Source organism: Aquarana catesbeiana, linkage group LG11 (assembly GCF_042186555.1).
Source record: "Aquarana catesbeiana isolate 2022-GZ linkage group LG11, ASM4218655v1, whole genome shotgun sequence".
NCBI classification, from domain to species: Eukaryota; Metazoa; Chordata; class Amphibia; order Anura; family Ranidae; genus Aquarana; species Aquarana catesbeiana.
Genome location: NC_133334.1, coordinates 253,571,446 through 253,643,534, shown reverse-complemented (window position 1 = coordinate 253,643,534; position 72,089 = coordinate 253,571,446). Strand labels below are relative to the sequence as shown.

Genomic DNA, 72,089 nt, shown 5'->3' with positions numbered 1-72,089 from the left:
GTGATCAGCTGCCTGCGTCACTTTTAAAGGAAATCAGATCACTGAGATACACAGGAGCTGGGTACAGGCTGGACAGACACTGGGAACACAGAGGTTACAGATACGGCACAGGGAATCACTGGAGAATACACTTAATAACATAGGGGGTCTGGTTGCTAGCATGTAGATGCATTCCTCAAACATTGAGCAACCCACTTGCTTGCCCCTTAAGGCAGCTAGTCCTTTAGCAACTTTATATAAAGACCTTGTTAAAATAGAAGGGTGGGCAGCTATATGGCAGATGAAGTGCAATGATCAATGTTCAAACTAATGCCCTTGGGAATTTAAAAATTTGAATGCAAGATACATGCAAGAGGGAGAACCTCTGAGGAAGTCAAGGATGGAAAAGGATCTGGGGGTTCTAGTAGATGACAGACTGAGTAGCAATATGCAATGTCAAGCTGCAGCAAGCAAGTCCAGCAGGCTATTAGCATGCATTAAAATGGAAATTTACTCAAGAGATAAATCTATAATTCTACTATTTTACAAAACTCTGGTTCAGCCAAATTTTGAGCATGCCGTCCAGTTCTGGACTGGTCACCAATCCTTGGGAATGATGTGCTTGAACTGGGGAGAGTCCAGAGAAGGACAACAAAGCTAATACGAAGGCTTGAGCACCTCAATTACGAGGGATGGAGGAACTCAGTTATAAGGTCTGGAGAGTCTCAGTTATGGGGGATGGAGGATCTCAATTATGGGGAATAGAGGACCCCTGTTATGGGAGCTGGAGGACCTAAGTTATGTGGAATGGTGAACCTCAGTTATAAGGAAGGACTACAAACATTAAACTTGCTCTTCCTGGAGAAAAGAAGGTTAAGAGGGAATATGATAGCGATATACAAATCTTTAAATGGGGACTCTAGCGTTGAGAGGAAACGTTTTAATTTTAGGTCTCTAAAGAGGACACATGCCCACACAATGAAGTTGGATAAGCTTACAATCTAGGTTCCCCATCTCCCATACACGGGCCATTTTAGAAAGGAGCCCATTGACCTACCAGCGTGTCTATGGAGTGTGGGAGAAAACCAGAGTACCCAGAGGAAACCCACACAAGCACAGGGAGAACACACAATCTCCATGCAGATCGTGTCCTGGCCGGGATTCACCAATGTCCTGCTCTTGGGGTCTACATATACAGTGGACCCCATGCTGTTTTTAATTGCCCCTTCTAGATGTGTAATACCAGGCCACAATGTGTGGAGTTTTTTTTTCAGAGGAGCAGTTTCATTCAGAGGTGCCTAGAGCAGCACAATGTCTAAATACTGCCCTGCACGAAGGCCTTAAGCCAAATATCCTGCTGACCCGAGATTGTCATGTCTGGATGTTCATCTGCTGTCCATATCAGGTGCTTAGTGACAGCTCCGGGACGTCCAGCCTGTTATCACCAATCAGTCTGCTGGGAGAATCTCAAGTGTACTACAAGCCTGAACAACACCCGACTCCCATGGAAGGATAGATACATTACCTGGGGGGAATGGGGGGAACTCAGCTCAGCACTCCTCCAGCCACAGTGCACCATTAAAAGGAGTTTGTCACAACAATGATTTGTGTGAGCAGTCTCAAAAGAAAGCTGACCCTTTTAGCCTGTTGGACTGTGCTCTAGATCCCTGAGAGAGAAGCTGAAAAGGTTCCCATGCACGTGTCTTACTGCCTGATAGGTTCTCTTTAGGAAAGGTTTGATGTCAGATAATGCTTTCTATCCCAAACCTGACTGAATTGTTGACATTTTTGCAGATTTATTAGAAAATATAAATTGAAATATCACATGGTCCTAAGTATTCAGACCTTTTGCTCAGTATTTGGTAGAAGCACCCTTTTGATCTAATACAGCCATGAGTCTTTTTGGGAAAGATGCAACAAGTTTTTCACACCTGGATTTGGGGGTCCTCTGCCATTCCTCCTTGCAGATCCTCTCCGGTTCTGTCAGGTTGGATGGTAAACGTTGGTGGACAGCCATTTTTAGGTCTCTCCAGAGATACTCAATTGGGTTTAAGTCAAGGCTCTGGCTGGGCCATTCAAGAACAGTCACGGAGTTGTTGTGAAGCCACTCCTTCGTTATTTTAGCTGTGTGCTTAGGGTCAGTGTCTTGTTGGAAGGTAAACCTTCGGCCCAGTCTGAGGTCCTGAGCACTCTAGAGAAGGTTTTCGTCCAGGATATCCCTGTACTTGGCTGCATTCATCTTTCCCTCAATTGCAACCAGTCGTCCTGTCCCTGCAGCTGAAAAACAACCCCACAGCATGATGCTGCCACCACCATGCTTCACTGTTGGGACTGTATTGGACAGGTGATGAGCAGTGCCTGGTTTTCTCCACACATACCGCTTAGAATTAAGGCCAAAAAGTTCTATCTTGGTCTCATCAGAGCAGAGAATCTTATTTCTCACCATCTTGGAATCCTTCAGGTGTTTTTTTTAGCAAACTCCATGCAGGCTTTCATGTGTCTTGCACTGAGGAGAGCCTTCCGTCGGGCCACTCTGCCATAAAGCCCTGACTGGTGGAGGGCTGCAGTGATGCTTGACTTTCTACAACTTTCTCTCATCTCTGGACTGCATCTCTGGAGCTCAGCCACAGTGATCTTTGGGTTCTTCTTTACCTCTCTCACCAAGGCTCTTCTCCCCCGATAGCTCAGTTTGGCCGGAAGGCCAGCTCTAGGAAGGGTTCTGGTCGTCCCAAACGTCTTCCATTTAAGGATTATGGAGGCCACTGTGCTCTTAGGAACCTTAAGTGCAGCAGAAATGTTTTTGTAACCTTGGCCAGATCTGTGCCTTGCCACGATTCTGTCTCTAAACTCTTCAGGCAGTTCCTTTGACCTCATGATTCTCATTTGCTCTGACATGCACTGTGAGCTGTAAGGTCTTATATAGACAGGTGTGTGGCTTTCCTAATCAAGTCCAATCAGTATAATCAAACACAGCTGGACTCAAATGAAGGTGTAGAACCATCTCAAGGATGATCAGAAGAAATGGACAGCGCCTGAGTTAAATATATGAGTGTCACAGCAAAGGGTCTGAATACTTAGGGTCATGTGATATTTCAGTTTTTCTTTTTTTTAATAAATCTGCAAAAATGCCAACAATTCTGTGTTATTCTGTCAATATGGGGTGCTGTGTGTACATTAATGAGGAAAAAAAATGAGCTTAAATAATTTTAACAAATGGCTGCAATATAACAAAGAATGAAAAATGTAAGGGGTCTGAATACTTTCCGTCCCCACTGTATATTAGGTTCCTCGGAAAGTGATTTTGCACCTGGAAATGCGACTTCTTTGTGAACTGTAAGGTTACATTCACAAAGCTCACCAACCTCGAATAAAAATATCTATTATTAAATAAATGACAGTTATATTCAGCCAATTCTTTACAAACAGAAAGTGTAATGTTACTGTACCTCACTGCTTCATCTGGGAGAGCAAAGTGCTTATAATCTCCTGAGAATGCGTTTTTTTTTTTTTTATCATTTTTATTAAAATCTGTATTTTTGACAAATGTTTGTGTATTTTTCTTATAGAGGTGGCGTGGCTGGCGGACATTTAAGGTGACTGTCTTTTTCATGGAAAGTCCACTTTATCTTTGTGTAAGGGCTTTGTGAATGGAGCCTATAGGAGGTCTGCGTCATTGTCAGCTTCTGAGAAATCAAAGAGCAGCATGTCTCCAATAAACCACAAACACAAGAGCCGGGAACATGTCCTGACTTCACCCTCCTGGGGCTTCATGTTTATGTTTATTCTCACCCCCTTTAAATGTCAGTTCTGTCTGTGAAATACATAGCAACCAATCACACCGGCTGTCTCCAGTCACTGACCTGTACATTAAAATGTGTCCACAGACATTGTTATCCCAAAGGAAATGTATAATTTTTTTTATATTATTTCTTTCTTTATTTCTAATGGTCAGGGCAAAAAATCTTATTTTTGGTAATTAATTACATTTTTTAGTTTTAGGTTTTTTCATTTTTTTTTCCCTTTAAATGCAATGTTGCATATATTGCATATTAAATTGTATATACAGTATATTGTCACAGTTACAGAAAGCAACCAAAAACAGCACCCACAAACCATTATCAAACTATCCCATAGATGGGACCCCCTTGGATATGACCAAGATTTGAGTACTTTATACCATTTACGGTGGAATTCTCACCTCATCAGACTATCCAATGGGGTGGAAAGGGCTGGCCGTTGTATCTTACCTAATATGCATAGGTAGGTTTTTGGTGAAGAAAATCTGCAAACACTCATAACTGTGTCAAGTACAGAATGATGAATCTGAAAGTAAGAGTAATGGTCTCGGCTGTTGTTCTGCTCTGCCTGGACCATACATGGGTGCAATCAAGCTTTTGCAGAAAGTTTTATATTTGTGCACAGCACAGCGCAGGATGGGAGCTATAAGTTATGACATTTTCCTGAAACTTCATGGACTGGAATAGACTGTCCAGGTTAGAACATTACACCCAGACTGCACTAATTTGAATGCAGATGCATAGACCAGGGTCCAGGGAGAAAACATTTTCACTGTGAAGGTCTGTGAATTAAACATTTGGCCTCCCTTCGACACTGTACTGTTAGAATGTTATTTACATTTGTTTATTACAGGTACGTATATAGCATATATAATGACAATTTAGTATAATGTACATTCACATCAGTCCCTGCCCTTAAGGAGCTTACGATCTAAGGACCCTAATTCACATTCATACACATGTAGCACCCTCTAGCTTAGTGTGCTATGTGTAGATTGTTTTTTTGTAAGCTGTAGAGTAGGTACACTTGGCATGGCTGGCAGCCAAGCCTGAGTTTAATCTGGGTCAGGGATGAGTGACTCAGGGAGGCTGGATGACGCATCAAGCAGCACCTCTAGTAACTCCCCCTGCTCTCTGGAACCTTGGAGAAGCTTCCAGAAGTAGAGGGTAGAGTCTAGCAGAAGCTGCTTGGAGTACTGAGGAGGGCCCCAGCCAATCCCCAGCAGGTAGGCTGGCAGGGGATGGGCACCTCCTAAATACTCTTGGGTCATGCCAGCAGGGGTAGTCAGGTGGAAGATGGAGAAGGAAAGCTGAGGAGGCTGTCGGTGGCCCTTGAGCTTGCCCCTAGTCTGAGAAAGGTGACCTCGGGCTCGGGTTCTGGAGGGATCATCTAACAACACACGAAGGAATCCTGTCCTGGATGCACGGGAGCAAGGAGAGGACAGTGGGAGAGAGTAGCACGTCCAGGAATTATCCAGAAGACAGCCGGATGGGCTGGTGAGTGTGCAGTCTGCGAGGACTGTGGGGACAGTTTGGGAGGACTGTGAGAAGTAGCTAGGAGGGCTAGTGAAAGGGGTAGCTGCAGCCAGGCGGGCTGGCAGTGCCGGAAGCAGTGGTACTGGGATCAGTAGCCACAGAAAAGTAAAATGGACATTGACTTTGCTACACATTTAAAGCAGTTGTATGTCCTGAATAAAAAAACAAAAAAACAAAACCTGTAAGGCAAAGGCATAATGCGCTAGTATGCACCGCAAATTAGCACATTATGAAGTACTTACCTTAGAACGAAGCGTCCGCACCGCCTCCCGGTCACCGCTGAGGGAGCTGACATGTTCCCTCGGCATTTCTTCCAGGTTCGTGGCTCTGACGCTGTGAGTGGCCGGAGCCACGATGATGTCAATCCCGCTCATTTGCGGCAGTCCTCTGTTCCGGCAAGGAGCTTTGAATTTCTGGCACGATCCACCGGACCTTTAGAGCGCATGTGCAGCTAACGTCAGCGGCTGCATGCAGGGCGAATATCTCCTAAACCGTGCAGGTTTAGGAGATTTTCATTTTACCTACAGGTAAGCCTTATTATAGGCTTACCTGTAGGTAAAAATCACCAAGCGGAGGATACAACCCCTTTAAAGGGGCCTCGGGTTCTTGCCTATAACAGGTTGTTGCTTCAAGATTCGACTGTGTGCTGTGTCAGCATAATGTTTGTCAAGTGCACCAGTGAAGCTCTGCAAGCAAGTGTGCTGGAGGAAGCAGAGGAGTGTATATAGACTGTATGTAGGAATTGTCCCTGATCTTGTTCTAAAGTCAAGTGGGCATCCCATAATACCCCTGCTCCCTATCCAACTTTTATACGCTCAATAAAATACAAAAACAAGCACTGGACTGTTTCTTGACTATGGGATCATGTGAAAATTTGGTGTGCCTGGCTGTGCAGGGTGGGGAATCCAAATTCACGTGTGGGTCCTACATGGGGTGCACCTCATGTACACACTAGGGCCAATTTAGACAGGAGCCAAGTAACCTTCCAGCATATCTTTGGCGTGTGGGACCAAACTGGGCCTCCCAGAGGAAAGCAAGAACATGCAAACTCCAGACAGGAAGTGCCGTGGTTGGGATTCAAACTGACGACCCTAGTGCTGCTAGCCAAAGGTGCCAAATATCTCCTGACTGGAGTGTGATGGACCTGTACTGTGATTTTAAAAAATGTTTCCATATAATCCAGGCCTAATCACACTTGGCTGGATTACAAGATGACGTCACATGAAATGACTGCAGCAGATGAAATCTCAAGAAACTCAAGAAGCTTCCAGTCTGGTGAGACTTCCTACACAATCTGAGGCCAGGAGCTCTAGGCGGTTCCTAGAAGTGATGTCAATGGTAGAGCAGGAAGAAGTGGTGTCAGTTCTAATCTAGGATGGAGGATGAATATTGCTGGAACTGACAGACAGTGGTAGATAAGCTGTATTATGAGAACCAAAGTATTACACAAGCAAAATATTAAGGAAGAGTCTGCAAAGCGTCAGTAACCCTTACCCCAAATTCTTTGCAGCGTTGGATGGAGTTGGGAAGGTTTAACACGCTGACAGTTTTTTTGCTATTGGGAAATGTTACCTTCAACAGTATCATGCACACTGGATGTTAAAATAACATTATAAAAACGTCAGTAGCTTTGCAGTGAGTTTTCCAACGTTTTTGCAATAGTGGTTTTTAGTGTTTATTAGCTTTTTTAGCATTTTTTCGCGTTTTTTTTTTTCAATGAAACATAAAAGTTAAAAAACACTGTTTTTGAGTGTTCATCTGCGTTTATCGGCGTCTTTTTACAGCTGAAAAACTCCTCTCAGAACCCACTAGTTGTGGGTTTTTTTACAGCCAAAAAACGCCCTAGCCAAAAACATATGATAACAGCCTATGTGTGCATGGACACATAGGATATCATAATGGGGAGTTTATTGACTGTAGAAAAAAATGTCTGAAGCCAAAAACAGCTGTTGTAAAAACGTCCAGTGTGCATGAGGCCTAATGCCGTGTACACACGAGCGGACTTTCACCGGACTGAACTCCGAAGGACTTTTTGACGGACTTTCGACGGAGTTCCAACAGAGTTCCAACGCAACGGAATTGCCTACACATGATCACACCAAAGTCCGACTGATTTGAACGTGATGACGTACGACCGGACTAGAATAAGGAAGTTGATAGCCAGTAGCCAATAGCTGCCCTTGCGTCGTTGTTTGTCCGTCGGACTAGCATACAGACGAACGGATTTTTCGACCGGACTCGAGTCCGTTGGAAAGATTTGAAACACGTTCTATTTGTAAAGTCCGTCTGATTTTTCGACAGCAAAGGTCCGATGAAGCCCACACACGATCGAATTGTCCGGCGGATTCGTTCCGTCGGACCTTTGCTGTTGAAAAGTCCGGTCGTGTGTACACGGCATTAGAGTCAAGTAAGTCACACGGCTAAAATAAAGATCAGAAAATATTGTAACCCAACCCATACAAACCCTCCTACTTCCAGCACGCCTCAGTTTTATGTTAGTGTCCAAAGAAGAATGGACGTCTTTTATTCAACTCTACTGAGAAATATCGAACCATATTCCTAACCTTTTTTTCTTTCATTTTGATCTCTGTAGTCTTCTTTCATCACCTTCAATCAAGATTCCTCACCACATTGCTACTTGAGCTATTCTCTATATAGCAGCTATCCAGATCGGCCTTTCTTAAAGTAGAAGTTTACCCTAATACTGTCACCCCATGTCCACTTCCAGTGAGTTCTGGGCACAGCCTCCAAAGTCAAGCTTAAAGTGGAACGTCACCCTAATACTAAAATCTCTACATCTACAGACATCCACAATCTAAGACTAACCTATCTAGCCCTGTAAGGCCCGGTTCACACCTAAAATGGCCGTGGATCGCACAGAAACGCTGCGCATCCCTGTTCTTCGTTTCAGGGCCGAATCGGGGCCGAATCTTTGCCTGAATTCAGCCCTAAAAAGGGAGCCAAAGACGCACAGTGCGCTCCGCAGCCACCCCGGAGATATGTAATCCGGCTCCATAGAGAGTCGGTCACGTTCTCCTGCTATGCGAACTGGATGTGGGGAAATCCACATGCAATTTGCATAGGTGTGAACCCAGCCTAAAGAAGATATTGCTATACATACCTTTTCTAAAGCTACTCCAGTCCGCTCCCACACTGAGCTGTTAGCAGCGGCTTTGCTGTGGAGGCGGATGAAGAGGAGGCAGCCGACAACGCAAGCCCCATAGTAAGTCTATGGGTGACGTCACTTCCCAGGCATTTCCCAGCCATTGTCGGCTGTCTCTGCTGCAGAGCTTCCGCCACTGGAGACCAAACCGGAGCGGCTTCAGAAAAGATATGTATAGCGATTTCTTCTTTACAGTGCTAGATAGGTTAGTCTTAGGTTTTGGATGCCTGCAGACTTAGAGATTTTAATATTAGGGTGACGTTTCACCTTAAGCCTGACTTTGGAGGCTGTGCCCAGAACTCACTGGAAGTGGAGACATGGGGTGATAGCTGAGATTGTGGTCATTGGGCACTGGGCTCTGCATTGTGGTGCCTTCCAGACCAGAGTGTTCCAGTACAAGTTAGCCAGGGAGCATTGCCTCAGTGCTGACCTTGTCTCTGAAGACTTAGTGAGTTAGGCTGTTCAGGCTGAGCACAGAGAGCTACCTTAGCACAGTCGGGCACCTCTTCAGATTTCCTGCTACCACCAGTTTCTATGGCAAAAGTGGCTAACATTGAGGAAAGGTGCGTTGACCTCATCTGTTGGGTGAAGTATTGCGGATGTGTATTCTCTACGCTCTCTGATTTATTAAAACTGGAACACTCAAAATCTGGTGCAGCTGTGCATGGTAGCCAATCAGCTTCTAACTTCAGCTTATTTAATTAAGCTTTGACAATAAAACCTGCAAGCGGATTGGTTTCTATGCAGAACTGCGCCAGATTTTGTATGCTCCATTTTTAGTAAATTTATTGAACATGTTGTAAAGCGCTGCGCAAACTGTTGGCGCTATATAAATCCTGTATAATATAGAGGAAGCTCCATCGCGCTGCTTTTAAGCACCATATGAAATTCCAACCTCCGTTCCACTCCACCCTCTGCCTAGCGTGACCTGGTCACGTCCGACCATCTGACCCTGATCAATACCAGCTGCCTGGTTTTGTGAGCACCTGAGACCTTGCCTTGCACATTGGACCAAGTTGCAGTAATATTAGTTGGATGCAACATATATGCATATAGTCCCTCCCGGTTGTATCTGACTTCCTGTGTCCCTCAAGAAGAATTTTTTTTAATCACCAAAAAATCCTTTTCTTGGGGTCCATTGAGGGACATGGGTCCCATAACCTATACCAATCATATAGCTCTGTTCCAGTGCTGGCTCTCCATCTGTGATCAGGACTGCTGTGTTACCCCTAGTACTGTTTTACCACAAAACTGAGGGATGCTGGGTAGAGGAGGAGTTATACAGGGGTTGGATTACAACTTTTTCTGTTTGTCAGTATCCACTCCTGTAGATGGCAGTAAAACCCAACAGTGCCTCTGTCCCTTAAAGAGGATGAAAAGCAGCAGCTACAAATACAAATCTGTCCATCCAGTTCTGTCCCCACCCGGGCAGGTTCCTTGCTAGTATGGGGTTCCTGGCGCCAGCATGTTTAGTGTGGGAAGGCAGCTTCCCACTGCGTATGTGCGAGCCGCACAGCATTGTTTGTGAATGGTCCCGCAGCCTTCTGGGACCTGTGATGTGTCCAAGGAGGCTGCGGGCTGGGGTGCGCCTTCCGGTGGAATCACCTTGGGGATCTGACCAGAACAAATGGGAGTGGGTACCTACCAAAACTAGGCACCTGCTCCCCCCTCCATAAAAATGCCCAAAAGTGTAAGGGGTGCCATAAAATGGAACTTGCCCTTTAGGGGGAAATTTAATGCTTTAATAGACTCCAAGAGAGGGATTTGCAGCATAACCTGGACTGTAGCTAATAACTGCTGTGGAACTTCTTTGTTGCTGCTGTATTATCCTTCTAGACGGGGTTAAACTGAATATTCATTAATGTAGAAGTGCTGCAACCATCTTTAAGGAGATCACTTTGTAATGCTCATCTCCAGTACATGGGACAACCATCTTGGCTGGGTCTGGGTCGATTCTGGAGAATGTTGATTGGCTGCTGCAACAAAGTAATGAGAAGAGAGTCTGCAGGTCACTGAAGAGAGAGAACAATCTTAAAGGAGATCGGGTGAAAAAAAAAAAAGAGGCTGGACTGCTGGATGAATGGAGAGACTGGACTGCTGGCTGAGTGAAAGCCTGCCATAGCTGACCACTATCGGCGAGACCTCAGAGAGACTGCTCATTGCACAGGACCTTTCCTTAGAAATAGAGGGAAGATGTGAAGTATGATTTGGATGTCTGGTGAAATCAGACTGTACTACAGAGCACTCCCATCACTTGTAAGGAAGAAAAAGAGGGACTGTCTCTAAAGGATTGAAAGAGAGAAATCACAGCTACTCCTATTCCTGTCTGAGGCCTTGAACTAAATCAGAGCACAGGAGGTAAGGAGGAGAATTGACAGGACTAAACTGTGTACCACATGAGCACATATTGGAGCCAGAATTATTGTTGGTTGGTAGGGGATCAAATACTTATTTTTCTCACTGAACTGCAACTCAATTTATAACATTTGTATTTTGTTTTTCCTGGATTTTTGGTTGATATTCTATCTCTATCATTTAAAATACTCCTATGATAAAAATGATAGACCCTTCATTTCTTTGTAAGTGGGGAACCTTACAAAATATGCAGGGGATCAAATGATTATTTTCCCCACTGTAGGTCTTCTGGTCCTACATTGTACGTGATGACATCTGACTGTCATCTGCAACTGATGGCCGTAACGCTGAAGAGAAGAGGCTTTGGGGGATAAATTGCACAAAAAGTACGATGGATAAGGGAAGTATTTCTGTCTTTTAATGTTCTCCTAGACAAAAAACAGCATTTGACCCTTGAAGTGCGGGGGAACCCTGATATAAGGGAAGTCTTTTCCTTGGAGTTTTGTTGTATATTTGTTTTGTACAGTGACTTCTTTTCAGCTTTAAAGCTTTGTCATTTTACCCCTGTGTATTCCCATATGTGTCCAGCTGTTTGCAGCAGCGATAGGAAAGAAATGATATTATATATAATTCTAAAAATAATATATATTAGATTATATAGAAAAAATGTAAAGTTCAAGGCACCTCGCTCTTATTTTCAGGGACTTTTCTGGGTCTAGCAGTGTCGGGTAAGCCGACTGCGTCTTAATCTGATGAAACTTTCCGAACAAGACATGGGAGGACTTCTTATGAAATGATTGCTGCAGATGAAATCTCAAGAAACTGTATTTCGGAAATCTGAGGCCAGGAGGTCCTGGCTCTTGTTTCTGGAAGTGTTGTCACTGGCAGAGGAGGAAAAAGCAGCGTCAGTTCTGGTCCCGGATGACAGATGGATATTGTTCATTGTTAAGCCTCGTACACACGATCGGATTTTCCGACGGGAAATGTGTGATGACTGGCTGTTGGCGGAAAATCCGACCGCTTGTACGCTCCATCGAACAATTGTTGTCGGATTTTCCGCTGAAAAATGTTGGATGGCAGGCTTTAAAATTTTCCGCGGACAAATGTCTGTTGTCGGATTTTCCGAGTGTGTGTACACAAGTCCGTCGGACAAAAGTCCAAAGTACAAACATGCATGCTCGGAAGCATGGACGAGTCGGAAGCGGTTGGTCTTGTAAACTAGCGTTCGTAACGGAGAATTAGCATTCATGACGCGGAAAATTATGAATTATCTCGAAATGCAGCGCATATTCTCTTCTTCTTTAATGGGATAACAATGAAGCTGTTTTGCTGGTGATACTGATGGAGTTATTGCAAACAAATTTTCAAAGGCTTTTTTTTTTCTAGTGATATCAAGAATAATATTATTATGCTTTTTTTTTTTTTTTTTTTTTTACCACAACAGTGTAGTTTTTAAGATCAAAGATACAACTATGTTGGTGTCCCTTGTCAACAATGCCAAGAGTTGGTGAAAGTAGGGGTCCGTCATCCAGAGATAAATCCGAAAATCATCTGGATTATTCTCCTGGAGCTCCCGCAGCAAAGGCATATGACATAATTGGTCACCATTAATAAAGCAACCAATTTTTGGTCCAAGAACTCCTCTTCCTCCTGTTCCTGGACTGGACTTGGGTCAAAGCAATAACTCCAAGACCAATAATAAATAACACGTTATCTCCTCCGATTCTGCAATATGTCTGGTTGACGAACGGCCATTCCGAAACAAACGGAGAAGCACAAAATGAAAAGCGCGAAATGAAAAGCGCTAAATGAAAAGCGCAAACTGAAAAGCGCTAAATAAAAAGCGCAAAATGAAAAGCGCGAATCAACACTCACCAAATTTCTATTAACATGAAATTAGCAGAAGGAGCCCAAAGGGTGGCGCTAAAGAACTGAAAAACCACGTAGTATGTCACTACGTTCGTGTTTGTTGGCCGACAATTCCTTGCCATTTGTATGCAAGACAAAATCCAGGCACATGCCTTCGGACAAAAGTCAGAGGTTTTGTCTGCGGAAAATGCGATCGTGTGTACGAGGCTTTACAGAAGAGTTACACAAACACAGGATAGAGGACGAATCAGCATAGAATCAGCTAAACCCTACCCCTTTTTTTAATGATTTGATACCCCTGTCAGGTTTTTATTACTGTTGGGAGCTGTCACCTTACTCCCTGTGTATGTGACAATTTGTGGCACCAGGACAAGAAATCATACAAAATTCTTCCTCCAACCCAAAGACAATGGGGACAGAAGAGGTAAATTAATCAATCAATAAAGTATCCAAAACTTTATTATACAGTTAAAAATATAATTAAAACACTCAAAATAATTGCCATAAATGATTGTATGTAAATAACAAATATATATCACTCCAGTATTAAATGGAGAGAAAACAGGTGCGGGACTTTGAATGAGGCACACGGGAGCAGAAGTGTAACTTGAATAGGAAATGCGGTTTTTAATAAAATGATACAAAAATTCATATATTTACATATTTAGGCACATAGCTCTACATATTTTGGCACATAGCTCTATAATGATAATCTGTATTCATCATAAAATGCATTCCAACAAGGACTTCTATTACAAACATATGAGGATATAGATAAATGAAATTATAATAATAAATCAATAAATATGTGGCAATAAGAACTGTCACTAGAAAAAGGTGGCAAAATATAGAATACAGTAAAATTGGAACGTCCATACATATATAGTTGATAACTGTGTACACATAACGGTAGTTGTAAGCTCTACGCCATTTCGGGACCTTATAGCCACTCATAGTGACCACCTATAGATAGGAGAGATAGCAGTATTGAATGGTTTGAAAAACAGGTAGGTAAATGTAAAGCATGGATCCCACATAATTTTACTAAGACCAGGGACTTACGATTGTGTCTGCGCAATGGCGGTGCAGCCCCGAATGCCAAGCAAGCCAGTAATGCCAAGGCCCGAAGCTGAGGAAGCATGTCTGGGCGGCGATACCAAAACAGTGAGCCCCCCAGATTGGGTCGGGGTGTGAAAAACAAATGTGGAGGGGTGATGAAGGTGACCTCAGAGGAGGAGGAAAAGAGAAAAAAGGTCAACCTGGAAAACAAATGCACGAAGTGAGTGAATAATCGCGGGAAGTTTTGAAAAAAGTGTAAAACAAGTGAGGAAAAAGTAGGATAGAAAGGTGGTGGGGAAAGAAAAAAGAAAGAGAGAAAGTGAGAAGAATTATGGGGAGAGAAGGAGAAAAAGGGGGAAAAGGAAGAAAGGAGAAAGAAAGAAAGAAAGAAAAGAAAAAGGGAAGAAAAGGAGGGAAAAAAAGGAGAAGAAAAAAGGTAGAACCTAGGAAAAAAGAAAAAGCCAAGGCAGTTAGAGAAATAGCCAGAAGAGGAAAAAAGTGAGTGGTAAACAAGTGAGAGGAAACATACCTGCTGGGTGTGGATAAGGGCAAAACTGCCTACAAGCGTGTGGTTGCAATGGGGTGGTAGATGGGGGAGAGAACCAGCGTGTGAGACCCTGCACTGGGAAAGGACACTGCGGGGAGCGCCGCCACAGAGTCGCCCCCCAACGTCAAGCACCAGCTGCCAAAAGGGAGCAGGGAAGTGCCACGACCCTGCCAGCCAGCCACCCAGACTGGCCAGTCGTGAGCGTCATACCGAGCCCACCAAGCGCTGGAGAATGGAGACTCAAGCAGCCGCTATAAAGGTGCCACGAGGACGCTAAACAGCCGGCGCGAGAGGCATGACGTCGACGCGCAGTGGAGGAGACCCCGCCCGCCCCGTCTAAACAAGGCGGAGGGGGAATCCCCAGTGCGCGTCGCAGCTCCGGGACATGGCAGAAAGGGCAAGGCAAGGACAAGCCGTGGCCAAAACCACCAGTGCGCGCACACAATAGGAAAACTCAATTTGTCAAAGGTCAGAACAAATGGGATAATATCCCAATAGTAAATTCTATATGAGGGCATTCAGAAAACATAACTGGGAAGTTCAAAGTAAATTGTAAATGAATGAAAAATAAATGGTATATAAAAAGGCAAATTAAAAAATATAAATAAATAATAAATGGAAAATGGGTTGAAATAGTAGTGTAGTAATTAATAATGTGACTGTGTGCCTCCATCCCTAATTATTTGAATAAAAGGAGTGGGAAAATGCATGTTGGGACTTTTTCCTCACTTGTTTTACACTTTTTTCAAAATTTCCCACTATTATTCACTCACTTCGTGCATTTGTTTTCCAGGTTGACTTTTTTTCTCTTTTCCTCCTCCTCTGAGGTCACCTTCATCACCCCTCCCAATCTGGGGGGCTCACTGTTTTGGTATCGCCTCCCGGACATGCTTCCTCAGCTTCGGGCCTTGGCATTACTGGCTGGCTTGGCATTCGGGGGGTGCACCGCCATTGCGCAGACACAATTGTAAGTCCCTGGTCTTAGTAAAATTATGTGGGATCCATGCTTTACATTTACCCACCTGTTTTTCAAACCATTCAATACTGCTATCTCTCCTATCTATAGGTGGTCACTATGAGTGGCTATAAGGTCCCGAAACGGCGTAGAGCTTACAACTACCGTTATGTGTACACAGTTATCAACTATATATGTATGGACGTTCCAATTTTACTGTATTCTATATTTTGCCACCTTTTTCTAGTGACAGTTCTTATTGTGACATATTTATTGATTTATTATTATAATTTCATTTATTTATATCCTCATATGTTTGTAATAGAAGTCCTTGTTGGAATGCATTTTATGATGAATACAGATTATCATTATAGAGCTATGTGCCAAAATATGTAGAGCTATGTGCCTAAATATGTAAATATATGAATTTTTGTATCATTTTATTAAAAACCGCATTTCCTATTCAAGTTACACTTCTGCTCCCGTGTGCCTCATTCAAAGTCCCGCACCTGTTTTCTCTCCATTTTATTATCGAACCGGGATGGAGGAGGGGTTTTGAATGGCCCCACTATCCTCATTTAAAGTCCCAACATGCATTTTCCCACTCCTTTTAATCACTCCAGTATGGTGTATTGCATTTAGCATGATTGCATTTTGATGTATTTCACAATAGTCTTGCTTCTTCGGGATCCACGCCCTTATATATACAAAATGGATGCTTCCACCCATAATACCCATAATACAATTGGTATCAGGACAAGAAACTTCTGCTCAGTGTAAGGTACAAGTCTGTAGCTTACATAGGCCATGGACTCCCCATGATTGGCCCAGGGCTGTCACATGGGGTATGTCACATGCTCCTCCATACTTGGAAGTACAGGGTGGATCCCATTCTGCTGAGGATATATGACAGAACAAAGCTGCCTGGAATGCACAAAGCCCAGGTTCCCTATATAGCAGTGGAGAGTGTCGGCACTACCTTCCAGCGTTAGTGTTGGCGATCAGAGGCCTCCCACAGTTGGACTGTCTTGATTCCTAAGAGAGCAAACTTGGTTGGATGGCAAATCCCTATAGTCACTATATTGCTCACTACTACCAGGCCTGAATCCAGGGGAGTGCTGGGGTGGGCTGTTTCCCCCCAAATTTTAGTTGTGCCCCCCCTCTGATAGGGACACCTGATGTAAGGGGTACTCTGATGGGAACCCTGATGTAAGGGGTACTCTTATGGGGACCTTGATGTAAGGGGTACTTTGAAGAGGACCTTGATGTAAGGGGTACTCTGACTGGGACCCTGATGTAAGGAGTACTCTGATGGGGAACTTGATATAAGGAGTACTCTGATGGGCATACCTGATATAAGGGGTACTCTGATAGGAACCCCAATGTAAGGGGTACTCTTATGGAGACCCTGATGTAAGGGGTACTCTGAAGAGGATCTTGATGTAAGGAGTACTCTGATGGGGACCTTGATGTAAGCGTTACTCTGATGGGGACTTTGATGTAAGGGGTACTCTGAGGAGGACCTTGATGTAAGGGGTACTCTGATGGGGACTTTGATGTAAGGGGTACTCTGGTGGGGACCCTGATGTAAGCGGTACTCTGATGGGGACATTGATGTAAGGGGTACTCTGATGGGGACCCTGATGTAAGGAGTACTCTTATGAGCATACCTGATGTAAGGGGTACTCTGATGGGAACCCTAATGTAAGGAGTACTCTGATGGGGACCCTGATGTAAGGGGTACTCTGAAGAGAACCTTGATGTAAGGCATACTCTGATTGGGACACAGATGTAAGGAGTACTCTGATGGGGACCTTGATGTAAGGGGTACTCTGATATGGATACCTGATGCAAGGGGTACTCTGATGGGGACTTTGATGTAAGGAGTACTCTGATGGGGACATTGATGTAAGGGGTACTCTGATGGGGACTTTGATGTAAGGAGTACTCTGATGGGGACCCTGATGTAAGGGGTACTCTGATGGGGACCCTGATGTAAGGAGTACGCTGATGGGGACCCTGATGTAAGTAATACTCTGATGGGGACCCTGATGTAAGGGGTACTCTGATGGGGACCCTGATGTAAGGGATAATCTGATGGGGACCCTGATGTAAGGGGTACTCTAATGGGGACCCTGATGTAAGGGATACTCTGATGGGGACCCTGATGTAAGGGATACTCTGATGGGGACCTTGATGTAAGGGGTACTCTGATTGGAACCCTGATGTAAGGAGTACTCTGATGGGGAACTTGATATAAGGGGTACTCTGATCGGCATACCTGATATAAGGGGTACTCTGATGGGGACATTGATGTAAGGGTTACTCTGATGGGGACCTTGATGTAAGGGGTACTCTGATGGGGACATTGCTGTAAGGGGTACTCTGATGGGGATCCTAATGCAAGGGGTACTCTGATGGGGACCCTAATGCAAGGGGTACTCTGATGGGGACAGATGATGTAAGGGGTACTCTGATGGGGACATTGATGTAAGGGTTACTCTGTTGGGGACCTTGATGTAAGGGGTACTCTGATGGGGACAGATGATGTAAGGGGTACTCTGATGGGGACCCTGATGTAAGGAGTACTGTGATGGGGACCCTGATGTAAGGAGTACTGTGATGGGGACCCTGATGTAAGGAGTACTCGGATAAGGGCCTTGATGTAAGGGGTACTCTGATGAGGACATTGATGTAAGAAATGCTCTGATGGGGACCCTGATGTAAGGGGTACTCTGATGGGCATACCTGATATAAGGGGTGCTCTGATGGGGGCCCTGATGTAAGGAGTACTCTGATGGGCATACCTGATATAAGGGGGTACTCTGATGGGGGCCCTGATGTAAGGGGTACTCTGATGGGCATACCTGATATAAGGGGTACTCTGATGGGGGCCCTGATGTAAGGGGTACTCTGATGGGGGCCCTGATGTAAGGAGTACTCTGATGGGGACTTTGATGTAAGGGGTACTCATACAGAAGTATATAGGGGAAATATAAACCTTTTTATTAGTATTAATCCTGCACAAGTCTCAACATATGACAGGCCCTCTTTATATCAGAAACACATCAAACATAATAAACTGTCACATCTTCAAGTGAATCTGTCCGCTATTTTAAAGATGAAAGTTCTGCCTGAGAGCAGACACAATTATAACAGTTATTTACTGTGAGCCTCTCTGAATAGATGACTTGTATTCAGCGCTAGCTCCCCCGACTACCATTCTGTCTCCTAAATGGCTGCTAAAGTGGACTAATTGGGCAGGGGGATGTCAGCTGGCGGGGATTAGCCCTGAATTCAGGGAAATCAGCTGTCTAGTAAGAAAGTGAAATTTGTTCCATAGAGGTGCACGGAGGAGGGATTCCTGTTCAGTAACAGTCTACACCTTGCTCTTATGAAGTACTTTTATGTTTAGGAGTAGAAAGGGGCCGATGGGTTTGGTTACATAAGACTGTTCTCCACTTAAAATGATTGTAAAGGTTTTTTTTTTTTTTTTTTAAATAACAAACATTTCATACTCACCTCCACTGTGCTGCTCGTTTTTCAAGAGGCCCCGAACCTCGTCTTCTGGGGTCCCCAGGCGGCTCTCGTGGCTCCTCCCCACATCAGATAACCCCCTAGGAGAAGCGCTCTCCCGGGGGGGTGTTTACCTTGCAGGCGCACTCCCGAGTCCATCATTCGGCGTCCGTAGCCCCCCGCATCATTGGATTTGAATGACAGCAATAGGAGCCAATGGCTGCGCTGCTATCAATCTATCCAATCAAGAGCCGAGAACCCCGGGCAGAGGGACAGTGCGTCCCCGCCGGGTGAAGTTCCAGGGCTCAGGTAAGTAAAACAGGGTGGCTGGGGGGCCGGTCACTGCCAGGTGTTTTTTCACCTTAATGCATAGAATACATTAAGGTGAAAAAACATGAATGTTTACAACCCCTTTAAGGACCAAGCCTATTTCTGACACTTGTTGTTTACAAGTTAAAATCAGGGTATTTTGGCTAGAAAAATACTTAGAACCCCCAAACATTATATATTTTTTTTAGCAGACACCCTAGAGAATAAAATGGAGATCATTGTAATACTTTATGTCACACCGTATTTGTGCAGCGGTCTTACAGACGCAATTTTTGGGAAAAAAATACACTTTTTTAAAATTAAAAAATAAGAAAACAGTAAAGTTAGCCCATTTTTTTTCTATAATCGGAAAGATAATGTTACGCCGAGTAAATTGATACCTAACATGTCAGGCTTCAAAATTGCACCTGCTCGTGGAATAGTGACAAACTTTGGCACTTAAAAAATCTCCATAGACGACGTTTGAAATTTTCTACAGGTTACCAGTTTTTAGTTACAGAGGAGGTCTTGGGCTAGAATTATTGCTCTCACTCTAATGATTGCAGCGATATGTCACATGTGTGGTTTGAACACCGTTTACATATGTGGGCGTGACTTGCATATGCGTTCGCTTCTGTGCATGAGCTCAGAGGGACGGGACGCTTTAAAAAAAATTTCTTATTTATTTAAAGCGGGAGTCCGGCGAAAATGTTTTTTTTAGATGTCAGCAGCTGCAAATACTGCAGCTGCTGACTTTTAAAATAAGGTCACTCACCTGTCCCGGGGTCCAGCGATGTCGGCACCCGAGACCGAACCGTCCCTCGATCCTCGGGTGCTGCCGCCGCCATTCTCAGTGAGAGAATCAGGAAGTGAAGCGTTGCGGCTTCACTTCCCGATTCCCTACTGCGCATGCACGAGTCGCGCTGCGCTTTCTCAATGTTCCCGCTATCTCCTGGGACCTGTGTCTTTCCCAGGAGACAGCGGGAGAGTGCGGGAGGGGGCGTGACTTCCGCGGGAGTCTACTCCCGGAAGTGGGTGCAGATACCTGTCTTAGACTGGTATCTGCACCCCCCTCCCCCCTGAAAGGTGCCAAATGTGACACCGGAGGGGGGAGGAATCCGATGAGCGGAAGTTCCACTTTTGGGTGGAACTCCGCTTTAACTTTTTATTTTTATTTTGTGTCTTTAAAAAAAAAAATTGGATCACTTTTATTCCTATTAGAAGGAATGTAAACATCCCTTGTAATAGAAAAAAAAAAGCATGACAGGGCCTCTTTAATGTAAGATCTGGGGTCAAAAAGACCTTAGATCTCACATATACACTTCAAAGAAATATAAAAAAAAAAAATGCCCCTTATGGAAACGCACAGGATTCGCTGTGTGTCCCACATCACATCAGTGTGAACCAGGGCTGAGTGCACCACATTCCTGTTCAAATCACATGCGATTCTTCAGAAATGCGATTTGAGCCAATATTCTGTATGGCTCAAATCGCACCAAAATTGTGCAGGATCCTTTTTTTGGCTGCATCAGAATCAGACCACATGGGTGTTCACACCCATGCAATCCGATTCTGCAAATCGCACTGCGTTTTGCGAACTGCGGGGCGTTAACTTAAAGCGGAGTTCCAGCCATTGTTTTGTTTATTAAAAGTCAGCAGCTACATAAACTGTAGCTTCTAAATAGCTTCTAAATCTTAATAAACAGCCACTCAGCTGTCCCACAATCCAGCGGTGAACTCACCCCAGCTGTGTTTTCCCCGTGTCCTCCCTCGGCAGCGCCGGCATCTTCACTACGGGTACACGGCTGTCAAAGCTTGCGGCTTCCCAGCCGGGTGCCCACTGTGCATGCGCGAGCGCCGCAGCGCTCTGTGACTGGTCCCAAAGTCTTCTAGGACCTGTCATTTGTCCCAGAAGACTTCAGGAGGGAGGGGGGGAAGGAGGACTTCCGCTTCTGATCGTCTAACGCAACCGGAACGGAAGTGGGAGCGGGTACCTGTCAAAATCGGGTACCTACTCCTCCCCTCCGCCCACCCCTTTTGGGTGGAACTCTGCTTTAACATACACACCCGCAGCGGTTCGCATGAATGGGGTGCAATTTGGATGCAGTGCGGAATACGCACAGGATTCGTTGTGAATTCTGCAAAGTGTGAACCAGCACTAAGGTCGATCGTTCCTGCAGTGCATTTTTTTGCACACGCGATTTTACAGCGATTTGCATTTTTTTTTTTCGCCAATTTGTTGTTGGGCAGATTAAACACAAAAAGCAAATTGCTGTAAAATTGCGGAAAAATCGCGGCAAAACCGCACTACCTGCTTTTCTGACGCTCCTCCATTGATGTCTATTGAAGCAAAAAAAAGCACCGTTTTGCGTTTTAAAAAAGGCCCTGACCCTTTCCAAAAACGCAGCGGCTGAAAAAAAAGCATTGATGTGAATGTGTCCCATAGGAAACCATGTTAAATGGACTGTAGTGCGTTTCTGCAAAAAGCACCAAAAAAACGCATAGGTGTGAACCAAGCTTAAAAGGAGGTCTGAGCTTCCTCCAGGTAAGCCTGCTATGAATGTATTCATCGTTGGTACTCACAGAGATTGGAGTAGCGCTGCACTTTTGTCCTCCCCATATATCTGTAGGGTTTATTATAATGTTCTCTCCAAATGTTATACATTTGTATTATAGGACTGACACACTGAACAGCGGAGAGCTCTGCGTTGATTGCAACATTCTCTCCAGATGGTACTCATTTTCTATGGCACCGACGCTTTCTCTCCACAGGCTGGTAGAGCTCTCTGTCAGTACATAGTCATGGTCTAGGATGGCGACACACTTGGCTGCGGAGGAATGTCTCACTCCTTTCGCTGCGGTGACTCTGCACTGACTCTTTCAATAATGAAAGTGATCTGTCCATGTGCTCCTGGCTGCTGTCCAGAAGGGAGGGATGTCCTCAGCTCTTTCTCTCTGACTACTCTTCTCTTCTTCTGTCTCCCAGCTCCTCCCTCTGCCTTGACCCCAAATCTCACCCTCTAGGCAGCCACAAAGATCCAGACAGGGGTGGCGTACACAGCGTACTTCTCCAGGCGGTCTGCACACCATCTGCATGGAGGAGATCAGGCTCCAGGGATGAAGGCGATGGCTGGATAGATGAGAGCGGATTGTGGAGCGACTGACGGTGAGTCCCCCAATTTCTGTGCCCCTCTGTGTGCCCCTCTGTATATAGAGGAATGTCACTGAGCGGCCAGGGTGCCCGCTGCCTCCTTTAGTTCTGGCGTGAATGGTGACTGTGCAGAGCCGGCATCAGTAGGCTGCAAAGCCCCCTCAAAGGGATTGAGGTGTCCCCTATATATTCTACATACATCTTTTCCCCCCATGGTAGGGGTGCCCACCTATTACACACATAGTCACATTCTGGGGTCAGTGTCTGAGGCCCCTCTGTGCATAGTGAAGTGTTCAGTAGGTTGCAGTGCCCCCCAAAATAAGTGACGCCCCTCCCCCTTACATATCCTACATACATCATTTTCCCCATGATAGTGTTGCCCACTCATAGTCACATTCTGGGGTCAGTGTCTGAGGCCCCTCTGTGCCTTGTGTAGATTGCAGTAGGTTCCAATGCCCCCCAAAATAATTGATGTCCCCCCTAAATATCCTACATATATCATTTAACCCATGGTAAGGGTGCCCATTTATTACACACATAGTCATATTCTGGGGACAGTGTCTGAGGTCCTTTGTGCACAGTGAATATATTTTAAGTAGGTTGCCATGCCCCTTAAAATAAGTGATACCCCCTATAGATTCTACACATATCATTTCTTCTATGGTAGGGGTGCCCACCCATTACACACATAGTCACCCTCTGGGGTCAGTGTCTGAGGACCCTCTGTGCATAGTGTAGATTGCAGTAGGTCTCAATGCCCCCCAAAATAATTGATGCCCCCTTATATATCCTACATATATCATTTCCCCCATGGTAGGTGTGCCCACCTATTACACACATAGTCACCCTCTGGGGTCAATGTCTGAGGCCCCTCTGTGCACAGTGAAGATTTCAGTTGGTTGCAATTCCCCCCCCAAAATAAGTGATGCCCCCCTATATATTCTATATATATCATTCCTTCCATGATTTCTGTAGGTTGCAATGCTCCCTGTATATCCTACATACATCTTTTCCGCCATGGTAGGGGTGCCCACCTATCACTCACACATAGTCACCCTCTGGGGTCAATGTCTGAGGTCCCCCTGTGCACAGTGAAGATTTCAGTACCCCCCCAATACCCCCTAAAATACGTAATGCCCCCCTATATATTCTGTTTATATCATGGTAGGGGTGCCCACTCATTAAACACATAGTCGCCCCCTGGGGTCAATGTCTGAGGTCCCTCTCTGCATAGTGAAGTGTATAGTTGGCTGCAATGCACCCCCCTCCCCAAAATGATTGAAGTGCCCCCCCCCCTTTATATTCTGCATATAGCGTGTACTCTGTGTAGAGGGGGGGCATCCACCCATCCATTAATGCTCACTATCCTCCTTTATACTGGAATATACCAGTAGGAACCAGTACCAATATTTCATATAGACCAGGGCTTCATTCACACGGCTGCAGAAATGTTACTGATGTTGCTACGCATGTTTTTGCTAGCAGAAAAGTTCCTGCGTAATAATCAGTAAGTTTCTGTGTAATGATCAATAAGTTCCTGCGTAATGATCAGTAAGTTTCTGTGTAATGATCAATAAGTTCCTGCGTAATGATCAGTAAGTTTTTGCGTAATGATCAGTAAGTTCCTGCGTAATGATCAGTAAGTTTTTGCGTAATGATCAGTAAGTTCCTGCGTAATGATCAGTAAGTTCCTGCGTAATGATCAGTAAGTTTCTGCGTAATGATCAATAAGTTCCTGCGTAATGATCAGTAAGTTTCTGTGTAATGATCAATAAGTTCCTGCGTAATGATCAGTAAGTTTCTGCGTAATGATCAGTAAGTTTCTGCGTAATGATCAGTAAGTTCCTGCGTAATGATCAGTAAGTTTCTGCGTAATGATCAGTAAGTTTCTGCATAATGATCAGTAACTGCCTGCTTAATCATCAGTAAGTTCCTGCATAATGATCAGTAAGTTTGTGCGTAATGATCAGTAAGTTTGTGCGTAATTATCAGTAAGTTTCTGCGTAATGATCAGTAAGTTTTTGCGTAATGATCAATACGTTTCTGAGTAATGATCAGTAAGTTTTTGCGTAATGATCAGTACGTTTCTGCGTAATTATCAGTAAGTTCCTGCGTAATGATCAGTACGTTTCTGCGTAATGATCAGTACTTTTCTGAGTAATGATCAGTAAATTTCTGCATAATGATCAGTAAGTTTCTATGTAATGATCAGTAAGGTACTTGATGCGTAATGATGTGTATGAGTATAAATGCGTAAATTCTTCCCCCTTGTTTGGATGGTATTTACTTGTTTATGCATGTACATGTGTATAAATGTGTAAATGCGTATTATCTCATGTACTCAGACGCAGAGTTTTTGGGTCTGTGTTATAAATGTGAAGGCAGCTCATGCTTACACATCTGTGTGAATGACTCCATTGAAAACAATGCAGCTGCCTTTACATCTGTAATTAAAAAACACATGTATATGAATGAAGTCTTGGTTCAATTCCAATAGACAGATGGAGAAATCTGTCTACAGTCATGTGGCCGTCATCAGCTGAAAATAACTGTCACTTATCTGTAATAAGGATCCTTATCCTGCCATGTTATCCCTGTCAGTTATCTAATGCGAAGCGAACCAAATAATTGATCTGTGATGATGAGTGAAGGATGTGGCGTCCTTAAGAAGGGTAAACCTATGTAGGGTATAGGAGAATGAACCTTATGGGCACTTGAGTAACACTGACACAATGTCGGCAGATATCAGTTACATAGATAAGAAGTTATAGAACTCAGATATAATGGGTGAAGGATGCAGAATTCAAGATCCAGTCAGTCCATTCCAGGAGCCTCAGGTAATAAGTGATTATTAATTCTTCTATGACTGTCACTCTTCCTGCCTCCAGACCCCGGCTAGGGCTATGGTATGTCCCTTGTATATAGATAGCTCTATGGTAAGTCTTTTATGTATATATAGGGCTATAGCAAGTCTCCTATATATAGAAAGCGCTATGGTGCATCTCATATGTAAATATATATAGGACTATGGTAAGTGTCCCATACATATGTAGTGGTACCCCCCCGAAGGGGCAGGTGGTTGGTGATGATGATAAACGTTCTGCCAGCACACACAGAGCACAGTTCAAGCACACTTACACAAGGGGAATGTCTTTTTTTGTAATGTATTGCTGCAAGCTTTAACAATGAGGGAGGATGCAGAGTGTGGGATTCTCCGGGCTATAAGATACAATAAGAGGACGGCTCCCTGTGTTACAGGGACCATCCTCTATATATGTAGCACCCTGGTGTTTAGGCAGGGTTGCTCCTAAATTTACCTGCCAGGTATAGCTACCTTGGCCTATTGTTAGGGATCCATTGATTTCACTCTAATGCCCCGTACACACGATCGGACTTTCCGCCAACAAAACCGTGGTTTTTTTTCCGAAGGATGTTGGCTCAAACTTGTCTTGCATACACACGGTCACACAAATGTTGGCCAAAAATTTACGAACGTGAGAACGCGGTGACGTACGAGACGTACGACGAGCCGAGAAAAAGAAAGTTCAATAGCCAGTGCGGCTCCTTCTGCTTGATTCAGAGCACGCGTGAGCTTTTTGTGCGACAGACTTGTGTACACACGATCGGACTTTCCGACAACAAGTTTTGTTGGCGGAAAATTTGAGAACCTGCTCTCAAACATTTGTGTGCGGAAATTCCGACAGCAAATGTTCGATGGAGCATACACACGGTCGGACTTTCCGACAACAGGCTCACATCAAACATTTCCCGTCGGAAAGTCCGACCGCGTGTACGCAGCATAAGTCTGTAATTGGTGTACTTCTCTCTTTTGCCGCTAGGTGGCCGGCAGTGTTAATTTCGTCGACTAAAACGACTAAAAACATTTTAGTCGACTAAATGAATATTATTTTAGTCGACTAAAATACGACTAAAACTAAAACAACTGAGATGACTAAAATACGACTAAAACTAAAATGACATTTTAGTCAAACAACTAAAATGGGACTAAAACTGAAATGCTATTTTAGTCAAAAGACTAATGCCCCATACACACGGTCGGATATTGATCGAACACTCCGACAACAAAATCCATGTTTTTTTTCTGACGGATGTTGGCTCAAACTTGTCTTGCATACACACGGTCGCACAAAGTTGTCAGAAAATCCGATCGTTCTAAACACGGTGACGTAAAACACGTACGTCGGGACTATAAACGGGGCAGTAGCCAATAGCTTTCATCTCTTAATTTATTCTGAGTATGAGTGGCACTTTGTGCGTCGGATTTGCATACATACGATCGGAATTTCCGACAACGGATTTTGTATTTGGAAAATTTTAAAGCACGCTCTCAAACTTTGTGTGTCGGAAATTCCGATGGAAAATGTGTGATGGAGCCCACACACGGTTGGAATTTCCGACAACAAGGTCCTATCACACATTTTCCATCGGAAAATCCTATCGTGTGTACAGGGCATAAGACTAAAACTAAATTGAAATTTGACTTCAAAATTAACACTGGTCTGTAGTGCATGTTCATACCTCAATACCATAATAAATAACATATTAGATTTTTCACTTCAGCAGTATATAATGAGTTTGGAAATTGTAGAGGAATGTTAACTAATGCATTACAATTTAATTAAACCCATTCAATTTTAGACGACTAAAATGAGTTTTAGTCGACTAAAATGTACTGGAGATTTTAGTCGACTAAAACGTAGGACATTTTAGTCGACTAAAATGTACTGGAGATTTAGTAGACTAAATACGACTAAAACTAAAACAATTGCAGAAAACTAAAATGGGACTAAAACTAAAATGCCATTTTAGTCCTAAGACTACGACTAAAACTAAATCGAAATTTGCTGCCAAAATTAACACTGGTGGCCGGGTACCTGGTGCCATTAGATACGGGAAGGGCACTGCAAGGTCAAGTTATGGGTATATGGGGTATCCCAGGCAATGGGCAGGGGTTTTCTTAAATCCCTTGGCTTGCTGGGAGAACCGATATATTTGGGTGGAGTCAGGTGATCAGCGTTCTGTGCCAGCAGTCTGGGTGGACGTGTGTTGTATTGCCAAGGCTTCTAGGCCGGAAATTAGGCCTATTCCGGGCACATCTGGCCGATAGGCTGTCTGAGGGCCTATCCAGAATCAAGAGAGCAGCGCAGGGTTGGGATTGGGGCTTGCTGTCCAACCAGAAGTGACGGTTCTGCCGGCCGGAGAACCTATGGTGGTCGGAGGTAGAGGGGAAGCTGTCACCAGTAAGGAACCATGCGCCTTATTACCAAGGACCACAGAGAGTAACTGAAGCAAGTACCTGAGCAGTATTCTCACCAAACGGGGATGGTGAAGAATCGGGAAACTTCAGTGGATATCAAACCAGAGACCCAGCAAGCGGAGGTGACACTTGAAGAGCAGCCTTGTGTGTCAAGCCAGGGACAGAGCAGGCCATTGGGGTGAAGCTTGAGAAGTATCTTGAGTGCCAAGCTAGGGACCCAGCAGAGGGGCGGGGGTGATGCTTGAGGAAGATATCACCGTGAAGATTGGAAAAGCTCAAGGGATTCAGTGGCAGTGAATCATCTAGTCTAGTGAGAGACCGGGAGCTCAGTGGGCTGAAGAATTACAAGAAGTGATTGTAGTGGAAGTGAAGGAACTGTTACGCTTCGTGTTAGGAACTGTTAAATCACGCCCCAGATGACGTCTATTCAGACAAAACGCGTAGGATCAAGTGCTGCTATCACTACTGCGCCTTTTTATGTTCGATAAGCTTTTGATTGCTTCTTCAAATGTGAGTGTTCAATTTTTTTACTTTTTTAATAAATATTCCTCCTAAACGATATCACACTATGTGGACTTTGTTTTATTTCTTGGTTTCCACGTGTGGATATGAGAAACCTCCTTGGTCATCTCTTCGTCTGATATCCTATTGCCCGTTCATGTGAATAACTTGCTGACCAGTGCCGTTCATAAGTTCTAATGTGATCGTGCCTATCCGGATTGCTGAGAGTTTCATATCGCATATAGTGTTCATCACTACAAGCCTGGTTGACTTAGGTGGTATATGCCTCTCTAAGTCCACTAGTTCTGGTAAGCTTTCACGCAATTGGTGGTGGTTCCCTCACAAGATTCCCATTTACTTCTTGTTTCAACATGTTTAATTTGAGGATTTTTTAGAAATCTTTTGAAAATTTATAAACTGTTGCTCCATTTTTTGATGCCAATCAATATTCACGTAGTGGACTTTACATTTATTTTCAATTTTTTGTCAGTTCATTGATTTTTGATGTTTGATGTTTGATGTTCATTATTTCACTTGGTGGATTTTATGCCACAATTTTTAGTATTGTTGATATTTAATATCACTCTATAAAAAAAGGTAGCGCATAGTGAAACAAAGAATAATGATAAAATGTAGTCACAAACACCACAGGTCTATCGACTGGGTGTGGTGAATACAACAAGTGTTATTGAGGAGTCCATGTGTCATAAGGAAAAATGAAGAAAAACAAAAGTCTCCAAATATGCACATAAAAAAAGTCACTTGCAGTGAAGAATGTTCCAAATGTGGACAGAAGACTGGGTAAGTCGGTACATGGAAACCTCATCAACCAACAACAGCATCGAATCAGGGAATGGTAGGCATAAACTCTTACGGGATCCAGTGGACTCCCCTGTCTGCGACAGGGAGTCATGAGGACATTGTGCCACCCAGGGCGTGTAGAACGATATCCAGGCCGTCAGACCTCACAGGTAAGAACTTCACAGGAACTCACAGGGTTATCGGATGGGTGTTCCCGGTGGATCCAGGCGGGATTCTGCCGGCTGGAAAGTACTGCATATGATGGAGGCTGGACATTCACTTCTTGAATGAAGTGAAACTGCTGCATGTAAGGGAAACAGGAAACCCTGAAACCCTTCATTCAAGAAGTGAATGTCCAACCTCCATCATATGCAGTACATCCCAGCTGGCAGAATCCCGCCTGGATCCACCGGGAACACCCATCCGATAACCCTGTGAGTTCCTGTGAAGTCCTTACCTGTGAGGTCTGACGGTCTGGATATCGTTCTACACGCCCTGGGTGGCACAATGTCTTCATGACTCCATTTTGCAGACAGGGTAGTCCACTGGATCCGGTAAGAGTTTATGCCTACCATTCCCTGATTTGATGCCGTTGTTGGTTGATGAGGTTTCCATGTACCGACTTACCCAGTCTTCTGTCCACATTTGGAACATTCTTCACTGCCAGTGACTTTTTTTATGTGCATATTTGGAGACTTTTGTTTTTCTTCATTTTTCCTTATGACACATGGACTCCTCAATAGCATTTGTTGTATTCACCACACCCAGTCGATAGACCTGTGGTGTTTGTGACTACATTTTATCATTATTCTTTGTTTCTCTATGCGCTACATTTTATATAGAGTGATATTAAATATCAACAATACTAACAAATTGTGGCATAAAATCCACCAAGTGAAATAATGAACATCAAACATCAAACATCAATGAACTGACAAAAAATTGAAAATAAATGTAAAGTCCACTACGTGGACACTGTATGTAGCTGCTTTTTTCACAAGTTAGCGCAGTGTTTTTTTGATATTTTCACTCTATTTAATATCACTGTTTACACCTAATAATTTTAAGCGCAGCATTTTTCTATTTTTTGGTATTTGTGCTGTTTGTCTTCGGCTGTGCTGGCTGCTTTTTATTATACAACACAGCGCGGTATATGTTTTTGATTTATATTTGGAGAAACTGTTAAAGACTGTTGCCAAAAGACACAGAATTCCTACACATGCAGATGTGGCGTCTTTGCCGTCTGGATGCCTTTCCCTCCATGGCTGTCCTCCTGTCGAAGTCTCGGAGTCTGCCAATTGAACTTGCAACTACCTAAGGGTGTCCTGGCCCTAACCCTCTTTCCCAAAGTACTGTTAAGAGAAATAAAATCTCTTTTGCATTCAAGAAGTGTCTGGAGCCCAATCAATCCACCTTGCATTACACCCACTATGCCATGAAACCCACCATATACAGAAGGATGTCCGCTATCTCTGGCCCTGGAGGTTCTCATTAGATCAAAGGAGGCCTGGGACCTTGCTACATATTTCTTTCCCTTTGAAGTGACTAAGGGAAAGGCCAGAGGTACGGATCCAGGGCCACTGATAAGACAGTACAGCCCTCCTGTACTGGGCCTGGGCCAAATCAGTTCAAAAGTGGGGCCCTGGCACCTGCTAAACAGGAGGGCTGGTTGTACTGTCTTATTGCAGACACCAATCTTCTTCGGCCTTCCCCTGCAGCGTGGCCAGCTTCTCCTCTTCTTTCTGCCTCTGGCTGCGCTGCAGGGGGTATAAAACATAGTGCACATATGTAATAAACCCTTAAAGGGAAATGATGAACCAAATACAACAATAAAAGATGTGCAAATAATACAAAAAACCCCAGATGATGTCTTATGAGACGAAACGCATTGGGACGCTCTGCTGAAGTCACTGATTTCTATTCCAAGCGCTTTTTTATTTACTTAAATGTGAGTTTATTTACTCTTTTTTTTTTTTAAATCTTCCAGTTTTAAACGGAATTACACTATGTGCCTATCTTCTTTCTGTAAATTTATTACATTGGACAAACCATCCATCCGGTTTCCTGTCTAATACCTACCCCATTGAGGTTCACCATTGGAGTTGGTCTTCCGGCTGGAGGTCGTGTCTGCTGAGGAATTTTCTCCTGGGTGTGTTGCCCAATAAGCCTGATTGACCCATTAGGTGTATACCTACTTGGGTTCAAACTCTCCGGTAAGCCTTTTGACTCTCTGGTGGTGGATCACATATCAGCAAGTTTGGGCACGTTTTGTTGTTCTATACCATATCGACGCTCGGTTTACTTTTCAACCACTTCGAATCAGGTTTTGGATATCTCTATCCTCATATAGTTTGGCTCACCTTCAGTGTTTGTTCTAAGTATTAGTGATTTGTTTTCTTTGGACATTATTTTTTGGACATTATTTACAGTGGAACCTCGTATTACGAGCATAATCCGTTCCAGGAGTATGCTCGTAATTCAAAGTACTCGCATATCAAAGCGAGTTTCCCCATTGAAGTCAATGGAAACGAAAATAATTAGTTCCACATTGACTTCAATGGCATGCAATGCTGCATGCACCCAGAGGTGGGGGGGGGGCGCCAGAGAGCCTCGGAAACGACCGGAGAGGCCGAGGACACCTCGGCTGACCTTGGCAAACCTTGGAAAGACTCCGTTCCCAAGGTTTGCCGAGGTCAGCCGAGCTGTCCTCGGGCCTTTCCGTGCATTTCTGATCGGCGCCGCTCAGCTCCGACACCCCCCACCTCAGGCCAAACGTGGTACTGCACAAGTTTTGACCTGAATCATGTTCGTTTTGCAAGCCAAGACTCGCAAACCGAGTTACGATTTTTAAAAATGCAGTGCTCATATTGGGAAATGCTTGTTAACCTCGTTACTTGCAATCCGAGGTTCCACTGTATTTACTTTTTTGTATTATTTGCACATCTTTTATTGTTATATTTGGTTCATCATTTCCCTTTAAGGGTTTATTACATATGTGCACTGTGTTTTATACATATATGTATTAACATTTATATATGTACACTGTGATTTATATATATTTTTTCTCAGTTCATTCTGAGATTATTCATTAGTGCTGCACTTATCCTCTATATGTTTTCTAAATTTTGCAATTGATCTATTGCTGTGCTGGCTGCTTTTAGACAACCATTGTAGACAGCGCGGTATATTTGTTTTATTTTTTGCACTGCAGGGGGATTGGTTCTAGCCCATGCACCCCTTCCATCTGCTGTCTGGGCCCCCTGTGTGCCCCTTTCCTAAGCAGCACTGGCGGCTTCCCTCCTCTCCTCGCCCAGCTGCTGCGGGCACAAAGGGGGATGTTTCCGGGTGGAGAGTGGGGGAAGGCCGGGTAAATATGTCATTTACTGGCCACTTCCATTCCTGAATTAACACAGTCAACGATCAACAACAATCACTCCTGTGTCCATTCATCACTGAAGCATAGTAAACTGTATTTACTATGTTTCAGTTTGTGAATGAGCAGGAAGCCTCAGAGTGTTTCCTATTCATTCATCTGTGCAGCTGAGGCTGCAGAGAAAGGGACTGATAAATCAGATGTCCTCAGTCACTTTCCGGGGGCCCTGTCAGGTAGGCTGTATGGGGCCCCGTGTTTTCTAACAGCATCCCTGTACGGATCCCATGAAAGAAGAACTACTTGGCTCAGACATTCCAATAGAACCCAGTCACCAGGATCTTGTGGAACAGTAAGTGCTCACAAGGCCAGGGAACAGCCCATTCAGCTTCCTCCTGGTGCCTTCTAGTAAGGTTCTGCAGACTGGATCTCTCAGGTGAAAATCAGGGTGTTAAAGATTACCTTAGATGGGGCCTCGATGAGCAGCAACTGTACTTGGTAGGACTTGGTAGCCACCCTGAACCCAAACTGGTGGAATCCCTTCTACAGGAAGACCTCGCTACGCTACACACTATTTATCAGCCCCTCCAGCCACCTACTGGACCACCCCTCTCAGGGATTGACTGGTACTCAATAAATATTGACCTACATATGTTCCAGAAGCCTCCAGAATGCAGGGGAGAAAAGTCAAACATGCAGCCTGTGAAACCAAGAGCAGCCCAAAGAAATTAACCATTGCTCCATTGTGAGTCACACAAAAAAAATTACCTAATATCCAAGCAGCCTTTGCAGGAGGGTGCTACTTATATATAGCACTATGGCAGGTCCCTTATATATAGATAGCACTATGGTTCTATATATAGATAATGCTATAGTAAGTCCCTTATATATAGATTTCTTTATAGTATATCTTCTATGAATATATAGCGCCATAGTAAGTCTAATATGTGTATGTGTATATATATATATATATATATATAGTGGGGACGGAAAGTATTCAGACCCCCTTAAATTTTTCACTCTGTTATATTGCAGCCATTTGCTAAAATCATTTAAGTTCATTTTTTTCCTCATTAATGTACACACAGCACCCCATATTGACAGAAAAACACAGAATTGTTGACATTTTTGTAGATTTATTAAAAAAGAAAAACTGAAATATCACATGGTCCTAAGTATTCAGACCCTTTGCTCAGTATTTAGTAGAAGCCCCCTTTTGATCTAATACAGCCATGAGTCTTTTTGGGAAATGCAACAAGTTTTTCACACCTGGATTTGGGGATCCTCTGCCATTCCTCCTTGCAGATCCTCTCCAGTTCTGTCAGGTTGGATGGTAAACGTTGGTGGACAGCCATTTTTAGGGCTCTCCAGAGATGCTCAATTGGGTTTAAGTCAAGGCTCTGGCTGGGCCATTCAAGAACAGTCACGGAGTTGTTGTGAAGCCACTCCTTTGTTATTTTAGCTGTGTGCTTAGGGTCATTGTCTTGTTGGAAGGTAAACCTTCGGCCCAGTCTGAGGTCCTGAGCACTCTGGAGAAGGTTTTCGTCCAGGATATCCCTGTACTTGGCCGCATTCATCTTTCCCTCAATTGCAACCAGTCATCCTGTCCCTGCAACTGAAAAACACCCCCACAGCACAATGCTGCCACCACCATGCTTCACTGTTGGGACTGTATTGGACAGCTGATGAGCAGTGCCTGGTTTTCTCCACATATACCGCTTAGAATTAAGGCCAAAAAGTTCTATCTTGGTCTCTTCAGACCAGAGAATCTTATTTCTCACCATCTTGGAGTCCTTCAGGTGTTTTTTAGCAAACTCCATGTGGGCTTTCATGTGTCTTGCACTGAGGAGAGGCTTCCGTTGGGCCACTCTGCCATAAAGCCCTGGAGGACTGCAGTGATGGTTGACTTTCTACAACTTTCTCCCATCTCCCGACTGCATCTCTGGACCTCAGCCACAGTGATCTTTAGGTTCTTCTTTACCTCTCTTACCAAGGCTCTTCTCCCCCGATAGCTCAGTTTGGCCAGACGGCCAGCTCTAGGAAGGGTTCTGATCATCCCAAACGTCTTCCATTTAAGGATTATGGAGGCCACTGTGCTCTTAGGAACCTTAAGTGCAGCAGAATTTTTTTTGTAACCTTGGTCAGATCTGTGCCTTGCCACAATTCTGTCTCTGAGCTCTTCAGGCAGTTTCTTTGACCTCATGATTCTCATTTGCTCTGACATGCACTGTGAGCTGTAAGTTCTTATATAGACAGGTGTGTGGCTTTCCTAATCAAGTCCAATCAGTATAATCAAACACAGCTGAACTCAAATGAAGGTGTAGAACCATCTCAAGGATGATCAGAAGAAATGGACAGTGCCTGAGTTAAATATATGAGTGTCACAGCAAAAGGTCTGAATACTTAGGACCATGTGATATTTCAGTTTTTCTTTTTTTAAAAATCTGCAAAAATGTCAACAATTCTATGTTTTTCTGTCAATATGGGGTGCTGTGTGTACATTAATGAGGAAAAAATGAACTTAAATGATTTTAGCAAATGGCTGCAATATAACAAAGAGTAAAAAATTTAAGGGGGTCTGAATACTTTCCATCCCCACTGTGTATATATATATATATATATATATATATATATATATATATATAGTATATGTCCCTTGTGTGTATATTTAGAAAGCGCTATGCTAAGTCTATTATGCATATATACAGTATCTCTAGTATACCTACAGTATGTCCCTTATGAATATATAAGGCTATGGTAAGTCTCCTATGTATCTCTAGTATATGTCCCTAAGTATATATCAAGCTCACTGATGGTGTTATCAAACCTGCACCTGATCTCCCAGCCTAATGGGGCACTTGGATGAGGATTAAAGTGTTCATACAACTTATTTTTATTACTCACAAACAATTTTCTAACTTGGTGAAAGATCTTTTTAGAACTAGGCCCATCCTTTCCTGTCCTGACAGAAAGAAGTCCTGAATCACAAACATGTCATCATGGGGTGACTCTGCAGCCTGTTCACCCACATGGAGGTCTGTCCCTGTCTGTCATCCTCGGGGACACGGCCTACCTAAAATCTCACCTAAGATTTGACCTCTAATGGTTCACCTACCACCTCAAGGGAATGGAGGACATCAGAGTATCCAAAGGGACTGTCCTGCTGTCCAGAACAAGTGATGACATCCACATGCCGCCCAAGTTTTTGAGATGGGAACTAGGGGCACCTATTAGCAAAAGTATGTACCATAGGACACACACCCCTGCCATGTCCTTTAAATGAGAAATATACAAAAATGATTAGTTAAACCCACAAATGTTTTTTTTTTCACCACTACTATTCCTTTACATTGGCTTTTGAAATTTACAAATGAAGCAATTTAGATATTTTATGAAAAGTTTAGTACTGAGAAATACTTTTTGAAAGATAAAAGGTGCATTTTATATACAACTATGTACAGTAGATCAGAGTAAAATGAGGGACAAATGAGAAGGAAAGAGGGACAGAGGGACTTTGTTCCAAATCAGGGACAGTCACTCGAAATCAGGGAGTTTCATCAACCTACAGACGGGTGCCATGATAAAAGGTCAGAGGCATCAAGGAGCCACCAGGGTCTCTTCCTTTACTCTATTATCTAGAAAATCTAGCAGGCATGGCGGGAACCCCTTATAACGGGCACAGCAGGCTTGTACATTGGGGAACCCAGTGCACGAATGGTGGGAACCTTTCATAATGGGCACAAAGGGTTTGCAGGCCTGGGAACTCAGTGCAGAGATGGTGGGAACCCCTCATAATGGGCACAAGGGTGTGCAGGCCTGGGAACTCAGTGCAGAGATGGTGGGAACCCCTCATAATGGGCACAGAAGGTGTACAGACCTGGGAACTCAGCACAGGGATGGTGGGAACCCTTCATAATGGGAACAAAGGGTGTGCAGACCTGGGAACTCAGCACAGGGATGGTGGGAACCCTTCATAATGGGAACAAAGAGTGTGCAGACCTGGGAACTCAGTACAGAGATGGTGGGAACTCCTCGTAATGGACATAGCCGGTGTGTAGAACCAGGAACTCAACACAGGGTTATAACGAACCCCTCATAATGGACACAACAGATGTACAGACCTTGGAACTCAGCACAGGGATGTTGGGAAACATCTCATAATGGACACAACAGGCATGCAGAACTGAGAATTCAGTGCAGAGATGGTGGGAACCCTTCATAATGGCCACACAGTGTGTGCAGACTTGGGAACTCAGTGCAGAGATAGTGTGAAGCCCTCAAAATGGGCACAAAAGGTGTGTAGACCCAGGAACTCAACACAGGGAGGATGGGAAACTCTCGCAATGGGCACTGCATGTGTACAGATATGGGAACTCGGTACAGAGATGGTGGCAATCCCTCATAATGAGAACAGAGGGTTTGCAAACCTGGGAACTCAGTGCAGGGAAGATGGGAACCCCTCATAATGGGCACTGCAGGTGTACAGACCCATGAACTCAGCACAGGTACAGTGGAAGCCCCTCATAACAGGTATAGAAGGTTTTACAAACCCTGGAACTCAGCACAGGGATGGTGGGAAGCTCTCATAATGGGCAAAACAGGTGTTCATCCCTGGGGACTCAGCTCTGGAATAGTGGGAACCTCCTTTAATAGGAGCAGCCGGTGTACAGACCCAGGAACTCAGAACAAACATGGCGGGAACAGTAGGTGTGCAGAGCCGGGAGCCCAGAACAGGGATGGTGGGAACCCCTCACAACGGGCACAGCAGGAATTCAGCACAGCGGTCTCACAAGTATAGTCCTCAGCATCCAGAAAACACTGAATTCTCAGTTCAGAGTGGACCAGCCCTTTCATTGTCTTTGCCCATCATAACACTGGCTCTGCCAAAGTCTCTTATTCCCTTTCCCCAGAATCTGTTGGCTGCTTCCGGATAAATCCAATTAGAAGAATACAGCAGGGAGAAGACAAAGTGCCAAAATTCCAATAATAGAGAATAAAATGATTAAAGTCGCCGCTAGACGTTTTCTGGCTCTCAGATCTCCCTGGGGACATAGGATCAGTGAAGTCAGTATATCTCCAACCCCTCTTTGCCAGACTGAATAGTGCCAGAAGATATTAAACCAGAACTCTGGGCAGATATAAGATGACTTCACTCTTATGATCGTAAAATACAATTGTTAGTTATTGCTCAAATCTCTGTTTCCAACATGTGATCTCATAATCTGACCAAAAGAAATATGAACGTCTTCATGAATAAAGTATCTTAGTGATGCAGATCAATGGAAATCAATCAATAAGATTCTTCCCTGGCCTATCAAGTGAATTTGATCAAATCAAAATGTAATCTAAATTGATCGGAAGGGAAGTTTTGACGATTCGATTGATTTTGGATTGAAACGTTTTGATCAAATTGCACATCGATCAGATCAGATAAAAAAAAAAATCCAGATGTGTGTGACCACCATAAGTACCTGAATTATATCTAGTATCAATATTCAATAATCATTATTGCAGGGCTCACACTTTGGGAACTATAAGCAGCACAAGCAGCCGTTGTGCTGAAGTGCAAGGAGCATGCTGATAGGAGGAGAGAGCGGAGTGACAGAGAGATGAGCTCATTAGTCTGTTGCTTTTCCTTGCACTGTCCAATGACAGGCTGGGGGAGGGACAAGACCTGTAAGTGTTACTGAACTACAGCAGTGCAAAATCAGGTCTCCTACCCTGTGCTGTGTGGCAGAGCTGTGTAAATCTCAGGACTGGATTTACAGAAATAAAAATTTGTTTGCAGGTAAAACAGCTCCCCTATATGTATTTTATATGTGAATTTAAGCAGATGTTAGGTATTACATTTAATCATCTTTGATTGCAGTATACAGCTGACTGCAAACTTTACATTGTGATTGTACAATCTGCAATAGATCCACCAACAACCACCGGATTGGATATATTGGATTGTTTCATGAGGCCCTCACTGTACAGAGCTGATGAAAAAAGTAAAGGTGCAACCAGATTGTATCATGTATGGCCAGATTTAGGAGTCTGTAAGGATAGTGGGGTGGGGCGAGATGGGAATAGATCTCTGCTCTGTATTGTGCTGGGAAAAATGGGAACAGGCCAGTGACACCAGTGACCAGTGACACCAGCAAACTTCAGACCGCTGCAAGGTCCTTCAGTCTAAGTGGACATAAAGTTTCCGCCATATACATTGCACATGGAGGGACTTCCCTGGGGATTCTTATGTATTAATTTATTATTCTCAGCGGCTGATCTACATATAGCAAAGATACTGCAGGTCAAGAAGTGAGATTGTTCTCCAGGGAGCAGGAAGGACGCAGAGAGCAGCTGTCACAGATCGCAGCTAGGAAGTATGAACTAAGATTGGATGAGGATGGGTGACTCTGGGTTGCATTAAATGTATATTATTTTAACGATTGTTTACTTTTAAATGGTCATTCTGCAGTGAGATCCAAAGAGGAGCAAAAGTGGGAGGAAGCCACTATGTGAGTTCAGTCCCCTCCTTGGGGAGTCTAAACAATCCGTGAAGATTTTTACCGTACGTGTTTTCATTGAAAAGGGAAAGTCCCACTCTGTATCACTTACCCTGCCCAACCACAGCATTGCACAACCTGAGCCTTGTGTGCTCTGTGTGTGCTGATTCCATGTGGGACGGGCCCAGATCCCAGCGTGAACATGCATCTTAAAGAGAACTCCAGCTTGGTGAACAAATTATATAACATTAGAAATGTTGCATTGGTCATTCCATAAAGCCTAAAACCCTGTGTCATACCCTCCGCACTTCTCTCCTGAACATACTGCCCCCTGTCATACCCTCCGCACTCCTCTCCTGTACATACTGCCCCCCTGTCTTACCCTCCGCACTTCTCTCCTGTACATACTGCCCGCTGTCATACCCTCCGCACTTCTCTCCTAAACATACTGCCCCCTGTCATACCCTCCGCACTTCTCTCCTGTACATACTGCCCCCTGTCATACCCTCCGCACTTCTCTCCTGTACATACTGCCCCCTGTCATACCCTCCGCACTCCTATCCTGTACATACTGCCCCCTGTCATACCCTCCGCACTCCTCAAATGTATATACTGCCCTCCTGTTTTACCCTCCGCACTTCTCTCCTGTACATACTGCCCCCTGTCTTACCCTCCGCACTCCTCTTCTGTACATACTGCCCCCCTGTCTTACCCTCTGCACTTCTCAAATGTACATACTGCCCCCCTGTCTTACCCTCCACACTCCTCAAATGTATATACTGCCCCCCTGTCATACCCTCCGCACTCCTCAAATGTACATACTGCCCCCCTGTCTTACCCTCCGCACTTCTCTCCTGTACATGCTGCCCCTTGTTATACCTTCCACACTCCTCTCCTGTACATACTGCCCCTTGTTATACCTTTCACACTCTTCTTCTGTACACACTGTCCCCTGTCATACCCTCCACACTCATCTCCTGTATATACTGCCCCCTGTCCTACCCTTCACACTCCTCTCCTGTACATACTGCCCTCTGTCATACCCTCCACACTCCTCTCCTGTACATACTGCCCCCTGTCCTACCCTCCACACTCCTCTCCTGTACATACTGCCTCCTGTCATAACCTCCGCACTCCTCTTCTATACATACTGCCCCCTGTCACACCTTCCACACTCCTCTCCTGTACATACTGCCCCTTGTCATACCTTCCACACTCCTCTCCTATACATACTGCCCACTGTCATACCCTCCACACTCCTCTTCTGTACATACTGCCCACTGTCATAACCTCCATACTCCTCTCCTGTGCATACTGTCCGGTCATACCTTCCACACTCCTCTCCTGCGCATACTGCCCCCTTCCATACCCTCCACACTCCTCTCCTGTACATACTTCCCACTGTCATACCCTCCACACTTCTCTCCTGTACATACTGCCCCCTGTCATACCTTCCACACTCCTCTCCTGCACATACTGCCCCCTTCCATACCCTCCACACTCCTCTCCTGTACATACTTCCCACTGTCATACCCTCCACACTTCTCTCCTGTACATACTGCCCCCTGTCATACCCTCCGCACTCCTCTCCTGTACATACTGCTCCCTGTCATACCCTCCGCACTCCTCTTCTGTACATACTGCCCCCTGTCATACCCTCCGCACTCCTCAAATTTATATACTGCCCCCCTGTTTTACCCTCCGCATTTCTCTCCTGTACATACTGCCCCCTGTCATACCCTCTACACTCCTCTCCTGTACATACTGCTCCCTGTCATACCCTCCGCACTCCTCTTCTGTACATACTGCCCCCTGTCATACCCTCCGCACTCCTCAAATTTATATACTGCCCCCCTGTTTTACCCTCCGCATTTCTCTCCTGTACATATTGCCCCCTGTCATACCCTCCGCACTCCTCTTCTGTACATACTGCCCCCTGTCATACCCTCCGCACTCCTCAAATGTACATACTGCCCCCCTGTCTTACCCTCCACACTCTGCCCCCTGTCGTACCATCTATGTTCCTCTTCTGTACATACTGCCCCCTGTCATACCCTCCGCACGCCTCTCCTTTACATACTGCCCCCTGTCATACCCTTCACACTTCTCTCCTGTTAATGTACATACTGCCCCCTGTCATACCCTCCACACTCCTCTCCTGTACATACTGCCCCTTGTTATACCTTCCACACTCCTCTACTGTACATACTGCCCCCCTGCCATACCCTCCACACTCCTCTCCTGTACATACTGCCCCCTGTCGTACCCACCACACTCCTCTCCTGTACATACTGCCCCCTGTCATACCTTTCACACTCCTCTCCTGTACATACTGCCCCCTGTCCTACCCTCCACACTCCTCTCCTGTACATACTGCCCCCTGTCATAACCTCCGCACTCCTCTTCTATACATACTGCCCCCTGTCACACCTTCCACACTCCTCTCCTGTACATACTGCCCCTTGTCATACCTTCCACAGTCCTCTCCTGTACATACTACCCTCTGTCATACCCTCCACGCTCCTCTCCTATACATACTGCCCACTGTCATACCCTCCACACTCCTCTTCTGTACATACTGCCCACTGTCATAACCTCCATACTCCTCTCCTGCACATACTGCCCCCTGTCATACCCTCCACATTCATCTCCTGTACATACTGCCCCTGTCATACCCTCCACATTCATCTCCTGTACATACTGCCCACTGTCATTCCCCTCACACTCCTCTCCTGTACATACTGCCCCCCTGTCATACCTTCCACACTCCTCTCCTGTACATACTGCTCCTAGTCATACCCTCCACACTCCTCTCCTGTACATACTGCCCAATGTCATACCCTCCACACTCCTCTCCTGTACATACTGCCCACTGTCATACCCTCCACACTCCTCTCCTGTACATACTGCCCACTGTAATACCTTCCATGCGCTTTTCCTGATTATTGTACTCTTTAATCTCAAGCTTCACCACAAAACTATACACATAGCTTCTACTTCTTGTTGATTTTTCTGTATATAAAATATTTCTTCGGAATGGTTTCTGATATCCTGACCCTTCTCTTGGACTGACAGTTTTTCTAGTTTCTTATAAAATGAGACTTCTCATCCATCTGACCTTCCTATAGGCAGCAATGGCTGAGAACATGTGACTTGTGTATATACGAGTCACATGTTCTCAGCCATTGCTGCCTATAGGAATATTGCTATAGGCAGCAATGCCTAAATTGCTGTCTAACGTTTAATGGTCTGTCTGCATATTTGGAATGTATATATTACAAGTATGCAGACAGACCATTAAAGCCGCCAGCCACACCCGATGATTGATGGAGGTTTCATCACACCGATTTACGTATGTTCCCTGTACACAATCTCCATAAACTTTACTTTTGCAGGCACTGGTGTTGTTGTGAATTCCCCAGTACACATGGAGGGGCATGGAAAAGCGAGGTCAGGTGCACTGATACAAAAAGGGACACATAATATACAGTATGCTGTATGTATAAATATCTCTAGCAGAAAAACTAGGGGGTTGCAGCATACATAAAGTTTATTTTAATGTCCATTAGAAGATAACGTTTTAGATTGTCTAGTTTCGGGCAACAAACTCTTCGTCAGGCTAGGAAATACGGATACTATCTCGGCCTGATGAAGGGTTTTTTGCCCAAAACTCTAGCCAAACTGTATATTTTTTTGTCTAATGGTCATTTACATAAATTTTATGTATACTGCAACCTCCAGTCTTTTAAATTTTGATATATAATGAGCCTGGAAGGCAGGGCCCTGGTGGTGTGCATCAACTATGATAGTCGCAGGTGCTGTCTACCCTTTGAATTTATAAATATCTCTATAAATAAATCAATGCTCATTATATCCAGTATATATTCTGTATATTGAATGCTATTTTTGTTACCTTTTTTGTTAATTTTTATGAATTATAAGACATCAACAAACATTCTTTTTTTTAACAGAAAATCAACAAACATTCTTACATTAACCCTTGAGGCTTGCTCCTTTGGCTCACAATTTATGTATATTGTTCCTAGCTGGCGCGAGGCCTCATTTTATAAATTCAACTAACAATGCAATGTATTGTTTTTCTTGTCTGCCTCGTGATCACTTTTCACCATTCGGTTCCCACTGTAAAAGGAATACAGAAATGGGAATCTGCACAAACTTCCAGTATAAAACCATTATTCAATTCTATCATTATAATGAGACCTCCACACTACAATCCAATCCTTCCGGTATGATTGTTTTCAGTCTGGTCTTTTGTAGATTGCATTGTGCTGAGTGAATTAAATATTGATATATATACCCTGGACACATGCATTTACACGCACAGGAACTTGTGAACTAATGGTATTGCAGTCTTAGTCCGAAGGGTTCAATATTGAGTTGGCCCACCCTTTATAGCTATAGCAGCTTCAACTCTTCTGGGGAGGCCATCCACAAGGTTTAGGAGTGTGTCTATGGGAATGTTTGACCATTCTTTCAGAAGAGCATTTGTGAGGTCAGGCACTGATAGGGGCAAGAAGGCCTGGCTCGCAGTCTCCGCTCAAATTTATCCCAAAGGTGTTCTATCGGGTTGAGGTCAAGTTCCTTCACCCCAAACTCACTCATCCATGTCTTTATAGACTTTACTTTGTGCACTGGTGCTCAGTCATGTTGGAACAGGAAGGGGCCATCCCCAAACTGTTCCCATAAAGTTAGGAGCATGAAACCATCCAAATTGTCTTGGTATGCTGACGCTTTAAGAGTTCCCTTCACTGGAACTAAGGAGCCAAGCCCAACCCCTAAAAAACAACCCCACATCATAATCCCCCCTCCACCAAATGATTTGGACCAGTGCACAAAGCAAGCTCCATAAAGACATGGATGAGCGAGTTTGGGGTGGAGGAATTTGACTAGCCTTCACAGAGTCCTGACCTCAACCCAGTAGAACACCTTTGGGATGAATTAGAGTGCAGACAGAGAACCAGGCCTTCTCATTAACATCAGTGCCTGACCTCACAAATGCTCTTCTGGAAGAATGGTCAAACATTCCCATAGACACACTCCTAAACCTTGTGGACAACCTTCCCAGAAGAGTTGAAGCTGTTATAGCTGCAAAGGGTGGGCCAACTCAATATTGAACCCTACGGACTAAGACTGGGATGTCATTAAAGTTCATGTGTGTGTAAAGGCAGGTGCCCCAATACTTTTGACAATATAGTGTATATATATCTATCTATCTATCCATCTATATATACATATATATATATCGTATTATTCCAATCACAGCTCTCTCCATGTCTACACATATGGGGACTCGTTCACTAAGGACAGAGCACAGCCTATGTTGGAAAAGCCTCCCCAGAAGAGTTGAAGCTGTTATAGCTGCAAAGGGTGGACCAACTCAATATTGAACTATACGGACTAAGACTGGGATGCCATTAAAGTTCAGGTGCATGTAAAGGCAGGCGTCCCAATACTTTTGGTAATATAGTGAATTTCTTATTTTATCCATTTGAATTTTAAAGCATGTGCGGCCTTGTACAACTGTTTTCAATTGGTACAGATAAAAAGGAGATCCGGGAACATTTCTAATGATTTTTCCATGACAGTCAGAGGGGTCGGTGACCCTACTACACCTTACATGGTGGTAACATTCCAATACATGATGAACCTGAGACTTCCTATATATCAAAGAGTCTCATGGAAGAGAAGTTCAACCAATCAGATCCTCCACCAGCTGAGTACAGAGGATTAGAAGACAGAAGATAGACATTTATTGAGGCTGTTCAATTATGTAATACAATTACTAGTTACTTTATTAGGTACACCTTTGGACCCCCTTTTGCCTTCAGAACTGCCTTAATTTTTCGGGGCATAGATTCAACAAGGTGTTGAAAACATTTCTCAGAGATTTTGGTCCATAGTGACATGATAGCATCACGCAGTTGCTACAGATTTGTCGGCTGCATATTCATGATGTGAATCTCCCATTCCTCCACATCCCAAAGATGCTCTATTGGATGAGATGTGGTGAGTGTGGAGAACATTGGAGTACAGTGACCTCATTGTCCAGTGGTGAGATGATTTGGGCTTTGTGACATGGTGCATTATCCTGCTGGAAGGAGCCATCAGAAGATGGGTACACTGTAGTCATAAAGGGATGGACAGGGTCAGGAACAATACTCAAGTAGGCATGTATATAAAGTGAAATTGTTCTCAGTTGTCCAATCATATGCAAGCAATGCCCTTCTTTTTTTTTTCTTCCTTTGTACATGACTGGATATTCAAAAAGAACACAGCTTCACCTTATCTACTAAGACCCATTAACATACCTTTTGCTAAGCAAACCAGTTCTGCTCTTTTAGCAAAAGACTTGCTATTCAAAGCTGATACTTTTCTACCTTCAGGCACTTTGATAAATACAGTCTATTGCTTTGTTGAGCAGTTGAGTGAGGCTTATTGATCTTTGGCATTGGGCCTCATGGCGGGGAAGGAGATACGCGCTCGCCTCTCCCTGTACCACGAAGACACGTCAGGCAGACCTTGGCACCACTGATAATGTTTGCGGAGGAGGAATAATATTCAATTCAGCTGGAAAATATACAATTTTTGGTGAAAACATTTGGTGGGTAGATTTGGGGGAATTTCACAGGAAATAAACACATTGGTCTGTAAAGTTCCCCCAGCTGGGATATTCCAGGGAGGACAGGTGTTGTGAGTACATGAGGAGTCATCAGGGGGGGTGCAGACAGAGCGGGTGCTGATGACGGGTGTTGTGGTGTCCTAGCCGTGTGCCCTCATCCTGGGGTCAGCCTTTGTCACAAGAAGCTGGGTGATATCTGAGTCACAGTAAACTAATTGCTGGGAGGGTCTCCATGGAATCAGATGGTCGGACTTTTCACACTGCTAATGACTTACCCTTTGAACCGGGTCACTTTCCATGTCTGCTATTGTCCTGGTTACATTTTATCTGTGTACAGTGCCTTACTTCATGTATATATCAATTTATTCTCACTTTAGTTTTCCTGTCAGTCTATTTCCTATATAATAATATTATTATATAATCTAACAATAATAAATAATATAAAAAGTGCACTCAAGGTTTCGGATTTACAGCCTCAGGGCTCATTTACTCACTCAGCTCAGTGGCTGGTGTGCAGTGCAATCCGGCTGAGATCAATGCAGCGATAATTATCGCAGAGTCCAGCGGATTGCACAGTTTCCTTTTTTTTTTAACAAACTTTAATGAGATGTCAAAAAAGACATCTCATAAAATTAAATTGCCGGCCGTGCGCTGCTAGGCAGTGGATTGCCTCACATTGCATTTCACTGATAAAAAGTACTGCATGCAGAGGCGGCTGGTGCTCAATTTTCTTGGAGGGGGGCGACCTGCGGCCCCCATCCAGCCAGTGGCCCCCACCCAGCCAGCCAACCACCCCCCACCCCGGCGCTAAATCGATCGCCGATCCCACCCGCTCTATCGATCGCCGCTTTCCCCCATCGTTCTATCGATCGCCGCTTCGCTTGCCCGTCACTTGCCCGTCGCCCACCAGGCCCCCCTCCAGCCTTGCACTTGCCCCATCCAGGTCGCGGCTTCGGCGGCTTTCCCCCCCCCCCCGCATCACCTTCTACCCGCATCTCCTCCCGAGTCTTGGCAGTCACTTCTCCTCCCGGCCAATCAGGACTTGGGACTCGCGGTCAATCGGGTCTTAGGAGACCCAGCCAATCGGGTCTTAGGAGTCCCGGCCAATCGGGTCTCAGGACCCACTTCCTGATTGGCCGGGAGGAGAAACAGGAAGACATTGGCAAAAATGTATTTGCTAATGTCACACAACTGGGCACCATCCACTGCTCTACTGACTGACACCATCCACTGCCCTACTCACACATCCACTGTTCTACTGACACTGTCCACTGCTCTACTGACACCATCCACTGCTCTACTGACACCATCCACTGCTCTACTGACACCATCCACTGCCCTACTGACACCATCCACTGCTCTACTGACACCATCCACTGCTCTACTGACACCATCCACTGCTCTACTCACACATCCACTGCTCTACTGACACCGTCCACTGCTCTACTGACACCATTCACTGCCCTACTGACACCGTCCACTGCTCTACTGACACCATCCACTGCTCTACTGACACCATCCACTGCTCTACTCACACATCCACTGCTCTACTGACACCATCCACTACCCTACTGACACCATCCACTGCTCTACTGACACCGTCCACTGCTCTACTGACACCATTCACTGCCCTAATCACACATCCACTGCTCTACTGACACCATCCACTGCTCTACTGACACCATCCACTGCTCTACTCACACATCCACTGCCCTACTGACACCATCCACTGCACTACTGACACCGTCCACTGCTCTACTGACACCATTCACTGCCCTACTCACACATCCACTGCTCTACTGACACCATCCACTGCTCTACTGACTGACACCATCCACTGCCCTACTGACTGACACCATCCACTGCTCTACTGACACCGTCCACTGCCCTACTCAACACATCCACTGCTCTACTGACACCATCCACTGCCCTACTGACACCATCCACTGCTCCACTGACACCGTCCACTGCTCTACTGACACCATCCACTGCCCTACTCACACATCCACTGCTCTACTGACACCATCCACTGCCCTACTGACACATCCACTGTTCTGACACCATCCACTGCTCTACTGACTGACACCATCCGCTGCTCTACTGACTGACACCATCCACCGCCCTACTCACACATCCACTGCCCTACTGACACCATCCACCGCCCTACTCACACATCCACTGCCCTACTGACACCATCCACTGCTCTACTGACACCATCCACTGCTCTACTGACACCATCCACTGCTCTACTGACACCATCCACTGCCCTACTGACACCATCCACTGCTCTACTGACACCGTCCACTGCTCTACTGACACCATCCACTGCCCTACTCACACATCCACTGCTCTACTGACACCATCCACTGCCCTACTGACACATCCACTGTTCTGACACCATCCACTGCTCTACTGACTGACACCATCCGCTGCTCTACTGACTGACACCATCCACCGCCCTACTCACACATCCACTGCCCTACTGACACCATCCACCGCCCTACTCACACATCCACTGCCCTACTGACACCATCCACTGCTCTACTGACACCATCCACTGCTCTACTGACACCATCCACTGCTCTACTGACACCATCCACTGCCCTACTGACACCATCCACTGCTCTACTGACACCGTCCACTGCTCTACTGACACCATCCACTGGCTTCTGACACCATCCACTGCTCTACTGACTGACACCATCCACTGCTCTACTGACTGACACCATCCACTGCTCTACTGACACCATCTACTGCCTCCATTGATTGACAGCGTCCATGTTTTAATAAATTTTAAACAGTTTGTTTACATTTAGAAGAGTGTGTGTGTGTGTATGTATGAATGAATATATATATATATATATATATATATATATATATACACACATACATACACACACATACACACATGCATGAGTGTTTGAGCTTTTTGGGTGCACACCCTAATGCAATAGGCTGCGCACACCTATGAGTCCAGATAACACATATTACAAATGAACCATCCTAGGAGTGGGCTCACTGTACTAGTACACCTGAAGAAGGACCTCTGTGATTTGATAGCTTACATTTTTAAATATTTTTAGATCTTAACCTCTAAAGTATTTCACTTTGACAATAATTTTCCTCTGCATTTGTTCCAGCGTAGCATGGGACATCATCTTTAAAATGTTTTATACTTATTTCAGAGAGAAGAAATTAACTCCACAAATTGGCCCTTTGTAACGGCTCCCCGGTGGTCCCACAGACACGAGACTGGTACCGCCATGGAGGCACGACTTCTTTTCCTTCTGTGTAAGTACAACATGTACCAAAGTGCAAGGAGCCATCATCTGTCTTAAAGTGTGAACATAGCCAGTACCTGGGCTGAGATGTGTCTGGCAAGGCCCCACTTACCTTCACCCTACCGGAGCTATGGGTGGCTCTTCCACCTTATATAATACATACCGTATATCTGTTCTGCATGGACTGAAATGGGCTTCTCTAGCAACAAACTTTTTAGTTTTGGATACATTCGTGTTAAAACCCCTGTCAAGTTTTGGTCTTCTTTTTTTTTCTGTCTGCAGCCCATTGTAGAGTTGTTCCATTGCTTCTTGTCTCAGGCACAAAACAGGAATTTAGAGGAAATCTCTCAAAAGTGAGGGAGTGTCCTCATTGGAAGATTTCCCCTGACCCCCTGTTCTGGTGACAGCTGTAACTACCCTAGTTATTAATAAAGCTCTATCTATCTATCTATCTATCTATCTATCTATCTATCTATCTATCCAGGGCTTTTTTTCCTCAGAGAATAGGTGCAGGAGCTCCTCCCTTATTTATTATTTATTTCAGGTACTTATATAGCGCCGTCAATTTACGCAGCGCTTTACATATACATTTCCCTTCTAAGTCATCCTTCGTCTTCGCCCCCTACCCACCTCTGAGCACCGTCCCTTGGTTCCACCCCCTACCCACCTCCCTGTCCTGCCCCTTTTAGAGAATACAGAACCAAGTATTATTTTCTGCTACTAAGTGATTTGTATGGAACTTGATAGACCCCACCCCAGCAACAATGGATCCCCCAGCAGACAGCATCACTAGACCCTCCAGCACACCCCGGTACTCCTTGCCATAAAATGCATCCAGTTCTGGAGGTGCCGACACTGTGTTCCCCCGCGTTCCCGCTGGAAAAAAGCCCTCTATCTATCTATCTATCTATCTATCTATCTATCTATCTATCTATCTATCTATCTATCTATCTATCTATCTATCTATCTATCTATCTATCTATCTATCTATCTATCTATCTATCTATCTGTCTATCTGTCTGTCTGTCTGTCTGTCTGTCTGTCTGTCTATCTATCCATCTTCCATCCTACATCCATACATTTTTCATCCATCCTCCATCTATTCATCAATCAATCAATTCAGTTATCATCCATCCTCCAACTTTATATTATATATCATCCATCCAGATTCATCATACATCCATTCACCCATCCATCCCTTCCTCCTTTTCTTACTCCATCCATATTCACCATCCATTCAGCCATGCATTCTTCTACATCCACTCAGCTGTCCATCTATCAATTAATTTATTTATCTGTCAATCCAATTAACAACCATCCATTGACCCACCCATCCATCTGCCCATCTATCATCCATCCATCCATCCATCCACTCATTCATTCATCCATCAATGCATGCAACCCCAATCCATTTATAATCCTTCCATCTATTGAATATATATATATATATATATATATATATATATATATATATATATATATATACACACACACACACACACACACACACACACACACACACACACACACACACACATACACACATGCATTTTTCAACAATCCATCCACTCCCCCATCCATTGGCCCATCTATCATCCATCCATTCATCAATCCATCCATTCATTCATCTATTCATTATCATTCTCCATTCACCTATCTATGTATCAACATATATCTATATATTATCCCATCTATTATCCATCCACCCATGTATTTATCATCCATCCATGGACCATCTATCCACCCATCCATTTATCATCAATCTCCATCCACTCATGCATCTATCCATCCATCTATCTACTGTATGTATCAACAGTTTATCTACCCACCCATCTATTTGCACATCTATCATCCATTGACCCATCCATGTATCATCCATCCATCATCTATCAATCCATCCATCTTCCATCCATCCATGCCCTTTATGAGGGACCAAACCTGTCATGGATTTTGATAGCACTCTGAAATACAGAGCTATGTGTACCTTTGGTTTTGTCCCTCTTACAAAATGAGCATCAGCGCTCTCCCTATCATTCCTCTGGCCAACATGGCGCCTCTTTATTGGCTGGTTGGATGGTGGAATGGCATTGGGTGGGGCAGTGGGAGAGGTTGGATGCTCTGGTTGCAGAGTCATGCTTGTTTGGCCCAGGTGGGACATACCTGAAGATACACAGAGACCCCGCTTTGTAGCACTGATGTCACTGGGCAGTTTTGAATTGTATGACAGGTTCACTTTAAAGCGGATACTCCTCCAGCTGCACAAGTCCACAATGTATCCAGTCCTTATAAATCTATTTCTGTTCTATAAATGAAGATGTTTTTGGTAGTAACATGATTGACCATAATGGTGATTATCTTCTGATGGGGGGTTGGGTTGTGTTTTGTAGGTGTTCTGGCCCTGGGCAGAGCCGCCGTGATTCTCAATGACTGTCATATCATACAGACTTTACACGGAAAGTTGCTCTATGATAACCGGGTCACATACATGGTAAGTATCATCTCATGATCTCTGATTAACCCCCATCTGTTCAGACGCTGAGCGGCTCAACAAGATTTTATATTAATATTTACAGACAAACCGCCAAAATGTTATAAATTGTTCCATCTATGGAGAGACTCCTCATCCATGAGCAGGATGTGCTGGAGGGACAATACTGCAACTAACACTCTGGAATGAGCTGATATATAATTCAGGGGCTGAGGCCAACTATTTCCCCCAACAGAAAGAGTTACAATCACCAGCCACTATATTAGGTACACCTTTCTAGTCCCGGGTTGGCCCCCCTTTTGCCTTCAGAACTGCCTTCATTTTTCGTGGAATAGATTCAACAAGGTGTTGGAAAGAGATTTTGCTCCATATTGACATGATAGCATTACGCAGTTGCTGCAGATTTGTCGGCTGCACATCCATGATGCCAGTCTCCTGAACCACCAAAGGTGCTCTATTGGATGAGATCTGGTGAGTGTGGAGACCATTGGAGTACAGTGACCTCATTGTCCAGTGGTGAGATGATTGGAGCTTTGTGACATGGTGCATTATCCTGCTGGAAGGAGCCATCAGAAGATGGGTACACTGTAGTCATAAAAGGATGGACATGGTCAGCAACAATACTCAGGACAGGGAGGCCATGGGGTTTAAACGATGCTCAATCGGTACTAAGGAGCCCAAAGTGTGCCAAGAAAACATCCCCCCCACCATTACACCACCAGCCTGAACCATTGATACAAGGCAGGATGGATCCATGCTTTCATGTTGTTTACACCAAATTCTGACCCGACCATCTGAATGTTGCAGCTGAAATCCAGACTCATCAGACTAGGCAATGTTTTTCCAATCTTCTATTGTCCAATTTTCCGGTTCGATGTGTTGTGCAGTCAGAGATGGTATTCTACATACCTTGGTTATAACGAGTGGTTATTTGAGCTACTGTTGCCTTTCTACTATCTCAAACTAGTCTGCCCATTCTTCTATGACCTCAACAAGGCATTTTCCTCCACACAACTGCCGCTCACTGTAAATTTTCTCTTTTTCGGACCATTCTCTGTAAACCCGAGAGATGGTTGTGCATGAAAATCCCAGTAGATCAGCAGTTTTTGAAATACTCAGACCAGCCCATCTGCCACCAACAACCATGTCACATTCAAAGTCACTTAAATCCCCTTTCTTCCACATTCTGATGCTTAGTTTGAACTTCATCAAGTCGTCTTTACCACGTCTAGATGCCTAAATGCATTGAGTTGCTGCCATGTGATTGGCTGATTAGCAATTTGTATTACCAAGCAATTGAACAGGTGTACCTAATAAAGTAGACGGTGAGTGTATATTACATATGAATACTGAGACCCACAAAATAATTCAGGGGCTGGTGCCCTTTCTTTCCCCACAGGAAGACTTATATTACTTATGAATGCTGAGACCCCCAATATGTGCGTTTATTAAATTTAAAGAGGAGCTCTGGGCACAGAACTAATCATAGCCATGTAGGGGATCAGGAGAAAATGTTTGTGTGCATCTTCCATTGCCCATTTTTCTCTCTGTGCCCTCCCAATGGGCTCCATAGTGCCATCCTCCACTCTTTACCTGCCTGTGAGGAGCGCCACACTAGAAGTGGTTCCAGATCTTTCGGCTCATATTGTCCAGTGTTTTGTGCTGGATACTGACTACAATTCTTCTATAGACATGGAGCTGCTTGGGCAAAATTTCCTTCACAAAAAATTTTTTTCATTCTTTCATTCTTTATTGACATTTTTTATATTTAGTGTTATTTCATTTAGGGACATATTTATAAAGGAGTGAGACTGTCATTCACCAAACATTCTCTGCAGATGAATCTTCCCAGCCCATGTGCTTTATAAGAAAGTGGTTGATACCCCGCCAGAGAATGTCACGTTCCCCGCTTTATAACTCCTATATATTTGTGTTTTTTTCCCCTTTTCTATCATTATTTGATGACTATCACTCTAATTTTTTTGTTTTATTTTGCTGGGGTTTTTTTGTGTTGTTTTGTATTTCTGTAAAAATAATAAAACAACAAGCATCAGTTTTTAGTACAAAATTGGGTCCATGATTAACCTGACTTGCGCCCATGCGTTTTGTCTAGCAGCACTAGGGTCATCGGTTTGAATCCCAACCATGGCAATACCTGCCTGGGAAAAAGCTGAGAGAGCGTACTGCTCATAGGATAACCTGTGAGATTTTCAGCTGCTGTATGTGGCTGGCTACCCACCTGGTCCACAGTGCAAAAAAAAAGATGGCGGCACTTCCAGCATGTACAAATTTGTATCTTTATTGTAAATCCATTAAAAACAGAGACATGACATGCACCTGCATCCCATGAAAGATCAGCAGATGTGTTTCACACTCCTGTGCTTAATCATTGCAATGATTAAGCACAGGAGTGTGAAATGCATCTGCTGATCTTTCATGGGTTGCAGGTGCATGTCATGTTTCTGTTTTTAATGGATTTATAGAAGAGATACAAATTTTTACACACTGGAAGTGCCGCCATTTCTGTTCTTTTACTACCTGCCTGGAGCTTGCAAGTTCTTCCTGTGCCTGTGTGAGTTTCTTCCAGGTACTACGGTTTCCTCCAACACTCCAAAGATATGCTGGTAGGTTATCTGGCTCCTGTATAAACTGGCCCTAGTATGTTTATGTATGAATGTGAGTTAGGGACCTTAGATCATAAAGTCCTTGAGGGCAGGGACTGATGTGAATGTACAACATACTGTAAAGCGCTGCGTACATTGACAGCGCTATATAAGTACCTGTAATTAATATATAGGTGCATTGACATACTTTGACTGTAATGCATTACACCAAAATGGTTACATATAGCTCCAATTTTTGATGAGGCAGTTCTTCTGAACAGATACAGAAAGATGTAACTAACAGAATGTTTTCTCCCTGGCAGCGGGAATATTTTCCTATTGACTACAAGCTTTATGTAAAGTATGAAGAGGTTCTCCGATGTCAGAACATCACCACATTGGTATGCTGAGCCTGGATGTGTGCTGTGCATGCTGCAGAACCTTTATTGTCATTATGTGCAATGCTGACCCTGCTCTGTTCCACTCCGTCCTACTCTTTCCAACATGCTTCTCTCTGCCCTGCTCTTCTCCATCCCACCCCGACTCTTCCCTTCTCAGCCCTTCTCCATCCTGCTCTTCTACAAATGACTCTGCTCTACTGCCCTCTGCCCTTGCTGTTCTCCACCCTGCTTTTCTCTGCTGTGCTCCACTCTGCTCTTCTCCACCCTGCTCTGCACTGCTCTTCTAAACCCTGCTCCTCTCTGCTTTTCTCCATCTGTTTTTCTCTGGTCTGCCCTGCTCCATTCTGCTCTTTTCCACTTCTCCCTGCTCCTCTCTACTCTGCTCTTCTCCACTATGCTCTTTTTTTCTCTACCCTGCTTCTCTCCACTCTGTCTTGTTCTTCTCTTCTCCACCTGTTTTTCTCTGCTCTGCTCCTCTCTGCCCTTTTCCACTTCTGCCTGCTCTTCTTTACTCTGCTCTTCTTTTCTCTACCCTGCTCCACCCCATCCCACTTCTCTCCACTCTGCCTTGCTCTACTCTGCTCTTCTCCACCTGTTTTGCTCTGCTCTGCCCTGCTCCTCTCTGCTCTTTTCCACTCCTCTCCACTCTTCTCTACTCTGCTCTTCTTCACCTGTTTTGCGCTGCCCTGCTCCTCTCTGCTCTTTTCCACTTCTCCCTGCTCTTCTCTACTCTGCTCTGCTTCACCTGTTTTGCTCTGCTCTGACCCATTCTGCTCATTTCCACTTCTCCTTGCTCTTCTCCACTCTGTTCTTCTCCACCATGCTCTGTTCTTCTCTGCCCTGCCCTGCCCTGTTCCTCTCTACTATTTTCCACTTTTCCCTGCTCTTCTCCACTGCTCTGCTTTTCTCTACTTTGTTCTGCTGCACTCTGCTCTACTAGCTCCTCTATACTTTACAAGTGGTGTTTACAATCTATATACCTCTCCTTAAAGCCAAACACCAGGTAGATATAACAATCCCACTAAATCCAATTATTTTCAAATGTATTTTACATAGAACTATAATAAGTACTATACTCTTTATATTAGCACTCAAACTGTGAGGGGGAGGGGTAGCATTCTGAGCCAATCAGGTCTTAACTTTATGCCCAGTTTTGTCAGTCATCATTATAAACAAGCATACCGGTGGACAGAGCAGAGTGATGACCTCATCAGTGTGCTTCATCTCCTTCATTGCCCAATCAATGGCTGGGGGCCAGGATGGTAACTAAGCTAATTTAATGAACTTCCATGTAGAACAGTGAGGTCATCGGCCTGTTTATACCTGATGACAAGCTGGAATAGCTTCTGGTTCCTGTTTAGCCATGTGCTCTCCCCCCCCCACAGCCATGGGTCCTCATACGGAGTCTTCTCCCTGGAATGGGCCTAATAGGCCTACCACTCTTCCGGGCTACAAAACCTACAAGACAGGGGTTGCCAAGTCCCACCCACCTTCTGCCTATGGCCCCGCCCACATCAGACTATAAAGGGTACAACACTCCACCCACTGATATCATCAGTAGAGTGGTTTCTATAAAAGGGGTACAACCACCACTTACATACTGTCTGACATAGGTGTCTGGATCACACCATCGGCTCAACTCAATTAAAAGTCATTTTGTAAAGTAAAATATCCCACATAGATTTATGACAACTTTGTATTCAGTTGTTTGCCTGGAGCTCAACTTTAAAAAGCACGGCTACTCCTCACCAAATACTCAGCCGGTCTGGAATCTCTTTTGTTGGAATTAAAATGTTTTTATTAACAAATTACTGTATGTACCCTAGATGTCAGATTTATATACCAGCTAATGGACAGATTGTACCATCATTCTGAAATTAGGAATCCCACAATTATAATAACACAATAGCCATGTAATCTGTATTATAACCATATACTGTAAGTCATAATATAACCTTGTAAACCATAACAGCCATATAATGTAAACCATATTATAACCATATAACCTATAATATAAACTTATAAAGCGTAATATAACCCTATAAACTATATTAAAACCATGTAAAGCATAATATAACTCTATAAACCATAATACAACCTTCTAAACCATAGTAGTCACATGAACCATAATAAAAACTATATAAACCATAATATAACCAGTATATGACCTTTTAAAACATAATAACCATATAAACTATAATAACAATTTAAACTGATATAAACGTATAAACCATAGTAAACATAAACTGTAATGCCCTGTACATATGGGCGGACTTTTCGGCATCAAAGGTCCGACGGTCTTTTTTGACGGACTTATGACGGACTTTCGAACGAACGGACTTGCCTACACACGATCACACCAAAGTCTGACGGATTTGTACGTGATGAAGTAAGACCGGACTAAAATAAGGAAGTTGGTAGCCAGTAGCCAATAGCTGCCCTAGCGTCGGTTTTAGTCCGTCGGACTAGCACACAGACGAGCAGATTTTTCGACCGGACTCGAGTTCGTCGGAAAGATTTGAAACATGTTCCAAATCTAAAGTCTGTTTGATTTTCGACCCAAAAAGTATGCTGCAGGTCCGATGAAGCCCACACACGGTCGGATTGTCCGACGGATTTGTCTCGTCGGACCAGTCCGGTCGAAAAGTCCACCCGTGTGTACACGGCATAACATAACCACATAAGCCATAATATAACGCATAGTGGTGTAGTGGATAGCACTTTCACCTAGCAGTAAGAAGGGTCGCTGGTTCGAATCCCAACCACGACACTACCTGCCTGGAGTTTGCATGTTCTCCCTGTGTCTGTGTGGGTTTCCTCTGGGTACTCCGCTTTCCTCCCACACTCCAAAGACATGCTGGTAAGTTAATTGGATCCTGTCTAAATTGTCCCTAGTATGTATGAATGTGAGTTAGGGACCTTAGATTGTAAGCTCCTTGAGGGTAGGGACTGATGTGAATGTACAATGTATATGTAAAGCGCTGCGTAAATTGACGGCGCTATATAAGTAAATAAAAAAAAATAAAAAATAAACCTTCTAGCCACTTCCACCATATAACATTATAAACTGTAATATAACCTTATAAATCATGATAACCATTTAAACAGATATAACCTCATAAACCATAGTATTTGTATAAAATGTAATATAGGCATATAAATAATAATAACCTTTGAAAACGTAATAACCATAGTAATCATCTAAACTGTAATATAACCATATAAATCATAATAGCCATATAACCTGTAACATAACCTTATAAATCCATATCTGGAAAGAGAGAGGAAACTGTGTTTCTGTTCACTGACACCAGATATTCCTGCCAGGATCATTCTTTATGGATCCCTGGGACGCTCTTATCATAGCTTATATTTTACACTCCATTTATAGAAATACAAACGGTTGTAAAAATGATTGTTCAGAGAATGGGGATGACTGAGGGCTGCCGGGCAGCTTTATCTATACATGGAATGGAAATAAGAACTGTCCGTGGTGCCTACAGCCACAAATCTGTCAAGCTGACCTGATGATGGCATTTCTTCTTATTTAATTCTGACCTCCAGCCTTCCCTTCAGTTTTGCACAGTTGGACGGACTCCTCTCCTGTACTGAGATTGCTTACTCTGATTTCACTGCACACTGTGAGCTTCTCACAATGTGCATTAGAAGCCCCAGCAAGTCAGATAGAGCCCAGTGCTCTTCAGTTTAAAGCAGTGGTCATCAATCCTGTCCTCATGGCCCACTAACAGGCCAGGTTTTATGTATTACCTTGGGGGAGATGCAGACTAGAATACTGCAATCACTGAGCAGCAAATGATATCACCTGTGATGTATTTCAGTTATCTTGCAAACCTGGCCTGTTAGTGGGTCCTGAGGACAGGAGTTGATGACAACTGGTTTAAAGTACATCAAAAGCCATACCTTTTTTTTCAATCCATGAAGTATGTAATATGAAGACCCACTATTGTCAGGGCTGTATTGCTGTCTGTGTCCCCATCACTGAGACAGAAAGTGATGAGAAAACCCAAAATATTACAGGGATCACCAGAACAGAAATAGAGGGTACATCTTCCAGTGGGGACACCTGTTCTGGTGACAGCTGTCCAAGAGAGGATTTCCCTCACTTTGGGGAGAATTCCTCTCACTTCCTCTTGTGTCTAGAAAACAGGAAGTGTAGGGATTTTCCCCTGAATAGACAGATGGCAGGAAAAAACTGACAGGGGTCTTAACCCACCCCTACACTATCTACAAGGAAAGGTTTTGGGCTGTAGATACAGTGAGATGGTGTCTGGATTTGGTCTTCTAAGCAGTAACTAGAGATGTCTGTTTGCTGCAGATCAATAAAGGGATCACGGTGAAGGAATTGCGCTATCTGTGGGGGATCGTCAATGAGAATATCCTGCAGACAATACAGAGGGCACTGCCGCTGCGACACCCAACTCGCCCATACATCAAGGAACTGCAGATAATATTTGAAGCCTTGCTGCGAGACACAAACGAGGAGCAGGTAATGTGAATATTGGGCTTCAACCAGAAACAATGTACTTAAAATTCAAGAATGGTCAGCTCTAATGGTTTGCTCTAGTGATCAGCTGAAATGGTCAGCTCTGATGGTCTGCTCTAGTAGTCAGCTCTAAGGCTCCATTCACGCCTATGCAGATTGCTTTTGAGCATTTCTGCAGTGCTTTTTGTATTTTTCTTACCACGATTTTACGGCGTTTTTGAGTTTTGCATTTTTTATGCTTTTTTTGGCAAATTTGTTGTTGGGCATATTAAAAAACACAAATTGTGGCAAAATCGCAGTAAAAACACACTACATGCTTTTCTGTGGCTTCTCCATTGAAGTCTATTAAACCAAAAAAGCAAAAAATAGCACAGTTCTGCATTAAAAAAAAGTCCCTCACCCTTTCCAAAAATGCAGAAGCACAAAAATGCACCAATGTGAATGTGTTCTATAGGAACCCATGTTAAGAATAATGTCCTGCGTTTCTGCCAAAAACATGAAAAAAAACGCATTGGTGTGACCCAAGCCTAATGGTCACCTGTATGATCAGTTCTAATTGTCAGCTGAAATGGTCAGCCCTAGTGATCTGCTCTAAGCCCCCGTTCACATTGGTGCGATTTGACGTTTTCAGCTGAACTCGCACAATTTCTAACCCTCCTTCAGTGTGAACGAGAGGGCTAATGATCAGTTCTAGTGCTCAGATCTATTGGTCAGCTCTAGTAGGCAGCTCTGGTGGCCAGCTGTGATGTTCAGCTTTAAGGGTACGTTCACACTAAATGCAAATCATATGCAATGTCTGTTTTCGCACCACTGTGAACACAGCCTTACTGATCCACAGAAATGGTCAGCTCTAGTGATATGTTCTAATGACCAGCTTCAATGGCCAGCTCTTATAGTCAGCTCTAGTGGTCAGCTCTAATAGTCATCTCTAGTGGTCAGCTCTAGTGGTCAGCTCTAATAGTCATCTCTAGTGGTCAGCTCTAATAGTCATCTCTAGTGGTCAGCTCTAATAGTCAGCTCTAGTGGTCAGCTCTAATAGTCATCTCTAGTAGTCAGCTCTAGTGGTCAGCTCTAATAGTCAGCTCTAGTGGTTAGCTTTAGTGGTCAGCTCTAATAGTCAGCTCTAGTGGTCAGCTCTAATAGTCAGCTCTAGTGGTCAGCTCTAGTGGTCAGCTCTAATAGTCAGCTCTAATAGTCAGCTCTAGTGGTTAGCTCTAGTGGTCAGCTCTAATAGTCAGCTCTAGTGGTCAGCTCTAATAGTCAGCTCTAGTGGTGAGCTCTAATAGTCAGCTCTAATGGTCAGCTCTAGTGGTCAGCTCTAATAGTCAGCGCTAGTGGTCAGCTATAGTGGTCAGCTCTAATAGTCAGCTCTAGTGGTCAGCTAGTGGCCAGCTCTAATAGTCAGCTCTAGTGGTCAGCTCTAATGGTCAGCTCTAGTGGTCAGCTCTAATAGTCAGCTCTAATAGTCAGCTCTAGTGGTCAGTTCTAATAGTCAGCTCTAGTGGTCAGCTCTAGTGGCCAGCTCTAATAGTCAGCTCTAATAGTCATCTCTAGTGGTCAGCTCTAGTGGTCAGCTCTAGTGGTCAGCTCTAATAGTCAGCTATAATGGTCAGCTCTAATAGTCAGCTCTAATGGTCAGCTCTAGTGGTCAGCTCTAATAGTCAGCTCTAGTGGTCAGCTCTAATAGTCAGCTCTAATAGTCAGCTCTAGTGGTCAGTTCTAATAGCCAGCTCTAGTGGAAAGCTCTAGTGGCCAGCTCTAATAGTCATCTCTAGTGGTCAGCTCTAATAGCCAGCTCTAATAGTCAGCTCTAGTGGTCAGTTCTAATAGTCAGCTCTAGTGGAAAGCTCTAGTGGTGAGCTCTAATAGTCATCTCTAGTGGTCAGCTCTAATAGCCAGCTCTAGTGGTCAGCTCTTATAGTCTGCTCTAATAGTCAGCTCTAGTGGTCAGCTCTAGTGGTCAGCTCTAATAGTCAGCTCTAGTGGTCAGCTCTAGTGGTCAGCTCTAATAGTCAGCTCTAGTGGTCAACTCTAATAGTCAGCTCTAGTGGTCAGCTCTAGTGGTCAGCTCTAATAGTCAGCTCTAGTGGTCAGCTCTAATAGTCAGCTCTAGTGGTCAGCTCTAATAGTCAGCTCTAGTGGTCAACTCTAATAGTCAGCTCTAGTGGTCAGCTCTAATAGTCAGCTCTAATAGTCAGCTCTAATAGTCAGCTCTAATAGTCAACTCTAATAGTCAGCTCTAGTGGTCAGCTCTAATAGTCAGCTTTAGTGGTCAGCTCTAATAGTCAGCTCTAGTGGCCAGCTCTAATAGTCAGCTCTAATAGTCAGCTCTAGTGGTCAGCTCTAGTGGTCAGCTCTAATAGTCAGCTCTAGTGGTCAACTCTAGTGGTCAGCTCTAATAGTCAGCTCTAATAGTCAGCTCTAGTGGTCAGCTCTAGTGGTCAGCTCTAATATTCAGCTCTAGTGGTCAGTTCTAATAGTCAGCTCTAATAGTCAGCTCTAGTGGTCAACACTAGTGGTCAGCTCTAATAGTCAGCTCTAGTGGTCAGCTCTAATATTCAGCTCTAGTGGTCAGCTCTAGTGGTCAGCTCTAATATTCAGCTCTAATAGTCAGCTCTAATAGACAGCTCTAATAGTCAGCTCTAATAGTCAGCTCTAGTGGTCAGCTCTAGTGGTCAGCTCTAATAGTCAGCTCTAGTGGTCAGCTCTAGTGGTCAGCTCTAATATTCAGCTCTAGTGGTCAGCTCTAATAGTCAGCTCTAATAGACAGCTCTAATAGTCAGCTCTAATAGTCAGCTCTAGTGGTCAGCTCTAGTGGTCAGCTCTAGTGGTTAGCTCTAGTGGTCAGCTCTAGTGGTTAGCTCTAATAGGCAGCTCTAGTGGTTAGCTCCAGTAATCAGTTGTAGTGGTCAGCTCTAAAGCTGGATACACACTATCCAATTTTTCTGTAGATTTTTTCCTTTGGATTTACCAAAACTATATAATATGAGGTCAAACCTTAAGAGTTTCAATTTGTATCCAATCAGGCAAGGCCTTGCACTATATGGTTTTGGTAAATCCCAGGCCGGGTTCACAGCACTCCGGTGCGAATTCCAGCTACATTTTCTCTGCGAAGAGAAAAAGCAGCTGTTCAGCGGTGCCTCTCCATTCTATCTGCGGATCAGCTGAGCAGAGAGAGGGGGGAGAGGGGGGAGGAGAAGGAGAGAATGCCTGTTCACAACGGAACGCATCTGCAAATCAGATGCGTTCCCATAGAAGATAATGTGCTTGTAATTTGCACCGCAATGCCCAGAAAACTCACACTTTTTTTGGGCAATGCGCAGTGCGAATGCAACGCACATATGTGAACCAGCCTCATTCAAATGAAGGTATTTTAAAATGTACTGCGAATTGGATGCGGTGTAAGCCCCATCTAATTCGCATAGGTGTGAACAGGGACTAAAGGAAATCAGACAACAAAAGTTGTATAGTGTGTATGGGGTCTAATAATCAGTTCTTGTAGTCAGCTCTTGTGATTAGCTGAATTGGTTATAGTCAGCTGTAATGTTCATCTTTAGTGATAAGCTCTAGTGCTCAGCTTTAATGCTCAGATTTAGTGATCAGCTGTAATGGTCAGCTGCAGTGACCAGGTCTAAGGCCCCTTTCACACCGTCGGACCGTTCAGGTCCGCCTGTCAGTTTTGTCAGCGGACCTGAACGGGCGCTCCATGTTAGTCTATGGAGCGACGGATGTCAGCGGTGACATGTCCGCTGACATCCGACCACGTCCGATCCGCTAAAATCAGATGGATGGCCCTATGTTCGCATCCGTCCCTGGCGGATCGGATCGGGTGCTATCCGTTTTCGTCCGATCTCTCCATAGCAAGCAGTGAGCAGAGAGGGACCTGTCATCCGCCGGCTCAGCGGAGATCAACGGAGAGATCCCCCGCTGAGCTGGCGGACTCTGGCGGACTCCGTGGCAGCGGATCCGCCTGGTGAGAATGAAGCCTTATAGTCAGCTGTAATGTTCATCTCTAATGGTCAGTTCTGTGGATCAGCTGTACGGCCACTTGCACACTGAGGCGCTTTACAGGCGTTTTAGCGCTAAAAATAGCGCCTGTAAAGCGCCTCTCCTGTCACTCCAGTGTGGAGGCCTGAGCGCTTTCACACTGGAGCGGTGCGCTTGCAGGAGGTTAAAAAAAGTCCTGCAAGCAGCATCTTTGGGGCGGTTAAGGAGCAGTGAATACACCGCTCCCAAAATGCCCCCTGCCATTGAAATCAAAGGCCAGCGCTGCCGAAGCGCCTACAAAGCGATTCGGCGGTGGCGCTTTGCAGGCACTTTTAACCCTTTTTCGGCTGCTAGCGGGGGGTTAAAAGCGCCCTGCTAGCAGACGAAAAGCGCTGCTAAAATGACGGTAAAGCGCCGCTAAAACTAGTGCCGCAAGTTTAGGAGATATTCACTGTACCTACAGTTAAGCCTTATTGTAAACTTACCTGTAGGTACAACTTTAAAAACTGAGTTTACTACCACTTTTATGCCGCGTACACACGACCGTTTTTTTCCGTCAGAATAAACTCTGACGTTTTTTCTGATGGTGTTCCAACGGAGTTCCGCTGAAACGGACTTGCCTACACACGATCACACCAAAGTCCGATCGTTTAGAATGCGATGACGTACCACGGGACTAGAAAAAGGAAGTTCAATAGCCAGTAGCCAATAGCTGCCCTTGCGTCGTTTTTGGTCCGTAGCATACAGACGAATGGTTTTCCTGATAGGAATTGATTCCGTCGGAAAGATTTAAAACATGTTCTATTTCTAGGTCCGTCAGAATTTTCGAAAGAGAAAGTCCGCTGAAGCCCACACACGATCGGAATATCCGATGGAACGATTCCATCGGACCTTTTCTGACGGAAAGTCCGGTCATGTGTACGCGGCATGAGGCTTTTTCCTCATAGAAACGAATATTAGGGAATATTACATTCACCCTGCTAATGGAAACAAGCTGACCTTTCACACATATTACAACCATAATGGGGATTATTTGTGATTTTCGTGCAAATGCTAAAACTTTGCCACAATTATTTAAAAAAAAAATAGATCCCATATGTTCTTGAAGACACAAAAATGAACGAAATGTTTCTATAAGTACATTATGTATTAAAAATATGTTTTGTTGGCATTCGTTCTTTGGACAGACAAATCCAATTCTATGTAATTCATAATGAAAAGTTCTTTGTTCTTCGTTTTTTGTCAGCAAGATATATTTAACTTCTTGTTGGCCACCAACTTGTTTTAAAGTAGAACTATTGGCAAAACTTTTTTTTTTTTTATTTTGGATAGAGTAAGGGAAGGTTATAACCCCTGTCAATTTTTTTTTCGTCATCTGTGTCCCATTGCGGAGATTTTCCTTCACTTCCTGTCCCATAGCCAAACAGGAAGTGGGAGGAAATCCCTGCAAATTAAGGGAATCCCTTGGGGATCCCCAGGTCACCAGTCCTAATGTGCCTATTGGAAGAGTTCCCCCTCCATTACTTTTCTGGGGACAACCCAAAATGTGGGATTTTCTTTTACTTTCACTTTCAGTGATAATGTTAGAGTAAGGGCTGGTTATAACCCCTGTCAATTTTCTTTTTCGTCATCTGTGTCCCATTGCGGAGATTTTCCTTTGCTTCCTGTCCCATAGCCAAACAGGAAGTGGGAGGAAATCCCTGCAAATTAAGGGAATCCCTTGGGGATCCCCAGGTCACCAGACCTAATGTGCCCATTGGAAGAGTTCCCCCTCCATTACTTTTCTGGGGCCAACCCAAAATGTGGGATTTTCTTTTACTTTCACTTTCAGTGATAATGTTAGAGTAAGGGCTGGTTATAACCCCTGTCAATTTTTTTTTTTCGTCATCTGTGTCCCATTGCGGAGATTTTCCTTTGCTTCCTGTCCCATAGCCAAACAGGAAGTGGGAGGAAATCCCTGCAAATTAAGGGAATCCCTTGGGGATCCCCAGGTCAACAGACCTAATGTGCCCATTGGAAGAATTCCCCCTCCATTACTTTTCTGGGGACAACCCAAAATGTGGGATTTTCTTTTACTTTCACTTTCAATGATAATGTTAAGCAGGGCAAATGGAGAGGGATGAATCTCCTTAATGGGGGGGGGGGGGGGGGGGGCACAGACAGCAATAAAAACTGACAAGCATTCTAATCCCTCTCCACTCTATCCAAAACAAAGAAAAAAAGTTTTGCCTTTAGTTATACTTTAATACATTGGATTCGGTGGTGGCTAGCAAGGAGTTAAATCTCATAAGGACCCATTGATGCTCCATGATTAAAGCTGTTCAGTTTTCACCCAGTAGTCCTATCTCTGATACATGCCGAACTCCCACAATGCAGAAAAATGTTTAACATCCCGGGCGATCCCCATAACAGACAGATGTGTCATATCCCGATGACCGCCATTGGGTGAAGCCAACCCACCTAGACAGTGCAGAGAGTCAGCTCTGACTGGTCAGATGTGGTCCATGATAGTGCAATCCCAGCAGCTGCTGCAGAGGAATTCGGACAGTTAGATGTCTCAGGGCGTTGGAAATTAATGAGCGCATTGTTCTGGAATGATTGCAGTCATTTTTTTTCATGTCACGTGTATTTCCTGAACTCACTCCAGAGTCCAGATATGAAGTCTAAGGCCACCTTGTGTTTGTCTTGCAGCAGGTGGAGAGCAACCAGATCCAGGAAATTCTGGACCGGCTGCACCAATCAACAGATGAGGTGAAAGCGGTGACCCCGAAGGCTCTGCTGGACAACTGCTACAAAGTCCTGTACGCCCTGTACGAGGACGAATGTGCACTCTGTAACCCCAGGTCAGATGTGGAGGACACACTTTGCCCTCCTGAAACTCTTCCAGAACTTTCTAGTCATCAAAGAACACCTTGTAAAAGTTAATAGCTGGAGTCTTGTGCTGCTGCAAATCAGGGGAATTCAGGAATGAGTCAAAGCTGAAAAAAATGCCGATTTCCCCGCGGAGGATTTTAGCAGGAAAGGCTGTGTGACCACAGACCACAATGTCCCCATTATATCCCCAGCATGAGGATGGGGCTGCAGCACATTGTACAAAGCCAAAGCCATGACTGTTCTATGTAACAGGAAGAGCTGTATGGATGGACCTCATATGGACTCAATGACCCCCCCCCCCCTCCCGGGGGGGGGGGGGCATTTTCATTTATAAGAGGACGCAGGGAAAGCACCTTACTATAATAATCTTCTTCATATTTTATATTGTGTCTGATTGTAAAGAAAATGCCAGGGCTTTGTTAAGACTCATATTTGGGGCATTGATTTTCTTATGGTTGAACTGGATCGATGGATGAATAGATGATGGATGGATGGAGGATAAACGCCATATAGTATTTATTTTATTACCTGAACACTGTAATTAAAATCTTAGGGTCCTTATAACTGAAATAAAAAATTCCCGATTCTCAATACAAAATCTGATGCTGGTATAGTACCTCATGGTGGACCCCTGTGCTGGTTGTTCCCTGTGCTGAAAGGTTCCTTTGTTGGTTGGTCCTGATTCAGTAGATCCTTGTGCTAGTGTGTTCCTCTGCTGGTGTGATCCTTTACTGGTTGATCCCTAATGCTGGTGGGCCCCTGTTTTGGTTGCTCCCTGTGCTGGCTGGTTTCTCTTCAGGTGCTCCCTGCACTGGTGGGCCCCAATGCTGGTTGTTCCCTGTGCTGAAAGGTCCCTTTGTTGGTTGGTCCTGATTCAGTTGATCCTTGTGCTAGTGTGTTCCTGTGCTGGTGCGATCCTTTTCTGAATGATCCCTACGCTGGTGGGCCCCTGTTCTGGTTGCTCCCTGTGCTGGCTGGTTTCTCTTCAGGTGCTCCCTCTACTGTGTGGGCCCCAATAGTGGTTGTTCCCTGTGTTGAAAGGTTCATGTTCTAGTGTGTTCCTGTGCTGATTAGCCCCTTTGCTGATGGGTTCCTGTGCTGTTAGGTCCCTGTGTTGTTTGATCCCTATGCAGGAAGACCCTTGTGCTGGTTAATCACTATGCTTATTAATCCCTGTTTTTGTTGGTTGGTCCTGGTTCAGTTGGGTCCCTGTGCTGGTGGGTCCTTGTGTGGGAGCAAAAGAGCCAACCATACTCTTTGGCATTGTACAGTGCTGTCAGTCATACACAGGGATTGCTGATAGGAGGAGAGAGCAAGGGAATGACCTCATCAGTATTCTGATGCTTCCGTACCATCCAGTCACAGGCCTGGGAAGGTCCATGACCAAGCTGTATTACTTTACCAGCACTGATAACAAGGGGAGATGGAGTTGGCTTTGCTGGTTGGTAAAAGGGGGCCGGGGGTGAATCTCAACAGGACTGCAAATCTTTTTTCAGGTACGCTTCTTCTGTATTTTATCCATGTATTTAGAGGGTTTCCTGGAGCTCTGCTTTAAACTTGTTTCTTTACAACAAGGACCAAACCAGAGATGATCCTTGAGTCTCTTTTTTGTCCATAGACCCATGTCCAAAACTCAGAGACTTTTCGTTTTCAGTGGATGTCCTTGTTAAAAAAATCACAACTCTATCAGGACGTTATGTAGGATAATTCTTCCCCGAGAGACGGACAAAAATTCTCTAATTTCAGTAGAAGTCTCAGAGTCAGGTCATTTACTCAGGTCTAGGTGGAAATCATTTTGGCAAAGGTGGTGATGCAGATAACACAGCTAATGTTCAGTATACAGGTAATACGAGTACAGATGATGTTCCAGGGTACAGATAATATGAGTATAGATGATGTTCAAGGGTACAGATAATACGTTTACAGTTAATGTTCCTTGAAGTGTGGAGCTCTTTGGGGCCTATTATAAAATTTGCTGAAATAACCATATTACACCAGATTCAATGAATGTAAATTACCTCCAAAATGTACAGCAAAAGAGGAAGAAGTGAACCCCTGAAATACTGACTAGTCACAGAAGTCAGTCACAGGACCATATGCATTGACTTTGACCTCCATGGTCTCAGTTATAGGAACAAAAGGCCCCTTCTATAGAGATCACAAGGCCAAGTTCTAAAGCATTTACTGGTCATGTGACTGGCTACACCTATGTTTCCATGTTAGCCTGCTTTATGCTTTACATCTGTTTGTCTCTAAGTATTCACTACATGCTGTATGTGTTCATATGGTGCAGGTACATGTCCCTCACATCTTTCTTTGTGTCTTTCACTTGCATGACAGCATCATAATGGCTCTGTGAGCTCCCACCATTGCATGACCAGGACTGCATAACCAGGATTGCATGACCAGAATTGTCTAACCAAGAGACTGAATGACCACTATAGCATGATCAAGAGTTGTATCACAAGGATTGCATGACCAGGATTGCGTGACCAGGATTACATGATCAGGATTGCATGAACAGGACTGCATGACCAAGATTGCATGACCAGGGATGTATGAACAGGACTGCATGAGCAAGATTACATGTCCAGGATTGCGTGACCAATTTTGCATGATCAAGAGTTGTATTAAAAGGATTGCATGGCCAGAATTACATGACCAGAATTGCATGATGTTTAGCCCAGGTCCAATTGCTTGTCCAGTCAACACAAAGAAGGTCCTAGTCTTGCACGCAAATAACAACACACCACCCTCTGCTTTGCAACAAATGTCATTAAACTATTCCGTTCATTATAGGAATGTACGGATAGGTTCATGGGATCTACATGTACATAACACTGCAATCTTTGTCTGATTTATGTTAAACATCTGTCTCCCTAAACATCCAATTTACTGATACATCCCGTAAAGAAGAGCTGAGACCTTCCATGGAACATCAGAAAGATCTCCCATTGGATTTCACTCCTGTCTTGGCACAAGATTTCCATTTGCATATTTTAGCAGAAAAGAGAAAACATTTAAAGCACCAATAAAGTATTTTTATGTCAATGTGCCAAGATTAGTGCAGAATGAATGTAACAGCAGAGCAGCCCGAGAATGGATTTCACAATAGTACCAGATGTTATTTTCCAGTGCCTTTAAATAAGAGAATTCCTTGGCCATAAATAAAGCAAAGGACAGAAAGCAGGAAAAGGGGTGAGATGAGTAAATAAGGTCATGGAAGAAACAATATAATTTACAGAATTAGCTTGTATCAGATATAGGAAGGGGGAACATGGAGAAAACCATAGAAGACACATTGGGCGGAGGGACAGTGGGGGAATGGTCCTACCAGAGGGGACCTAAGATGTCAGCTCTGGTTGTAGATACATGGGTTATCTCTAGTAGCTCAGTCATGTTGCTAACTTCTCCTATGAATATTCATAATTGTTATTGATTACACAAGATACATGTAGTATTAATCAAGCGCACACAATTGGAGCGTTGTACAGATTAATCATTGCTATATGTTAGTTGTGTAGTTTGCACTATAGGGAGCTATTCGTTCCATGAGCCTATCAATTCATTACTAGTATTAGAAATTATATCTGGTAATACTTGGTCACTTTCAGCTGGACTTATTCTCTAATGTTGAAGAAGTTTTAGCTTCTCCACACTTCTTCAATTCCAGGAAGATAACCCAACATTTATATCCACACAGGTAGCACCGACACCTTTATCCAACCACCATGGAGTGTGTCAAGGCAGATGTTGATTGTCCAAGAACAGGTTAGGAGGTGTGAAAGTTGTCGAACACCCCTGAATCTCAACCAACTATGGGATGAAGTACAACTAGAACAGGGTGGTTTCTCAACTCTCACACCTCCCATGCTGGTCTTGGACAATAACCATCTGCCTGGGGACATTCCATGGTTATTGAATACAGGTGTCTGTGTTACCAGTATGGTTATAAATACTGGGGTATCTTCTTGACACCAAGGATGGGATTATGTAACTAAAACAAGGGAGTTCCACAACCTTCACACCTCCCATCCTGTTCATGGACATCAACACCTATGTAGACTCCCTGACACCAAGGATGGGATGTTGTAAAGAAAACAGAATTTTTCACAACCTTAACTCCTCCCATCCTGCTCTCCGGCAATCAACATCTGACAGATTTCATGGTGAATAAATGAAGATGCTGGTGCTAACTGTGCAGATAGAAATGTTGGGGTATATTCCAGACACTAATTAGAACAAAAGAAGTTGCTTGGAGAAGTTATGAAGCATCTTCAACCTACGGGACAAGTCCAGTTGAATGTGACTTCTACTACTAGATCTTCAATGACCAGGATGAATGGTAATCTTCAGAGATACTATTAGAAATGAATCACCTGCAGTTATAGTGATCAGGCTACTTAATATCTCCCATGTAGTGAACTCACGCCAGGAATCTTCTCTGGTCTGCATGCAAAGGGATTGATTTACTAAAGGCAAATAGACTGTGCACTTTGCAAGGTGCAGTTGTACTCTGCAAGAACAGTTGCTTCAGAGCTCAATAAATGAGCAGAAGCTCTGATGACTTCCATCATCCAATCATGTGCAAGCAAAAATGCAGTTTTAATTATTTTCCTTGCACGTGATTGGGTATTCTTTTCAATTGAAGCTTTCCTCATTTACTAAGTCCTGGAGCAACTCCACCTGCAGAGTGTAACTGCACTTTGCAAAGTGCACAGTATATTTGCCTTTAGTAAATCAACCCCAGAATCTCTGCGTTAGCAGTAAAAGGTGTTATCTAGACTGGAGTGGACATGCCAAAGCTTGGCCATGTGACCAATGAGCCGTCCATGACCCAACCAGGTCACTGTCCAGTCCAGAACACTACTGAAATTTTTATATATTGACCTGTGAATGTTATTAAAAACTCTTTTTTGATAAAACAAATCTGAAGGCATTCTTTTTGACCTTGTAACTCTCAAATTGAAGAAATGCAGGTGAAAACTGGAGACATGTAGGTGAAAGTGAAGACATGCAGGTAAAGCACCAACCACAGTACGAATTATAGGGGACCTGTCACAATGGCTGGGTTGAAGGTTGGTTCTGCCCCGTCCCTGTGTGCACTGCTTCTTCCAGGATGACATTGAGTGAGATGATACAGAGGTTCCTCTGAAACAATCACCACTATGGAATCAGCAGGTGCTTAGTAATGGACAGAAGCAGCCAGTCAATGACAGATCCCTGTAAGCAGGCTCTGTGTGCAGTATCTGTGCTCACCAGTGATTTCTCGGTGTTCTGCCATGTTTCAGGGTCACATCAACCTATCACCAGCGTAGGATTCATTGTCTACCGTGAGAGTTGCTCCTGCAGCAGACGTTCCGAGAACTTTGTAAATCAATGAATGTAACATAAAATCTCATAAATATATATTTATAGAGTATGTATCGGACTTTGGTGATGTATTTTTGTATGTTACAATTATTATTATTTGTGTGTGACAACATTTTATAACAGAATAAAGTTTTGATAATCCAATGTGACTGCTGCATCTTTCCAGTCTCCTGGCTGGTCATTGTTCTTTTGTCATCTGCAGTATGTATTGTATTAATTTTCATTCATGCCCGTTCACACCTATGTGTAGTGGAAAAAGGCACACATTACCATGTGTTACCGCAATGGATGGCATTGTACCTGCTGTATCACACTTCTATCAGTATCTGGTTAAAGCTTGTAGGAGGAGTTTTCATTCTCCTCTGACTGTCCTATGAGTCTCCGGGACCCCTCACCCTCTGTGTGGACAGTGCTGATTGGCCCTGTGCTGATCACATGCACCCTCCTAAAAAAACTAGCAATACACATCAAACTGAGCATGTGCAGAGTGACTCCAAAGGCTCTATCTTATCAGGAGATGGATTGGGGACAGTAGAAAAAGGGGAGGATCAGAGAAGACAGGATCAAACAGCCTTTTTACACAATGCAGAGGGTTAAACCCTTAGGTTGCACAGTGAGTAGAACAAGCATGCTTTACTGCATATACAGACTGATTTTACTGTTGTGGGTTTAGTAACAGTAATGCCGCGTACAGACGAGCGGACATTCCGACAACAAAACCGTGGATTTTTTTCCGACGGATGTTGGCTCAAATTTGTCTCAACAAATATTGTCAGAAATTCCGAATGTCAAGAACGCGGTTACGTACTACACATACGACAAGCCGAGAAAAATGAAGTTCAATAGCCAGTGTGGCTCTTCTGCTTGATTCCGAGCATGCGTGGAATTTTGTGCGTCGGAATTGTGTACACACCCTCGGAATTTGTTGTCGGAAAATTTGAGAACCAGCTCTCAAACATTTGTTGTTGGAAATTCCGACAGCAAATGTCCAATGGAGCATACACACGGTCGGAATTTCTGACAACAAGCTCACATCGAACATTTGTTGTCGGAAATCCCGATGGTGTGTACGTGGCATAAGTTTGAATGGCCACCTAGGAAAATATGACAATAGACATACCTGTAGGTGAGTGTTATACAGTAACAGAAAAGGAAACATAGTCTTGTAAGTATAACTGAAGACAAAACTTTTTTTTTTAAGTTTGGGATAGAATGGAGAGGGATTAGAACCCCTATCAGGTTTTTATTGCTGCCTGTGTCCCCC

At 44.2% G+C, this 72,089-nt stretch overlaps 1 protein-coding gene across 3 annotated transcripts; it reads left to right on the top strand.

Annotated features, from left to right (window-relative positions):
• Positions 1-21,934: 21,934 nt before the first annotated feature.
• Positions 21,935-70,969, top strand: IL34 (interleukin 34). Of its 3 annotated transcripts, none has more exons than XM_073605654.1 (7): positions 21,935-22,251; positions 43,958-44,120; positions 48,500-48,605; positions 50,983-51,083; positions 54,010-54,087; positions 58,424-58,594; positions 65,270-70,969. In XM_073605654.1, exons 3-7 carry the CDS (start codon positions 48,578-48,580, stop codon positions 65,501-65,503), a joined length of 612 nt encoding a protein of 203 aa, XP_073461755.1. In that variant the 5' UTR covers positions 21,935-22,251; positions 43,958-44,120; positions 48,500-48,577; the 3' UTR covers positions 65,504-70,969. The 3 variants fall into 3 exon arrangements, with proteins under 3 accessions (XP_073461755.1, XP_073461754.1, XP_073461756.1); XM_073605655.1 differs by lacking the exon at positions 43,958-44,120 and having other exon boundaries at positions 21,947-22,251; positions 65,270-65,421; positions 67,793-70,969; XM_073605653.1 differs by lacking the exon at positions 43,958-44,120 and having other exon boundaries at positions 21,937-22,251.
• The last annotated feature ends 1,120 nt before the right edge of the window (positions 70,970-72,089 follow it).

Bases quoted from the DNA above. Each gene is read 5' to 3' on its own strand.
- IL34 (XM_073605654.1), top strand. From the start codon at position 48,578: ATGGAGGCACGACTTCTTTTCCTTCTGT. The intron at 51,084-54,009 runs GTAAGTATCATC...TCTCCCTGGCAG, and splicing joins ATAACCGGGTCACATACATG to CGGGAATATTTTCCTATTGA. The intron at 54,088-58,423 runs GTATGCTGAGCC...TGTTTGCTGCAG, and splicing joins GTCAGAACATCACCACATTG to ATCAATAAAGGGATCACGGT.